Source organism: Gobio gobio (genome assembly GCF_949357685.1).
Source record: "Gobio gobio genome assembly, chromosome: 21".
Lineage (NCBI taxonomy): Eukaryota > Metazoa > Chordata > Actinopteri > Cypriniformes > Gobionidae > Gobio > Gobio gobio.
Genome location: NC_137117.1, coordinates 19,153,714 through 19,224,440, shown reverse-complemented (window position 1 = coordinate 19,224,440; position 70,727 = coordinate 19,153,714). Strand labels below are relative to the sequence as shown.

General features: G+C 37.6%; 6 protein-coding genes across 19 annotated transcripts in view; 5 read left to right on the top strand and 1 right to left on the bottom strand.

Annotated features, from left to right (window-relative positions):
• The window catches only part of ormdl2 (ORMDL sphingolipid biosynthesis regulator 2), an 11,913-nt gene extending 2,366 nt beyond the window's left edge, over positions 1-9,547 (bottom strand). For all 3 annotated transcript variants that reach the window (XR_013815438.1, XR_013815439.1, XM_079802298.1), the window contains exons 1-3: positions 9,500-9,547; positions 8,872-9,046; positions 8,066-8,217 (exon numbers count right to left, since the gene is read on the bottom strand). Coding sequence is in view for 1 of the 3 variants with exons in the window: in XM_079802298.1 (XP_079658424.1) it covers positions 8,066-8,217; positions 8,872-9,045 (326 nt within the window). In the remaining 2 variants the exon portion in view is untranslated. The remainder of the gene's footprint in view (positions 1-8,065; positions 8,218-8,871; positions 9,047-9,499) is intronic.
• A 6,684-nt stretch (positions 9,548-16,231) lies between these two features.
• On the top strand, positions 16,232-34,165 carry pan2 (poly(A) specific ribonuclease subunit PAN2). Of its 8 annotated transcripts, none has more exons than XM_079802482.1 (28): positions 16,232-16,312; positions 17,164-17,200; positions 17,828-18,128; positions 18,441-18,610; positions 18,804-18,924; positions 19,391-19,468; positions 21,329-21,599; positions 22,728-23,073; positions 24,568-24,664; positions 24,985-25,104; positions 25,410-25,529; positions 25,877-26,005; positions 26,139-26,338; positions 26,454-26,602; positions 27,232-27,338; positions 27,685-27,783; positions 28,022-28,104; positions 28,327-28,468; positions 28,606-28,743; positions 28,824-28,883; positions 29,012-29,102; positions 29,363-29,520; positions 29,610-29,753; positions 31,175-31,354; positions 31,431-31,524; positions 31,617-31,820; positions 32,837-32,894; positions 33,615-34,163. In XM_079802482.1, exons 3-27 carry the CDS (start codon positions 17,841-17,843, stop codon positions 32,854-32,856), a joined length of 3,609 nt encoding a protein of 1,202 aa, XP_079658608.1. In that variant the 5' UTR covers positions 16,232-16,312; positions 17,164-17,200; positions 17,828-17,840; the 3' UTR covers positions 32,857-32,894; positions 33,615-34,163. The 8 variants fall into 8 exon arrangements, with proteins under 8 accessions (XP_079658608.1, XP_079658606.1, XP_079658610.1 ...); XM_079802484.1 differs by having other exon boundaries at positions 16,240-16,312; positions 31,617-31,808; positions 33,615-34,156; XM_079802480.1 differs by lacking the exon at positions 32,837-32,894 and having other exon boundaries at positions 16,234-16,312; positions 31,617-31,808.
• A 1,976-nt stretch (positions 34,166-36,141) lies between these two features.
• Positions 36,142-41,776, top strand: plagx (pleiomorphic adenoma gene X). Of its 2 annotated transcripts, XM_079802486.1 has the most exons (4): positions 36,142-36,370; positions 38,363-38,393; positions 38,563-38,620; positions 38,702-41,776. In XM_079802486.1, exon 4 carries the CDS (start codon positions 38,742-38,744, stop codon positions 39,888-39,890), a length of 1,149 nt encoding a protein of 382 aa, XP_079658612.1. In that variant the 5' UTR covers positions 36,142-36,370; positions 38,363-38,393; positions 38,563-38,620; positions 38,702-38,741; the 3' UTR covers positions 39,891-41,776. The 2 variants fall into 2 exon arrangements, with proteins under 2 accessions (XP_079658612.1, XP_079658611.1); XM_079802485.1 differs by lacking the exon at positions 38,363-38,393 and having other exon boundaries at positions 36,243-36,370.
• Positions 41,777-42,365: 589 nt separating this feature from the next.
• trappc6b (trafficking protein particle complex subunit 6B) lies at positions 42,366-44,369 on the top strand. Its single transcript, XM_079802475.1, has 6 exons — positions 42,366-42,639; positions 42,769-42,836; positions 43,108-43,225; positions 43,462-43,545; positions 43,767-43,860; positions 44,053-44,369. The coding sequence occupies exons 1-6, from the start codon at positions 42,562-42,564 to the stop codon at positions 44,082-44,084; spliced, it is 474 nt and encodes a 157-aa protein (XP_079658601.1). The 5' UTR covers positions 42,366-42,561; the 3' UTR covers positions 44,085-44,369.
• A 721-nt stretch (positions 44,370-45,090) lies between these two features.
• tpx2 (TPX2 microtubule nucleation factor) lies at positions 45,091-54,522 on the top strand. 4 transcript variants are annotated; one of them, XM_079802474.1, is made up of 17 exons: positions 45,091-45,205; positions 45,725-45,851; positions 46,158-46,304; positions 46,822-46,942; positions 47,445-47,519; positions 49,085-49,198; positions 49,641-49,750; positions 49,853-50,016; positions 50,117-50,285; positions 50,499-50,637; positions 50,741-50,957; positions 51,047-51,142; positions 52,636-52,806; positions 52,884-53,030; positions 53,229-53,340; positions 53,588-53,754; positions 54,234-54,522. In XM_079802474.1, exons 2-17 carry the CDS (start codon positions 45,743-45,745, stop codon positions 54,342-54,344), a joined length of 2,169 nt encoding a protein of 722 aa, XP_079658600.1. In that variant the 5' UTR covers positions 45,091-45,205; positions 45,725-45,742; the 3' UTR covers positions 54,345-54,522. The 4 variants fall into 4 exon arrangements, with proteins under 4 accessions (XP_079658600.1, XP_079658599.1, XP_079658598.1 ...); XM_079802473.1 differs by having other exon boundaries at positions 53,567-53,754; XM_079802472.1 differs by lacking the exon at positions 45,091-45,205 and having other exon boundaries at positions 45,572-45,851.
• Positions 54,523-56,905: 2,383 nt separating this feature from the next.
• On the top strand, positions 56,906-69,883 carry mylk2 (myosin light chain kinase 2). The gene is made up of 16 exons (XM_079803691.1): positions 56,906-57,045; positions 57,872-58,148; positions 58,238-58,323; positions 59,363-59,435; positions 60,372-61,134; positions 62,497-62,690; positions 63,318-63,426; positions 64,379-64,472; positions 65,375-65,484; positions 65,592-65,733; positions 66,768-66,838; positions 67,060-67,188; positions 67,577-67,648; positions 69,083-69,163; positions 69,415-69,547; positions 69,652-69,883. The coding sequence occupies exons 2-16, from the start codon at positions 57,887-57,889 to the stop codon at positions 69,730-69,732; spliced, it is 2,400 nt and encodes a 799-aa protein (XP_079659817.1). The 5' UTR covers positions 56,906-57,045; positions 57,872-57,886; the 3' UTR covers positions 69,733-69,883.
• Positions 69,884-70,727: the final 844 nt, after the last annotated feature.

Sequence of the window (70,727 nt, the reverse complement as noted above, 5' to 3'; positions counted from 1 at the left end):
TTTTAATGGACACACCATCCTGGTTAGGGATGCACCGATACCGATACCAGTACTCGGGTGTCGGTCCGATACGGTCATCGAAACTACCCCGATACAACCGCACCCGATACCACTTTATGGCCCCACATCCGAAGATTGTTATAGGTATTAGTTTGTCATGACATGGAAGAAAATTGGAAAAGTTTTGTGTAAGCTTTCAAAATCCTCCTTCACCCGAGTGGAGATTTATCTGAAGCCTCCGCGAGAACCAAAGAAAACCAACGCATGCAAAACCTGAGGTAAAATTAAATGATTTTGTTTTGCTGCAGATATACACTTTTCAAAATAATATATTAATTTCAAGACATAACATTAACACGACAGTAATTTAAACCATTTAAAAATATATAAGCAAAACCTTAAATGTGCCAAAAAAAATGTAAACGCCTAGTATTTTCCAAGTCGTCTAGCAGCAGCGCTAACGTTTAATCCAGGGGTTTTCAAACTGGTGTCCGGGGACCCCCAGGGGTCCTCCAGAAGGTTCTAAAGGGTCCCCAGAAAATTTCAGAGAATAAAAAGACAAAGCAAAAATGGATAAAGTCTAACAAATATGCTAATGATTTCATTTCTAAATGTTTCTCTCCTTTCTTGCCGAATACATTCCAGAATTTGATATGTTTGCTTTGTATCTTTCTTGTGAGTTTTTCTCACTATAGTCCCATTTATCTCGCTCACTGGGGTTGTAAGGCAGTTTTCTTAACACCATACGTACGCTGCTTGCATACATTTATTGTGAAAGTTGCTTATCCAAATAATTTTTAATTGAAAATATTCTTCTTCAGGTTTATACATTCAACATTAATAGCCAATTTAAGTTGGGAAACAATATGTTGTATTTATAATGTCACACTAATTATCTAACAGTTTAAAAGTTTTTCGTACATAAAAATAGATGGATTTTAGGAAGGGGGGACCCTCATAAAGGTTCATCATATTTGGGGGTCCTTGGCATCATAAAGTTTGAAAACCCCTGGTTTAATCAACTAGTCTCGCACATCCCTTGCTCAGTGTTACACATTGTCGATGAAAACAGAAACAGGCTCATAGCTGATAATGAAGAGAAGCTTCTTTTCATCAAAAAGAACCTGCCTCTCACTTTTCTGAAAAGGGCTGTATGGCTATGATAACATATAATAATTTAATTCAGGGGTCTTGCTACTATGTTGTGTGGTACTGGTATCCACTGAAAGTTACAGGTTACATTTATGTGAAATGGGCAGCAGTGCCAAGTTTGTTTAGGAAAACAGTTGAATGTTAAAATGTCAGCAACAGCATCAATTTATGTATTTACTTTGTCACAGTTATAAAGTGAAAAAAATTTGATGAAAATAAAACATTGTTAGAAGAACTGTAATAGTATTATTAAGTACTCATATCAGTACTCGGTATCGGCAAGTACCCAAATGTAAGTACTTGTACTTGGTCTGAAAAAAGTGGTATCGGTGCATCCCTAATCCTGGTAGACCATTCCATGAACCAAATAACTTCTAAACTTTACATGGTTGTTTAACAATTGAAAAGCTACACACTCCATCAATTAGTGTTAGAAAGACTGTTGCCAAACATATAACATGCTAGAAACATAATTATCACTGCAATTAGGATCCAATAATAGACTCTTAAGCATTCACCTATTTAAATACAAACAGCAACCTTTTTTGTGTGTATATACAGGGTTTGGACAATGAAACTGAAACATCTGGATTTAGGCCAGATAAAATAATTTATTAGTATGGTGTAGGCTTTCTTTTTGCAGCCAATACAGCATCAATGTGCCTTGGGAATGACAGATACAAGTTCTTTACAGTGGCCAGGTTACTATGTGATACTGGTGGAGAAAACGTTTTGACTCTTGCTCCTCCAAAACAACCCAAAGTGGCTGAAAAATATTTAGATCTGGTGACTGTGCAGGCAGTGGGAGCAAAAGTCTTGCTGTGTGTATTGGTGCATTATCATGCCGATACAAAGCACCCCCTTCGGGGAACAATATATGAACCATTAGGAGCACATGGTCCTCCAGATTGGTTCGGTAGTCCTTGGCAGTGATGCCCATCAAGCACAGTATTGCAGCCCAAACCATCACTGATCCACCCTGGTGCTACACTATGCGCAGCAACAGTCTGGGTGTTAAGCCTCTTTGGGGCTTTTCCACTGTCCACAGCCCAAGACAGCCCACTGTTGGCACCAATGAAACCTATATTTTGCATTGGCATGAGTGACCAAAAGTTTGACTATAGCAGCCCCACCATGAACACTGACTCTTTGGAGCTCCCGACGGCATGTTTTGCTGGAAACAGGAGAGTTTAGGTGCGCATCTTATTCTGCAGTGAGTTGGGCAGCTGTGGTTTTATGTTTTTTGGATATGGGTTAGTACCTGGACATCCCTTTCAGACAGCTTCCTCTTGCGCTGACAGTTACTCGTGTTGGATGTGGTTCGCCTTATGTGGCGGTACGCGAATATTATCCTGAATACCATAGATCTCGATACACCACAAAGACTTGCTGTCCTGGTCGCAGAAGAGCCAGCAAGTCGCACACCAACAATTTGTCGTATTTGGAATGCTGTCTCCCATTATGTTGTGTGGATATTTTACGTACAGCTATGCTATTGCTCTGCTAATTCAACCTTCACACTCTGCTCTTACTAATAAAATCAGTGAAGATTGGCCACCAGGCTGCAAATATGATATATAATGTCCATGATGTATAATAAATACCAACACTATATTGGACAGTGTTTCAGTTTCATTGCCCAACCCCTGTATACACACTGCCTGGCCAAAAAAAAAAAAAAAGTCACCACCTGGATTCAACTAAGCAAATAGGTAAGAGCCTTCCATTGGATAATTACTACAGTGATTAATATGTTTCAGCTAGAAGCAAGTTATTTAACCCTAACTTAAAGTAGTTAAACCCTATTTGGACGGTCTGTTAACATTTTTGTGATTTATTCATACATTTCATACTTATTGCTGCCACAATAAAGGCCCATTTCAAATGTTTACGTGCTTTTCACTTTCTCCTTTTTGTTGGTGGAACAGTGATCAAATATTGTTCTTGTAAATACTTTCCAACATTTCAGTAATAAAAGTGTACATCTTTAAAATGCATGCAAATTACAGCGAAGCACAACTGGTTTAAACAGAAATGTGGATTCGAATGACAAATTACCACACAATCTTGATGTTTGTCAAAAAAACTGTAGGTAATTCAGCAGGAGAGTTTTACGCGGGTGGTGGGAGAAAAACACTGGCATTCTGGATTTGGACGGCAAAAAAAATCCCCGACTGGCCACTGTTGCCAAAAGTATTGGGACACCCCTCCAAAACATTGACTTCGGGTGTTCCAATCACTTCTATGGCCAAAGGTGTATAAAATCAAGCACCTAGGCATGCAGACGCTTCTACAAACATTTGTGAAAGAATGGGTGGCTCTCAGGAGCTCAGTGAATTCAAGCGTGGCACCGTGATAGGTTATCACCTGTGCAATAAGTCCATTCGTGAAATCTCCTCACTACTAAATATTAAGTGAAGTTATTAAACGTAATTTCGGGAGGAGTACGCCCATCTAATCTTCCAATTAATACCAAGGAATAAAACCAGCAGCTTACCTCTTCCCATTTTTAGTTCCTGCAGCATCCCTCCTCCTCCCCTGCTCCTCCTTTTGTACAATTTTGCCTGTTATAGGGGGGCAATCGGAGCTCGGGTAGAATATCCTCTCCGAGCCCCTCTATAGCAGACAGAAAGCCAAATCTGTTTACCACTTTCACTAAGATTATATGGGCACACGAACTCGTGAACTGTTAGTGGTATTATAACAAAGTGGAAGCAATTGGGAACAACAGCAACTCAGCCACGAATTCGTAGGCCACGTAAAATCACAGAGCGGGGTCAGCGCATGCTGAGGCACACAGTGTGCAGAAGAACTTTCTGCAGAGTCAATAGCGACAGACCTCCAAACTTCATGTGGCCTTCAGATTAGCTCAAGAACAGTGCGTAGAGAGCTTCATGGAATGGGTTTCCATGGCTGAGCATCTCATCCAAGCCTTACATCACCACGTGTAATGCAAAGCGTCAGATGCAGTGGTGTAAAGCATGCCGCCACTGGACTATAGAGCAGTGGAGACGTGTTCTCTGGATAATTTAATAATAATAAAAAAGCAAAAATAAAAAAAACTCTTTTTTATTTTGGATTAAAATATTGCGATGCATATTGTATCGAGAGTTCAGTATCACGAGTGTATCGTTTCACTCCTACAAGACATTTTGGCCAATTTCATGCTCCCAATTTTTTTTTTTTTAAACATTTGTTTATTGATTTTTCAGTGACATAAAATCAAGAGGTAACAATCCGGGAGTCAAAACAGTGTCCAAAACAACTGACAAAAAGGAAAGATGATAATAATAAAATAATTGAAATCAGATAAAGAATAATAGTAATAGTTTGAATAGTAAAAAAAATAAAAATAAAATGAGTACAAAAAAAATAAAAAATAAAAACAACAAAAACACAGAATGGTCACCCACTGCTAAATAAAAGCCCAGTATGTTGAATCACACAGAGATAAAATAAAAATTAAATAAAAAAACATCCATGCTACAAATTCACACAAGAAAAAAAACAAAAACAAACTAACAATTAGTAGACAATCAGGGTGGCTAGTCTGGTATAGCCGTAAAACTCAATCCCTCAACATGTGCAAAAAATGGACCCCAAGTTTTATTAAACTTTGCAAGAGAACCATGTATCGAGCACCTAACTTTCTCTAGCTTCACAAACTGAAGGATGTCTCTGATCCAAGACGAGTGAGAAGGCGGCACAGGAGACTTCCACCTCAATAAAATCAAACGTCTAGCCAATAAGGAGACAAAGGCTACAAAGTCAGCTTTATATTTAGGAAGCTGCAAAGTAGGAGGTAAAACCCCAAACAAGGCGGTACATGCTGTTGGATCAAATTGAACCCCTGAACAAACAGAAATAGAATTAAATATCTGTGTCCAAAAATTAAATAGCGAAGGGCAAGACCAAAACATGGACATGGGTAGCTGGAGCCTGATGACATCTAATGCACATGGGGTCGACATCATTATAGATTTTGGAAAGCCTAACTCGAGTGAGATGGGTACGATGTAGAATTTTGCACTGGGTCAGACCATGTCTAGCACAAATAGATGAGGAGTGAACCCGACGCAAAATGGCATCCCACAGCTCCTCCGAGATCCCCTCCCCTAGGTCCTCCTCCCATTGGGTTTTAATTTTATGCTGCGGGGTAAGCTGCAAAGAATAAATAAGATTGTATAAACTTGAAATGGCACCCTTAATAGTCGGCAATGGGGTTAAAAAGGAGTCAATTAGAGAGGCCTCTGGGAGATTTGGAAAATTGGGGCTAAGATTGCGAATGAAACTACGAACTTGAAGGTATCTAAAAAAATGCTGTCTAGGCAAATGGAATTTATCTGAGAGTTGCTGGAAGGATGCAAATGTACCAGCAATATACAAGTCCCTAAATGCCTTGATGGCGTAGTCAGACCACAAAGAAAAAGAGGAACTTGACTGGCCTGCACAGAGTCCTGACCTCAACCCGATAGAACACCTATGTGATGAATTAGAGCGGAGACTGCGAGCCAGGCATTCTCGTCCAACATCAGTGCCTGACCTCACAAATGCGCTTCTAGAAGAATGGTCAAAAATTCAGATAAACACACTCCTAAACCTTGTGGAAAGCCTTCCCAGAAGAGCTGAAACTGTTATAGCTGCAAAGGGTGGGCCAACTCCATATTAAACCCAACCGATTAAGAATGGGATGTCATTAAAGTTCATGTGCATGTAAAGGCAGGCGACCCCAAAACTTTTGGCAATATAGTGTACCTTACGACCCCATGAGAAACAACTACTGTCCAAATAGGGCTTTAAACAACTACCGTCCGAATAGGGCTTTAAATAACTATGTCGGAAGACATATTCTGTGGTCGTGGAAAGGATGTTACTCTGTTTCAGAAGAGTCAAATTATTGGCCTGCATCAAGCAAAGAAAACAACTTTTAAGATTGTTGAATAAACTAAAATTGTGTTAAGAACGGTCCAATGCATTATTAAAACCTGGAAGGATAGTGGTGAACCAGCATCTTCAAAGAAGAAATGTGGTGAAATTCGTTTGATTAAATTAAATTGTAAAAAAAATCAACAGTAGAATTCAAAGCGATATTTAATAGTTAAAAGTAAGAACATTTCCAAATGCACAATGCAAAGACAACTCAAGGGATTCGGACTAAACAGCTGTGTAGCCTTAAAGGGTTAGTTCACCCAAAAATGAAAATTCTGTCATTAATTACTCACCCTTATGTCGTTCGAGACCCGTAAGACCTCCGTTAATATTCGGAACACAAATGAAGATATTTTTGTTGAAAGCTGATGGCTGAGAAAGGCTTCAGATAGGCCTCCATTGGCATTCAGTACACTTATACTCCCAAGACCGATAAAAGGCACTTAAAATGTCGTTACAAAGTCCATCTCACCACAGTGACTCTACAATAATCTTACGATGCGACGACAATAGTTTTTGTGCGAAAAAAAAAATCTAAATAACACCTTTATCCAGCTTGTTATTGCCTTCCGCGTGTGCCTCCACGACGCATGCGCGAGAATATGACGTAGCGCCGGGGTTCGGGATTCCATGAAATGCACACTCTAACCCCATTTTGAGCACTACGCCGAGACCTAAAGCACGATCAATGTAGAATCCAACAGCTGAGATACGCGCGTCTTCCTCTGATTGTAAACAAATCACTTCTGGGTCATCTGTCCGAATGCCGGATCTGCGTCATATTCTCGCGCATGCGTCGTGGAGGCACACACGGAAGGCAGTAACAAGTTGGAAAAAGGTGTTATTTTGATTTTTTTTGCGCACAAAAACTATTGTCGTCGCATCGTAAGATTATTGTAGAGTCACTGTGGTGAGATGGACTTTGTAACGATGTTTTGAGTGCCTTTTATCCGTCTTGGGAGTATAAATGTACTGAATGCCAATGGAGGCCTATAAGAAAGCCTTTCTCAGCCATCAGCTTTCAACAAAAATATCTTCATTTGTGTTCCGAATATGAACGGAGATCTTACGGGTCTCGAACGACATGAGGGTGAGTAATTAATGACAGAATTTTCATTTTTGGGTGAACTAACCCTTTAAGAAAACCACTTATCAATTAGGCTAATTTGGGGAAAACAGGCTTCAATTTGCTAATGGAGCAATGGAATGGACTTTGGAGCAATGGAAAAGGGTAATTTGGTCTGATGAGTCCAGATTTACCCTTTCCAGAGTGATGAACGAATCAGGGTAAGAAGAGAGGTGGATGCACCCATCCTACCATACAAGCATGTGGGGGAGCGTAATGATTTGGGGTTACTTCAGTTGGTCAGGTCTAGGTTCAGCAACGTCATGTGCCCAAAAAATGAGGTTAGCTGACTACCTGAATAATCTAAATGACCAGGATTTTCCATCAATTGCTTTTTTCTTCCCTGATGGCACAGGAATATTCCAAGATGACAATGCTAGGATTTATCAGGTTCAGGGAGCATGAGACATCCTTTTCACACATAGAATGGCCACCACAGTGTCTAGACCTTAATCCCATTGAGAATCTTTGGGATGTGCTGGAGAAGACTTAACGCAGAAATCTGACTCTCCCATCATCAATACAAGATCTTGGTGAGAAATGAATGCAGCTCTGCCCAGAACTAAATGTTGTGATTGCATAAGCTTGTCAAAACGATGCCATGGCGAATGCGGCCGTAATCAAAGCAAAAGGTGGTCTAATGAAATATTAGAGTCTGTGACTTTTTTTTGGCCAGGCAGTGCATGTGTGTGTAGATAGATAGATAGATGGTAAATAAAATGTTAATATATACTTTTAATTCAATAAATAATAATAAAAAGAGATTAAAAAAAAATTAAGATTATTAGATTGATGATTAGATTGCATGAGGACCCATTTCTGTTTCTGTCAGTTAAGAGAATTATGAATATCACTCACAGTACAATGGGTGAGATGGTGAGGAACTTCCTCGACGCTGTGAACTGGATGCCGTAGTCCATCTGTTCCCAGTGGGTAAGCAAACGTGCTTTGCCTTGGTCTGGCGTCTCAAACGGCGTGCCTTTGACGGTGTGCAAAAACAGATACATCACCTAAATGGGAGAGAACCGAGTTAACAATAGACCACTAAACTAAGAATACAACTTCTAAATGTTTCCCATGATGTGGCTTTATTAATTGTTATGATATTTGAAAGAAGTCCCTTATGCTCACCATGGCCAGTGTTGCCAAGTCCGCGGTTTTCCCGCTACTTCAACACTGTTGCCGCGGGCTGTTTTTCATGTCCGCGGGTTGAAGCGACCCCAATTATGTGATATTTAGCCTCGGGAATGCAAATTTTAGTAGGCAACCATGCCAAAAAAACACATATTTTACCCCCCAAATGCGATTTTTACCGGAGAAGCCCCCCTGAAACGTGATTGGGCTTGTTTTGGGCTAGTTTTGAGTAGCAATTGGGCAGGTTTTGTTGTGTAAACCTGGCAACCCTGACCATGGCTGCATTTATTTGATCAAAAATACACTAAAAAAAAATTAATATTGTGAAATTCTGAAAGATCATGTGACACCGAAGACTGGAGTAATGGCTGCTGAACATTCAGCGTTACCATCACAGGAATAAATTACATTTAAAAATGTTCACATTATTACTGTTTTTAATTTATTTTTTATCAAGTAAATACAGCAATGGTTGGTGAGCATAAGAGACTTCTTTCAAAAGCATTTAAAAATCTTTATTCCAAACAGACCAGGTTGTGTATGACATTGGTGAGCGTCCACACCACAGGCACACTGAGGAAAGGGATGCTGAGTAAGACTACATGCAGGGCAGTGGTAAGCAGCAGGTAAGCCAGCCAGATCCCCCGGCTGTTCATCACCCGCGTGTTTGGGTTCACCTCGCTGTGAGCAACGCCCACATTCATCCTGCAGAAAAAACAACAGCAGGGATATCCTTCATGCAAACACCCAAAGCCATTAAAAAAACAAATAAGGATGCCCTTTAACAGGGACAGTCTTCACAATGGATTACATGCGGCATCGCGATTACATAACATTCACTTCCCCGACGATAACCTGTTTATGGTTTATTTAGGTGTATACCACTGACAGAGATTAGTGTGTACGTAGCGGGGTGTTAATGCGTAGTATGTACAACATCCGTGCTGATTTAACATGTGAACACTGTTAGCTATCCAGCTAATGGAATCAACAGTAGTACAACCGCTGCTGATAAAGGCTGAAGAAAACGCGCCATGAAAAATAACCATGCTTGAAGTAAGAAATTAAAAAAGTAATGAACACAGCACGAAATACAAGCTGAAGTACATTAAAGTGCTGTAAATAAAGAGCTAATGTTGTCATATGGCAGCCACCCACCTTGCGAAGTAACCAGGAAATAGAGCGTCTCGGGCTCGGTTTGAAAACCTAGCGAGCTGCCTACGTAGACAGCATCCTAGGCGCGTGCAGGGCTGAGCGTTTGCGTGCGGCACGTGCTTATGAGGTTGTCTAGGTAAACAGCGCACTAGGTTTTGAGACACAACCTCTCTCCGCCCAATGAACTACTGTCTCATTAACACAATGCGGATTATTTAATTTTATTTCATTTTTTATCAGTGTTTCTTTTTTGTTTTATCGAGTTTTATTGAATTTGTCTCAGCCATCTTGTTGGGAATGCGTGATTAATTATTTTATTTTCAGCTATTCAAATTTTTTATTCCATACATTCATTGAAATAAATGCTTTAATAATCTAACAACATTGTGAGAATCTAATTATTTTGAGAAATCTAAATTATTGTTTATATTGCTTTATTTGTATATTACATATATTTATTTTCATAATTCTTAGCTTGTAGTAAAGCTTGTATGTTTTATGTCATTTCAACAAGTACTACCATTGTTGTAGTACATTTGACAAATTATTATTATTATTATTTTTTATTTTTTACATAAATAGGCTGTATTATAAAATATTTAATGAATGAGAAAAGTTATCAGAGATGTCAAGAGTTTTAGGTTCTCTGGTATTGCCAATAGTCCTACTTCCTCTTCACATATACTGTGACCACAGGAAAAACTTCACACGTTTGCCATATAATAATAAGAATGACAGTATATAGTTAAATAATTTAGAAGTATCAGAATATGTCTGATGAGGATGCTTTCTATTTTTTTTATTTTTTTTTTATATATAAGCTATTATTTATTTTTTTGTTTTTGACAGTCTTTCCTGTCAAAAAAAAAACCAAGATATTAGCTGGAAAAAGTAAATAATGCAACCTCTGTCTTTGCTTGACTTGTGTGTTTGTTGGTAAACCAAGTTCCTTTTTGTAGTTATGACCTCATCCTTAATGAGACAATACACACGTTCCTGAGAGAACTGAGTGGTGACACAATCTGAGTTTGGGACATATTTTGCAGGAAGCTTCGTGCCGCCGTAAAGAGTAGCATGAATGTTTATGGAAATCACATCTTCCCTCTCTTTTTACAGAGAGCTGTTGACTTCAGACTGGGAAATTTGACCACATTAACTCTGTCATTTCCTTGTTGATTAGAGTACTAGTACTAGTAAAAGTAATTAGCTTCCACGTGAGTTCTTCAAATAATGTCTTTGTGCCCTTAAAGAACAATACGCAAGAATAAAGACAACTTATGAATACAGAGTTCTGAAATACTTGCTCGTATATTTATTAGTTATAAATTACACACTTTCTTGGAAGTTACATAAAATGATGGTACAATAAATAGAGAAATAAATAAGAACACAATAAATAGTTCTATAAATATGTCACACATGATTTCTTGAGTTAACCAACTTTAAGTTGTTATTAAATCCATGTTATTATAACACAGGAGAACCTTTGTAGAAGCAGCAAAAGCTGTTTGAACATTTTGACCAACATGATCACGACTAACATGTATACCTCTCTATCTAACACTGTTTCATCTCAACTGTAGGAGCTACTGGGGATGCCAGAAAAGAGAAGACGCGGGCAGATATGATCGAGAAGGAGTAGAGCCTTTCCACGCTGTCCCGGCACAGAGTGTTGTCATACCAGTCTTCTGCGGTCAAAGGAGCATCCACCACTGGTTCCTGATCCTAAAACAAGACAGTAATGAAATTAAAAGTGTTTAGCAGTTGAATACATTTACATACAAAACTTTCCAGGAGGATAACATACAAGGATGTGGGAATTACTTTTTTGCCTCTTGTTCTATGAAAACTGGCAGGTGCATTATATCAAAAGGAAGTACACGAAACAATAGCAAAGACTTTGAATAAAAACACACATACTTTAATAAGCACCCGCAGGAGCTTTCCGGTGACATCGGCGATCTTGTTGGCCTGCTCTCTCCAATTACCGCAAGCTGAAATCTTAAACACACCATCCTTGTGAAAAATTCTGGTGTAGTTTTTCAGAGCCAGAATAATTCGTGACTGGCAAGTCTGAAATGCAAAAGACAGATGGGGACAAATTACAACATCTGACAACACTTAAGCAGAATGTAATGAAATGGATGACTTTGGAATCATTAATACACTCTCAGAAAAAAAGGTACACAATTGGTCCTTAGTGTACAATTATACCATTGTTTTTACAAAAATGTACCCTTAAGGGTACCATCCCAGTGATGGCCAATTTTGTACTCTTTTATTTTGAGAGTGTAGGCATATACGGAAAGCATCTGAATGATTCTTTTACCTCGTTGTTGCTTTGAAGGCTCAAGGGGTCACATGTGTCAATTGGTCTTATAGTCACTGGAGGGTCATCAATGATACTTGCAATTTTTGGAGACTCTGAGACCTGTAGAGCATTCAATTGCTTTATTATAATCAACAACCTGAGAAGGTGTCTGATACAATGAATAATTAAAATAAACTAAGATAAATTAATAATATATTTAGTCTTAAAGTACGTACCTTTTTGTATAAATCTCTCGCCAACTCATTGAGTTTGAGAGAAAGCGTTTTGCACTCCGTGATATTCATCTTATCAGCTGAACGCCTCGGGGCTCCATCGGCATACAACGTCAAAAACGCGACACAAAGTGCAAATAATAATGAAGTCATTTTAACAAACATGTATTGTGCAGAAGGTATATCCTTTCTTCTGGACTGGTCGGGAGGTAAAAACTATTGGAGTGGCATCCTTTCGTTGCATCCTTTTATCCGCCTCAGTAGGGGTGGTGAGTCACAGGACTTTCCCCGATCTGACAGGTAGAAAGAGCTAATTAGTGCCTTGGTTTCGCTTTCATTAAAAATATTGTTCCTTAAACACCAAGATGCTCAACGTACTATATTGAGAAATCTTAATCAACTTAAATAATAACTTAATAGCCTGATTCCTTTATTATGGAATGCCATTTCCGCCACAGAAGGAAAAAAAATATATCATGCTTTTTGAAATCGAAGAGGCCTACTAAATCACAAGTATGAGGGGAAAAAGCCGATATTTTGACATATCGAGTCATAATTATGGCATACTTATTTATAATTATGAGATTAAAAAGTAGAAATTATGGCAAAAATATTATGAAGTCATAATTATGTCATACTAAGTCATAATTTTGTCATAATTATAACATATAGATTTAAATTGTGACATAAAAAAGTAAAAAATTATGACATAGACTACTAAATTCAATTATGTCTTTCTGGCCTGGTATCACAGACAGGGCTTAGATTAAGCCTTAGTTAAATTAGGACATTTAAGCAGCTTTTATAAACGTGCATGCCTTTTGGGAAAAAAAAAACATTACTTTTTACAGGAGGACGATTGTGATGTAAAAGTATAAAATGGGAGGGAACATTTTTATATAAATTTGCATTCTCTCGCAAAACCTTTGTGTTCCCCCAAGCGTTAGAAAAGAACTCCATTATTTTTGCTAGCAAACACAAAATTTCTCAGGAGAACGCAGACATTTTGCGAGTGAATGCAAAGTTTCTTGGAGAACACAAAACATTTGTGAGGTAATACGAAAGGATTGCAAAATAATTTTTAATCTCCCATCTCATATTTCTTTCTATCACCGTGTCCATGTCCCTTTAGGGCAGGGATGGGCAAACCCGGTCCTGAAGGGCCACTGTCCTGCAGAGTTTAGCTCCAACCCTGTTAAACTCACTGTAGCCTTGGTAATCCTGAAGGCTTTGATTCGCTGGTTCAGGTGTGTTTCAGGCTAGAAATGACATCGAAAGCGGAAAAAGGTTGGTAAAAATGTACTACATTTACGTACACAAACTGACCATCAACCACAACTTTCAGATGCCATCTTTATTTTATAGCTTAACTGTAAATGAATGGAAAGCACAGGATTGTGGGATATCAAAGGCAGAGAAGGATACATTGCTGGCTTCAAAAATTGATCAAATAAAGGTAGCCTATCTCAGGGGACAGGAAGTGAAGCAAGCAAATTATGCCTTTAAATGCAGCCACACAGAGGGTCCATTTTGCTGGTGGAGCAGTTTCTGTTAGGTTCCTTGGACATAAATTTTACATCCAGGCATTATTTATCATATTTATCAATTTATTAGCCATTTCAAATTACATTACACTCTGGGACAATCAATATAATACTTTTGTATTATTCATTTAGCTATAGGCTATATATATATATATATATATATATATATATATATATATATATATATATATATATATATATATATATATATATATATATATATATATATATATATATATATATATATATATATATATAAGATATGCATGTGTGTATATTGTGTGTGTGTGTGTGTGTGTGTGTGTGTGTGTGTGTGTGTGTGTGTGTGTGTGTGTGTGTGTGTGTGTGTGTGTGTGTGTGTCTGTGAGAAAGAAAGAGAGAGAGAGAGAGACATGTTTTTATATTTCTTATATGTTTTTTTATTTTTCTGACAGAATCTTTTCCACATGGTACTCATGCTGATTGTGACGTGAGGTTGTATACAAATGTGGAATTTGTTGTGAATAAGTTGTGGAATTTTCTTGAAAAATTGTCCTCTGACTGACATTCTAACAAATATTAGTCTTTAACTTCCTTTTTAATGTGAAATGCAAAAGAATGTCCACTATCGGTAGATAAGCACATTTGTGATGTACTAAATAGAGGGCCATAACAAAAGCAATACGGGAAGTGTAATGATGTAATGATTTGTGAATGCAATGCACCAATGCTGAACCATTGCATACTAATGTAACTAACAAATAACTTACTTGGCATTAGCTCCTGAATTTCTCATGCATCTCCGAACCAAGGTATTTTTAGAGTGCACTTCCATATTGCTAATAAAAATCACCATTACGTTGCCATTAATTTAGAAGTCAGTAGTTACAGGAATTTTCTTCCACCTCAATTAAGCGCATAAGATATTCATGCGAATTTGAGGTGGTAAATCTCCTCTGTAGATCTTCCCATTCACAAATATTTCGCCATTTCATTGACATTATGAGGGAGCAACAGAATTCTCCCATTAAGACAATTGAAATGATAGAACTTCCAAAGCTGTAAACCTATAACCACACACTGTTCTTAGAATCCTGAATGAGATAGTTCCCCTGATTTGAGAGTGTTTTATTATGGGAGGAAGTGAGACTGTGTCCGCAAACCAAGCCTATAGCGTGCACAGAATTTCTTCTGTCCTGAAGATGGCAGTCTGCTTGTGGTGTCATCATCTTTATAGCTTTTCTGGTAATGTTTGTCCTGAAAGTCCTACCTCAACTCACCACCTCACTTTTCACAAACATCCTATTCTTTAATTGATGTCATGTTTTTTCTTTTCTTATTATTTATATTTTTACGTTGTTTGTTTTATTATTTGACTAATTGAGATTAAATTGTATTAATAGCCTTGAAATAAATATACTGAATTGACTGAAATAATATATTGGGGTCAACAAGATCACAATATAGACCAATCAAGCATAACATTATGACCTAATATTGTGTTAGGTCCCCCCTTTGCTGCCAGAACAGCCCTGACCTGTCGAGGCATGGACTCCACTAGACCCCTTAAGGTGTGCTGTGGTATTTGGCACCAAGATGTTAGCAGCAGATCCTTTAAGTCCTGTAAGTTGCGAGGTAGGGCCTCCATGGATCGGACTTGTTTGTTCAGGGGAATTTGGAGGACCCAAGATTTCCCAGCAGAACATTACCCAGAGCCAAAGCATCACACTGCCTCTGACAGCTTACCTTCTTCCTATGATAGTGCATCCTTGTGCCATGTGTTCCCCAGGTAAGCGACACACACACACACACACACACCCGGCCATCCACGTGATGTAAAAGAAAACGTGATTTATTAGACCAGGCCACCTTCTTCCATTGCTCCGTGGTCCAGTTCTGATGCTCATGTGCCCACTGTTGGCGCTTTCGGCAGTGGACAGGGGTCAGCATGGGCACCCTGACTGGTCTGCGGCTATGCAGCCCCATACGCAACAAACTGTGATGCACTGTGTATTCTGACACCTTTCTATCAGAACCAGCATTAACTTCTTGAGCAAATTGAGCTCCAGTAGCTCGTCTGTTTGATTGGACCACACAGGCCAGCCTTCGCTCCCCACGTGCATCAATGAGCCTTGGCCACCATGACCCTGTAGCTGGTCACCACTGTTCCTTCCTTGGACCACTTTTGATAGATCCTGACCACTGCAGGCTGGGAACACCCCACAAGAGCAGCAGTTTTGGAGATGCTCTGACCCAGTCATCTAGCCATCACAATTTGGCCCTTGTCAATCTTGGCCCATTTGTCCTGCTAACATCAATTTTGACAAAATGTTCACTTGCTGCCTAACATATCCCATAATCAGTGTTGTTCACTTCACCTGTCATAATGTTATGCCTGATCGGTGTATATAGAGTATATATATAATATTAGTGCTGTCAAATTGATTAATCGCATCCAAAATAAAAGTTTGTGTTTACATAATATAGAGAGAAAGAGAATAATTCCAGTATTTCCAATATTTTAAACTTTTCTAAAAAAAATTCTGTTTTTCTTTGTTTAATCATTTATTTTTCAGAATGAAAACATATTTCATAGACAGACAGACAAAATAATATTTTCATGTAACCGTTAAAGCGCCTATGATAATCCCGGATGCAGTTAAATCTCACCCGGAAGTGCGTGCTTGTTTTTGTTTTGAATGAAGGAGTAGTATGTGCATATGGATACGAGGATAACTGTAGTCTAAAGGTATGATTTCTCTCGGTAAATGTTCAAAATGCACATGTTGAGGCCCGTCCTGTTACGTTGTTAAAAGGACTGCAGAAACTATTTGAAATCGTGGGAGTAGATGTCAGACGTACCACGCAAAGAACATAATTAACTTTGCTCTTTTATTCAGATGTATTAATGCACGCGCTATTTAAAAAAGATTTACATGTAATGTTTTTCTTGTTTATACCGCGATAGGACACCGGCAAAACTGTCGCACACGTTAAAGTCCTTTAAAGCTTATTTACGTACAGTCCAACAACAGTATTTCGAAACCTAGTGAGCTGCCTACCTAGACAGCAGGTTTGGTCGTCATAGGTGTTTCACTTCGATCTAGAATGCGTTTACTGAACTCATGATGCTCAAAAATGCTGTCTAGGTAGGCAGCTCACTAGGTTTTGAAAAGCAGCACGTCTCCATAACTGGGTCCATTATCTAAAAGGGTGTATTTAAAGTTTATATTAGACAAATATATAATAAATTGGTTAAAAAAATTTATGAGAAAAAAAAAATAGAATCATTAAAAAAATGCTAGGGGGGAGTTATGATTTTAACAGGGTAACATATTTTATACAACGCATATCCTAGTCTTTTTATCTGAAAATTTCTAAGGAGAGAATAAATACAAAAATAGTAGCTTTTATGTCCATATTCTGGATTTTAAGTAGAAATTGGAAACCGGCCTAAAAGGGATAGTTTACCCAAAACAAAAACAGTTGACGATAGCCATTAACTTCCATAGTATTTTTTTCCTACTATGGAAGTCCATGGCTACCGTCAACTGTCTGGTTACTGACATTTTTCAGAATATCTTCTTTTGTGTTCAACAGAAGAAAGAAACTCATACAGGTTTGGAACAACTTGAGGGTGAGTAAATGATGACAGAATTTTGTAACACTTTACTTTACAGCAGGGGTCTCCAAACTCGGTCCTGGAGGGCCGCTGTCCTGCAGAGTTTAGCTCCAACCCCAAAATAAACACACCTAAACCAGTCCCAAGTAAGACACTGATTAGCTGGTTCAGGTGTGTTTAATTGGGGTTGGAGCTAAACTCTGCAGGACGGCGGACCTCCAGGACCGTGTTTGGAGACCCCTGCTTTACAGTGTCATTGTTACACATGTCGCATGTTGTTACTGTAGAAATAACTATAAATTATGTATAATTACATGCAATTAACCCTAAACCAAAACCTCATCCTAACACTAACTCTATAGTTCGTACATGTAGTTAATTATTATTACTACTCAGTACTTAAATGTATAATTACACTGCAACATTGACACCTAGAAATAAAGTGTAACCCAGAATTTACATTTTTGGGTGAACCGTCCCTTTAAATCCATTTCATTTAGAAGGAGGACGAAAGTAAAATAAAAAGTGAATCGATTTTTTGTTGATGTATTTAGAACAAAAAAAGGAGTTGAAGCTTTTTGTTAAAGTCATAAGGGATACATTAGGCACCCTTGACCCCATTTTGCTGTCCCTCTAACCCAGCACCACCATCCTCATGATGAACTTTGAGGGTCTGGACCCGGGCTTGGGCGAATACGCGCCCGGCATGCATGGCAGCCTGGAGCCCGGTCTGGACTCTTCCCTGGACCCACGGCTCGACCCGGCGCTGATGCAGGCCGTGGAGCTCGACCCTGATGCACTGTCCGTGCCGGGGTCCGACTCCATGCTCATAGTGGAGGGCATGTACTCAGAGCTGCACAGCGTGGCTGCTGAAGTCGGGATCCCTGTAACGGCCACACACTTCGACTTGCAGGAGGAGCTGCTGTGGATGGGGAACCACCGGGTGAAGTGACACATTATTACTGCATTTCTATCATTTACATAACACACCAAGCCAAAAATGTTACAATGTCCAACATAGAAAGTGCTTTCTCCAAAAATTCAGCATGAATGGATCCATGTTTCTAGTGAAGTTGGGAGATTTAGGGTTGAAGTTTAATCTCACTCTAAAAATTCAGCTGTGGTTTTGATAGCGATCGTACGCATTATCTCTGATGTACTTCCACATTGAGATGATGTCATTTTATTCACAAGCCTGAGCCACATTACTGACTTGGGTGTGTGTGCTGGTTTTTTCTTCTCTCTTTCATAACAGGGACATGCAAGTTCCTTCTTTGGTCCGACAATGGGCCGCTACTCCTCTTTCCAGGTGCACATGACTGATGACATTCGCCACATCCAGAGTATGGACACGGGGGTGCTGTTTCTGACCAAAAACAACCTCAAATGCCTCACGCGAGGAGGTTTTATTATGTTTGATTATCAGTGAGTTGCACACCCACATATACTACATTTAATGTGTGAAGATGTGAATGCAGGTATCTTGTCCAGACAAGCACTGGTGTGAATTATAATCCATGTCATACAGAACATACCAGGCGTATACTGCGATTACTCTAATAAAAGGTTTTATTTGTTTGCATATGTGTGGGTGTTGATTCATTCATTTTGTTTTCAGAATGGAGGAGGGTGCAGACATGCACAGTTTGATTCTGAATGACAACAACACATTGTTAATGGGGGGTCTGCAGAACTATGTGGTAGAACTGGACCTCACCACAGTACAGGAAACACAAAAAGTAAGGTGATGCAATACCACTTCGGTAATACTGTACTAGCTCTACCTATTTTTATATAGCATTTATTAATTAACTTCTTTTGAATAAAGATTTTACAATTTCCTTTTTTTTTAATGTATAAAACATTTTTTCTTTAAAGATCATCAAAGAAATAGAAATTCTAGATAGTGCTTTTTCTTTATTTCTTTTAAAAATAAAGATAAAAATAAATGTTAATATTTTATAGTCCAGCTTTGTTTATATGTTTATTTTTTGTCTTTTTATCATTTTTATATTTATTTATTTAATTACATTTATATTTTTAATGGCATTCATTTTATTCTTTTCAATTTATATTATTTTGTATATATATATTTTTTAAATGAATAAATCTATGGATGTTTTCAAGAATCATTTTACAAACTTTATGATGGGATGTTTCAGAGATTTTTTTCTAATGTTCATTTCATTTCTATTGTCATTCTAGTTTACTGTTGAAGTTCCTGGAGTCGCCATCATGAGACAGTCCAATCGCTTCTTTTTTTGCGGTCACACCTCTGGCAAGGTAAGTGAAGAACGAAAATGGATGTGGAACACAGTTTCCTCCTTTCGCTTTTGCCACAGAAATAGAGGGATGTGGTGTGTGAAAAGTTTTGCTCTTAGCTCATTTGGGACTGGCTGCCTACACTTTAGCTGTAAAAAAAGGGTAGAATACATAGGGCTTTTTCTCTTTGTTCATTCATACATTCCTAATTTTCTCACGTGCAGATCATCTCAGACTATTTGGTAGTTGGAATTTTCAGCTTGTCCACAAAATTAAGGGGAAGAGCTTTATGTGCATGGATCGATCTATCTCACCACAACATTTTGTATGATTATGTTGCAGTTCATTAAAAAAAAAAATATTTTGTTAGTAACTGCAGTTAATGTAATTTGCCAACATATATTTATAATTTTTTTAAAGATAGTATTTTAAACAACCTTTTTCTACAAATTATTTTTTTTATCCATGCAGTTGTATGACTTAAATACATGCACAGATCAGGCATAACATTATGACTTATGGTGAAGTGAATAACACTGATTATCTCTTCATCACAGCACCTGTTAGTGGGTGGGATATATTAGGCAGCAAGTGAACATTTTGTCCTTAAAGTTGATGTGTTAGAAGCAGTTAAAATGGAGTTTGACAAGGGCCAAATTGTGATGGCTATACGACTGGGTCAGAGCATCTCCAAAACTGCTGCTCTTGTGGGGTGTTCCCGGTCTGCAGTGGTCAGTCTCTATCAAAAGTGGCCCAAGGAAGGAACAGTGGTGAACCGGCGACAGAGTCTTGGGCGGCCAAGGCTCATTGATACACGTGGGCAGCGAAGGCTGGCCCGTGTGGTCCGATGATCAAACAGATGAGCTACTGTAGCTCAAATTGCTCAAGAAGTTAATGCTGGTTCTGATAGAAAGGCGTCAGAATACACAGTGCATCGCAGTTTGTTGCGTATGTGGTTGCATAGCCGCAGACCAGTCAGGGTTCTCATGTTGACCCCTGTCCACCACTGAAAGCGCCAACAGTGGGCATGTGAACATCAGAACTGGACCACAGAGCAATGGAAGAAGGTGGTCTGGTCTGATGAATCAAGTTTTCTTTTACATCACATGGATGACTTGGTGCATGTGCGTCGCTTACCTGGGGAACACATGGCACCAGGATGCACTATGGGAAGAAGGCAAGCCGGCGGATGCTTTGAGAAATGTTCTACTGGGAAACCTTGGGTCCTGCCATCCATGTGGATATTACTTTGACACGTACCACCTACCTAAGCATTGTTACAGACCATGTACACCCTTTCATGGAAACGGTATTCCCTGGTGGCTGTGGCCTCTTTCAGCAGGATAATGCGCCCTTCCACGAAGCAAAAATGGTTCAGAAATGGTTTGAGGAGCACAACAATGAGTTTGAGGTGTTGAGTTGGCCTCCAAATTCCCCAAATCTCAATATAATCGAGCATCTGTGGGATGTGCTGAACAAACAAGTCTGATCCATGGAGGCCCCACCTCGCAACTTACAGAACTTAAAGGATCTGATGCTAACATCTTGGTGCCAGATACCCCAGCACACCTTCTGGGGTCTAGTGGAGTCCATGCCTCAACGGGTCAGGGCTGTTTTGGTAGCAAAAGGGCTACCAGCACAATATTAGGAAGGTGGTCATAATGTAAATCAACAGCAAAAAGACCTAAATGGTGACTAACATAAAATCTTAATGCTGTAAATAAATTACATTTGTTTCTGGTGTAGATTTAGAATTAATGAATGATTCTTCCAACTATTATTGTTGAATGCATTCATCAGTATGCATAACCTTAATGAATCTCTCAAGTATATAGTAAAAATATATAGTAATCATTGTCATTTCTAAATTATTTGTCACAGGTGTCTCTGCGTGATGTACGCACATTTAAAATGGAGCATGAGTTTGACGCTTTCTCCGGAAGCCTGTCAGATTTCGATGTACACGGTAACCTGTTAGCGGCCTGTGGCTTCTCGAGCCGTGGCATGAATGGGCTGTCATGTGACCGGTTCCTCATGGTGTACGACCTACGCATGATGAGGGCTATCACCCCAATGCAGGTCCACGTGGACCCCCTTTTTCTCCGCTTCATCCCCACATACACCTCCCGTCTGGCTATCATTTCACAAACAGGTATGATGCATGGATGTGTATGTTTCAGAAGGGGTAGTACTGGTATTCACCTAACTATTACAAGAGAACATTAATGTTAATAGGTAGAATAAAATACTTTATGTAAAATATGTGGTAATAGTGTGGTTGCCACACCCCAGTCAACTGCTAACTGTCCCTGATTTGTTGAAGAAATGTTGGGGGACTTTTATTTACAACTTGCAAATAATTTTCATCAACCTATAGTGGTCTTCTTTGGGCTACCGTTGTTGTTCCCAGCCCTTTTTCTGAAACTTACTAAGTCTCAATTGGGTGCAGTTTTCAGCATTCAAAAGTCCCACCTTGCTTTCATTTCCCTTTGGTGGTTGTCATGTCGTCCACATAGATTTTAATTCGGCAGGTCACATGAACTAATCCTGCTGAAGGATCCAAACAGTGTCCCAGACATGCATCGCAATGTCTTTGGCTTGAAGACATTCTTACACAGCATTACATGTTGTGTTTTCAAGTAGAAAAAGATCAAAATGTGGGCTGGGGTTTGATTTTTATCCTTTGGGATTTGGTATTTTTATGCAATCAAACATACTGTATTTGAGAGCTAAATGTATTGGTTTGTAATTGGTTTGTCTTCTTTACAAAAATGCTTTAGAAAACCGTTCCCCCACTCCCATAATGTATTTAAAAAACATTTTTTTGTAGTGAGTTGTTGATTCTATGCTGTATGGGGATGGATCTTAACTAGTAACCAAATGCCTCTTGCAAACTGCTCTTTTCACAAAGATTCACACAAAAAAACGTGTTTTTTTTGTTTTGAATCCGGTTTCAATCTGACTCACTGATTTGTGAGATTCGTGAGTCACTGATTGATCAATGAACCATTCAGTTGTCACTGAGTGTACAGTTGACTCCCTCACTAAACAATTTTTCTATTATATCCGTTCTGAAATGAACCATGAGCCGTTACTGTGATGTATTAGTCTATTCACTTACTAATTATTCATATGACAATGTATGATTAAAGATACCTATTTACACCAGAGTGTTGGTAATTAATAATGGTGTTCTAAAAAGAAACCACTCAAATTTTATACAAAAATATTATTGGTTATTACTTGTCATTGAGATCCTGGTGTGTGTGTGTCGCTGTAGGTCAGTGTCAGTTCTGCGAGCCCACCGGCCTGGCCAATCTGGCTGATATCTTCCACGTCAACACTGTGGGGCACCTGCTGATGAGCTTTGATGTGTCGTCCAGCAAACAGGCACTCTCCTTTGGGGACTCTGGTGGCTGTATGCACCTGTGGTCCAGTGCCCCAGAGGTGTCCTATAACAGTTACTCCAGGGAGACGGAGTTAGCTCTGCCCTGCCTGGTGGACTCCTTGCCCCAGCTGGATTGGAACCATGAGCTGATGCCTCTGTCCCTTCTGCCAATGCCCCTTACTAGTACAGAGCCCCTGGTCTCTGATTGGCCCACCGCCCTCATCGCACCTAGCCCCAGGTATGACTGAGCTTCATTCTGTCTTGTAGATATTTTGATTAATGAATATATACATATACATGTTTATGCTTATTTGTATTTATTTGATCAATATACAGTAAAAACAGTAATTTCAATATTACAATTTAAAGTAATGGTTTTCTATTTTAAAATTGTAATTTTTTTTCCTGTGATGGCAAAGCTGAATTTTCAGCATCATTACTCCAGACTTCATTGTCACATGATCCTTCAGAAATCATTCTAATTTGCTGATTTGGTGCTCAAGAAACATTTTTGATGTTGAAAATGGTTGTGCCGCTTAATATTTTTGTGGAAACCATGAAGATTTTAGTCAGGATTCTATTCAAAAGAACACCATTTATTTGAAATAGAAATGTTTTATAACATTGTAAATGTCTTTACTGTCACTTTTAATAAATTAAAATGCACCCTTGCCGAATAAAAGTATTTATTTATTTCTGACCCCAAACATGAATAGTAATGCATATATAAATACTTTTTAATATTTCTGAAGGATGTAGTGCTTGAAGAGACTTGAAGAGTAGTGCTATTTTGTTCATATCAAATTTATATTTATTGTTTACATCTTTATTGTTAAATGTATTATTTTATTATTGGGGCTGTCAAAAGATTAATCGCGATTAATCGCATCCAAAATAAAAGTTTGTGTTTACATAATATATGTGTGTGTACTTGTGTGTTAATTATTATTTATATATAAATACACACACATTCATGTATCTATTTAAGAAATATTTGCATGTATATACATTTATATAATCTATAATATATATAAATATAAATGTTTTATATATAAAAATAAAAAAAATTTCTTAAATATATACATGCTTGTGTGTGTATTTTATATATAAATAATAATTAACAGAGTACACACACATATATTATGTAAACACAAACTTTTATTTTGGATGCGATTAATCTTTTGACAGCCCTATTTATTATACATTTATTTAGATTTTGTGTATGTCAAATGTATGTGTTTTTAATCCAATTTTGTGGAAACATTACCAATTGAATCAAATTATAAGTAAAAAAAAAGAAAAGATTAAAATTGCTGCTGGTATTTTATTGTAAATTGAAGTTTGAACACATTGCATTGTGAGATATGGTATTCAAAAGTTGTGTTATTTTGTATACTGCATATTTTGGCAAATGTAATAGGAAATCTAGGTATTCTATGCATACATACAGTTTGCATACTGTGTGCACAGTATGAATACTATATTTTTCAGAATGTTGTAGAGTAGTATGGTATTTTGCATCGAGTGTTATTGAGTAATACTGCCCCCTGCAGTATGTCTCATTCTAGGTCATAACCTTAAGTACTAGAACTGGATTGATTGTGATATTCTTAAATTTGAGCAAAAATATATACACATTTTATTTTATTGATTGCCGTTTATGAATATCAATTCCCTCAACAAATGAGATGTTGTGTGGTGTTTTGTTGATGTTGACTGTTTTCGCTGTCAGACGAGCCCCTGCGGTAGATCCAGAGATTCTTAGGACTATGAAAACTGTGGGCTTTATTGGATATGCCCCCAATCCTAGAACCCGTCCCAGAAACCAGGTAAGCATGTACTCTTTTCAAACTTGTCGCTAGTTTATGTTTGAATGATCTAAATATGGCAAAATGCAGAATTGAAATGGTTCAGTGGTTTCAGCATCATTAAATGTGTAATGTGTAAATGTGTTGTTACTAAACAATTATTGAGTAATTTAAATTAAGTCAAGACAAACCTTTTGCATATGTTTTAAGAGGTTATATCTTACAGTAATGTAGCTGATCCAGTCTCTTTGGTATGTTATTTGACAATGCGTCAATCATTTCAGAGCAGTAATGCTGTCTAACCAGTAATTTCTTCTTCATTTGATCTCTGTTTTTGCCAGGTTCCTTATAAGATTAAAGACGTAGAACTTGAGTATGACAGCTATAACCAGGTCCCGGAGTCTCCTATTGGTCGAGATGAGGAACCGCATCTTTACATGATTCCAAAGAAATACAGGAAGGTAGTTATTGTGCATAATCCATTGATCTTGGTGATGCTTTGTTCAAATAATTACATACTACTTCAGCTATTTTGTCCATTAGAAATGTTTTTTAGAAGAGATGAGATGTTATATTGTTTTTAGAACAAAAACTGAAGTCATAGAAAGATTTGCTGCAGTTGAATAATAAAATATTAATAATGAATCACAATGTCATATCCCCATGATATGACACTGTGTCATAGAACGTGATTCTCATGTTTATTAAATACACCTGAAACACTGGGATTAGACTGTTCTGATTATGTGATGTATGTTTATGTCAGGTGACCATTAAATATTCCAAACTGGGACTGGAAGACTTTGATTTTAAGCACTATAACCGGACTCTGTTTGCTGGTCTGGAGCCTCACATACCCAATGCTTACTGTAACTGCATGATCCAGGTAAAAATACACACACACACACACTCTCTTTGACTGCAATATATTATTATATGTAATATATTTCATATATTTAATTATAATTAAATATAACTAATAACAGTTATATACTTATTTTAAAGTAGGTAAACCCATATTTTATATATTATATATTTTAGTTGAAATGTAGTTTGAAGTTTTGATGATATATCTGGGGGAAAAATCCCAATACGTCACAGGTCGATTACTCTAAAAAAAGTCCTCTGGTTTTTTTTGTGCTCTAAGGAATTTTGAGAATGCATAACTTTCACTTTGGATGTATTCGTCCTCTAGGATTTTATTAATAGTTAACCCTTTGTGTGCTGTGACAGGTGCTGTACTTCCTGGAGCCAATCAGGTGCCTGGTACAGAATCACTTGTGTCAGAAGGAGTTCTGTCTGGCCTGTGAGCTGGGGTTCCTTTTTCACATGCTGGACTTGAGTAGAGGAGACCCCTGCCAGGTGCACAAGCACTTTTCATCCAATCAGAGTTCACCATCATCTGCTGTAGTTGCAGATCTATGCCATCAGAGCGGTCAGATATGCATAGTGTATGCACATGAACAGAGCATTTGTTTGTTTGTTTCCTTCACAGGCCAGTAATTTTCTCCGGGCTTTCCGGACGATTCCAGAGGCATCTGCGTTGGGTTTGATCCTGGCTGACTCTGATGAGCAGACAGGGAAAGCCCGTCTGGGGCGTCTCATCCAGAGCTGGAACCGTTTCATTCTCGCACAGCTGCATCAGGAAACACTGGAGCAGGAAGGACCACAGGCGTACAGAGGAGCCAGCAGCAGGTGTGGACTCCACAGTGGAGCTGCATCATTCATGAAACGCAAGCCCAATCAATTCAATGCATTAGATTACACAAGAACTGAGTTAAGAACAATTTGTGTTTTGTGTCCATGGCAGTGGGCTTGGTTCCTCTGGGGAATCTGTGATTGGCCGGTTGTTTGGCTGTGAAGTGGAGAACAGCAGTTTGTGTCGCTGTGGAAAGGAGACGGTTCGCTCTTCTTTGACACTGCTGTTTACCATGCACTACCCTGAGCAGAGCTCTCTGGGTCAGAACCACCATATCACACATCTATATAGAGCAGGGGTGTCCAATCCTGATCCTGGAGGGCCACTGCCCTGCAAAGTTTAGCTCCAACCCCAATTAAACACACCTGAACCAGTTAATCAAGGTAAGTTGGAGCTAAACTCTGAAGGGTAGTGGCCCTCCAGGACCGAGTTTTGACACCCCTGATATAGAGCATCTATGTAGAGCAGTGTGCCTCAAACTCGGTCCTGGAGGGCCACTGTCCTGCAGAGTTTAGCTCCAAACCTAATCAAACACACCTTCCTGTGATTTTATAGGCCCTGTCCCAAATGGCACACTTCATGTGCACTTTCGCTCTTGTGGACTTAGAATGGCCGCTGCGTGCGCGTGTCTGTTAAGTCCACGAGTGTCAGTGATCCTAGTGATCAGGGCCTAGTGATCCTGAATACCTTGATTAGTTTGCTCAGGTGTGTTTGATCAGGGTTTGAGCTAAACTCTGCAGGACAGTGGCCCTCCAAGACCAAGTTTGAGGAACCCTGATGTAGAGTTTTGCTAGAGTTTTGGAGATGGGTTGATTTTACATTTTTCTTGTTCTAGAAACTAAATTAATTCATTAACTAATTGGATTCATTTTTAATTGGATGCGTACAGATAAGACGATAGAGGAATATGACTTCGCAGACATCCTGAAGAAGAGCATCTGTCTGGAACAGAGCACACAGGCTTGGTGTGACAACTGTGAGAAATACCAGCCAACAGTAAGTCATTCTGTCTCTTTCTCTTTCTTCTCTTTTATTTGTAATATAACTTTCTAATATCTAATATAACTACACAATTTGATAAATGATTACAATGATTTCTGAAGGATCATGTGACACTGAAGACTGGATTTGTATTGGAACATGACAGGAATAAATTACATTTTTAAAATATATTAAAATAGAACATTTTAAATTCTAATAAAATTTCGCAGTATTACTGTTTTACAATAATAATTTACAACTTCTTTCAAAAACATTTAAAAATATTACTGAGCCCACATTTTTGAACGGTAGTGTACATACACGGTATATGGCTAAATACCAAATACTTTTCTACTTTTAGGTGCAGACCAGGAACATTCGCTGTCTGCCTGATGTTTTGGTGATCAACTGTGAGGTGAACAGCACTAAAGAGGCAGAGTTCTGGAAGGCACAGACTGAGGTCAGACTCGTATCCGTTTCAGTTGCCAGAATATATAGTCATGTATTAACAGAATCCATAAATCTTCTTTACACAAAAATTCTTTACACATCCGCATCATGGGTTAAAAATCTTCACCAGCGATGCAACAGCCTGTTCATTCAGCTGATTGGTGTATAATTGGTGTAAAAAACTATAGGCACATTGATTTGTCTTGATTTTCCATTCATTCAGCAATGAATACTCTTTTTGTCCACAGTATGCTTTCAACAAAGCTCTGAAGAAAGAGGCAGCTGAACCTCAGAAACCCAAAGAGCCTCTACCGACAGAATGGTGTTTAGAGTAAGTGCGCTGGTGTGTGTGTGATAATTTAGGTTATAATAGTTTTCATGTTAATTTTTGTTTAATTTTTTAGTAATTTCATGATTTAATAGTTCTTTATAAATAATTCTATTTAGGTTTTATTTAGGTTTTTATTTATTTCCAGATAATAATTTTAGTGCTTTAACTTGAACATATTTCAATTTCAGTTCAAATTCTCATTGTGTGTGTGTGTGTTTACAGGGAAGAACTGTGCAGCGTGGAGGGCTTGACATTTGACTCTCAAGCAGAGGACATGAGGCACGTGTGGATCCCTCTTAGTCTGAAGATGTGCATTAGTAAGTCACAGGGCCTGGAGGTCAGCAGCCTGTCTGAGGGAGAGGAGGTGAGAAACACATTTTCACTCTTTCCAGATTAACTGGATTAAGTTTATCAAGAATTGCTAAACTTCCGACAGATGACATTGGAGGTTATTAAAAGAAAATTCTGCTCAACCAAATTGTGACTTATTTCTTCTCATAGCTGACTGAAAGTGAAGAGGCAGATGGGGCTTCTGTCTATGACCTGGTCGTCACTGTGTCTCATATCCAAGATGCTCGGACAGGAGGAAACCTGGTGGCACATATCAAAGTGGGCGAGACCTACCATCAGAGGAAAGAAGTGAGCAAAGACTTTTAAGAACTTGCTAGAAATTTGACATATGCTGGACATGGACTGAGTTTTCTGTGTCTTGCTTTCAGGGAGTAACACACCAGCAGTGGTATCTGTTTAATGATTTTCTGATTGAGCCGATTGACAAGGTAAAAATACCAAACATCACTTTACACAATCCATATACACAGTAATGTATTTGCTCAAAATATCGCACTGCAATACTGCAATTGCTTCAATTATAACTAAATTCTTTCACAAAATGTATCTCCATTAGGCTGAATCAGCACAGTTTGATGCTAACTGGAAGGTTCCTGCTGTACTTTACTACATCAAGAGGAACTACAAAGCCAAGTATGATTTTCGAAGTATGTGATACTTTATCTCACTTTAAATACATCCTCTCATTAAAAATTGAAATTTTTTGCTTGCATTTTATGATGAGAACATTTGTTATATACATTGCAATATACATATTATAATATACATAGAAGGATGCATTAAATCAATCAAAAGTGACAGTGAAGACTTATAATGTTACAAAATATTTCTGTTTTAAATAAATGCAGTTCTTTTGAACCTTCTTTTCTTCATTTGAATTATTCCTGCATCTTCTCCATTTCCTCAGTTAAGAACCCCATCGAGGCCAGCGTTCTGCTGACGGAGGCCTCGTTGGCACGGAAACAGAGGAAGAGTCACGCCACCTTCATACCCCTAATGGTGAGCGAAATGCCGCAAGTTGGAGACCTTGTTGGATTAGACGCAGAGTTTGTCACGCTCAACCAGGTTAGTAGGAAACAATACAGTATTTTTGGCTGTAATTACTGGGATTTTTGAGCATATTTTCTCCTACCCAAAATATTTAACTTGAACAGGAAGAAGCAGAACTGCGCAGCGACGGGACCAAGTCCACCATTAAGCCCAGCCAGATGTCTGTCGCTCGTATCACATGCGTGAGAGGCCAGGGTCCCAATGAGGGAGTGCCGTTCATTGATGACTACATATCTACACAGGAACAGGTCAAGACTCTGTCAAAACATTCTAAGGACTTGTACATACTGTAAAGTTTCAGGATTGACAACCGAATTTTAATATGGGAGTGAATCCCCTAAATTATCATTGTGTGTGTGTGTGTGTGTGTGTTCGGAACACAACTCACTCCCGAAACTGTGATGATTGACACCGTGGTAATCATAGCAATCTTAGCATCTCACGTGTTTGGTATCCACTATTTTTACCAAAGTAATAATATTACAACAACAAAAGACGTGTTGGCTGCGTCCAAAATCGCATGCTTTCTGGAGTAGGTACTTATTTTTAATAAGTAATAACTTCACGTCCGCTAAAAAAAGTATGTTCTATATAGTATGAATGTGTGTAGTATGAATGTAATCTGGACGTACTACATTCTCCATGTTGTCTTTATCACATGACCTACCAGCGTCAGATGCATCGCTTCACTGCCCTTCTCAAGTCCTCTCCTGTGGCCTCATGGGATAGTAAAGTGTCCATCATATTCACACTTCAGAATTTATAACCCTACTCTTTTATGAATACTGTAAATTCGGAAATACTTCTTTTGTCACGTACTGTTTTTCGCCTACTTTTTAGTAGGGAAGTTTGTGAATTCGGATGTTACCATTGTGTTCTGCAATTGAAACTAAACCACCGGCGACAGAGGTATCGTGTTTTGTTTAAGGCTGCTTTGCAGAGCGCTTTCTTGCCGTGTTGCCATATCTACTTATTATAAGCCATTATAAGCCGTTTTTGGGTTTGTTGTTTAAGCTTGGCTCATAAACCATTCAAGTTAATGGATTTATTAAAGTGGGAAGGTGCGGGTCGTAATATTTTGGTCTTATTTTCTATATAAAGCATTTGGATTTATTTCATACCTTTTTTCCTGTGACTTTCTTGCACTGCACACATACAGACGAGTGAAATGAGCATGTTAAATACAGCATTAACAACAACTAGTTGTTCAGTTCAATTCTGTACAAACTGCAAATACTTTTTGGAAATGCGGTTATCACTACCTGCATTTTTCTAGATTTAATTCGATTGTAGAATGCGGTTTTCACTCCTGTAAATGACTACATTTTGTGTGCAAGGTAAATTAACAACCGTATTTAGCTGCTGTGTGTATGTAACTCACATAATAGGGAAATTACCTTTGGAAATGATAAGGGCTTTTTAATGAGCTCATAAAATGAGAACCTCAGTTTAGTTTTTTGCCTTATCAGGAGAGATCTGTTACTGCCTTCATCATTTTTGAATCATTTAATTGTAAGGTGAATCACTAAGGAAACAACTATTACTGTACAAGTGAGTTCCATATTACTGTAAGCTTGCTTTCGGTATTTTTCAAAAAACATGAAATCATATTCAAAATTTTGGGAAAACACTTTACTTTCTGCTTCTTACTGCCTCTTTGCGTGTGTAGGTGGTGGACTACCTGACTCAGTACTCTGGTATCAAACCTGGAGACCTGGATGCAAAGATTTCATCGAAACACTTGACTACTCTGAAGTCTACGTACCTTAAATTGCGATTTCTTATCGACACTGGCGTTCGCTTTGTCGGCCACGGTTTGCAGAAGGATTTTCGGGTCATTAACTTGATGGTGAGTTGAAGTTGTGTAAATGTATTCTTTTTATTTATTAAGTGGAAACAAATATTAAAACCCTGACATTTTGTAGGTTCCAAAAGACCAGGTGATTGACACGGTCTACCTCTTCCACATGCCTAGGAAACGTATGATATCGCTCCGTTTCCTGGCATGGTACTTTCTCGGTAGGTTTCTCGCATAAGCATTCTTTATCTCCTGACCTCATATGTCATTTTCTGTGTATCAGTGTTTTATGGCTTTTTGAATATTTGTTTAGATCTGAACATCCAGGGTGAAACTCATGATAGTATTGAAGATGCACGGACTGCCCTACAGTTGTACAGGAAGTACCTGGAGCTGAGTCATAACGGAGGAAAAGAAGAGTTCCGGAAGGTTCTCAAGGCTCTCTATGAGAAAGGACGCAAGCAAGACTGGAAAGTTCCAGAAGTTGACTCTGCAGATGGTCAAGGTAGCCCAAAAAGTATGAATCACTGACATGGCAGTGACATTATTTCACATAATATATATTATTGCTGATGTCTATATACAATAATTATTATAATACGTGTAACGTGACCCTGGACCACAAAACTAGTCACGGGAATACTTGTGGCAATAGCCAATAATACATTGTATGGGTCAAAATTATCGATTTTTCTTTTATGCCAAAAATCATGATATTAAAGGGTTACTTCAGCGATTTTGCATTAAGCTTTGTATCAGTAGAAACCTGGTAGTATATTCAAATTATGGTAAAATTATTGTATTTATTATGAAGATCAAAATGACGGTGGGGGGGAGTGGCCTCGTAGGGCAGCGAAGGAAGTGCCTTCTGGGAGTTGTTGTCTTTCATCCACATGAGATACAAATACATTTTCTATCTTTTCTCAGTCTAGAAGGCACCAAATTCAAAAATAATTTCACATTTCTACTACATAAATGACCCAGTTTAAATACACATTCATCTTCCCAGCGCTGGTGCCCCTTTAAATAAAGTCTCTAACAGCTAAATGTTCCATGAAGATATTTTGTACATTTCCTACCATAAATATATAAAAAATGTATTAGTAGAAGTAGTAATATGCATTGCTAAGGACTTAATTTGGACAACTTTAAAGGTGATTTTCCTCAATATTTAGACTTTTTTGCACCCTCATATTCCAGATTTTCAAATAGTTGTATCTCGGCCAAATATTGTTCTATCCTAACTAACCATACATATAAATCTCAATTTCAAAAAATGTACTCTTATGACTGGTTTTGTGGTCCAGGGTCACATATACATAATAGCATTATATTTTTAGAGGGAGCTAAACTGTTTAGAAAACTAGTAAATGTTTTGCAATGCATTCAGTTTATCAAATGCTGATACTGATATTTTTGTGGGAAAATTTGCTAATATACTGTAAAATGCATTGAAATAATACAATGTTTACACAAATTTGATATAATATTTACTTAAATATTATGATTTTTTACATGTTCAACTTTCTTTAGTGTGTAATGTTGCTGTTTGAGCATGAAGTCACTCCAAAGGGAGTAATTCTCTATATCAGTAAGAACTGTTTCTGAACTCCCTCAAATGCTTCGGTTGTAGTCTTGAGTTTTCTTCCAGGAATGTACACATTATTCCTCATTTAAATAATTTCCGCCTAAGGCATACAGTCAAACCATAAATTATTCAGACACCAGATATAATTTTTACTAGTAGTGGATGCAGGACACTAAAGTTAATTTATGTAAATGAGGATCGCAAAATAAAGTAAACTAAACTGTGACGTATAATAACCAAAAATTCTTCATACAGTGGACTAACAGTAAAATTGATAAAAACTGAATAAAATTAAGCATTGGTTGACCTAAATTGGTATTATCTGATTGTGTACTTAAATTGGACAGCTGATTGTAACTCATACATACCTTTCAATCAAAGCTATCTGACATTATCAAGATGAATTTGTTCTGACACAGTTTAACTTTGTCATATTTTATTACCGTTTTCTAAACTATACTGAATAAACTGTGATAATGTGAGAAAATGTTGAAGGCGTCTGAATAGATTTTGGTTTGAATGTATGTGAAAAAAGTGGGCGAGGCCTGATTGAGTTGCATGGCAATTGTGTAATTGCAAAAAAATGATTTTTTTTCATTTAGCCACATAACAAAGCATGTGTCTATCATTTTAAAAACTTTCTTTTGTCATAATTGACATTTTTATGTGTGCACAAGTTTAACAAATGTTAGATGGACTTCTGATGCTCTTTTCCCTCTGCAGGTACAGCTGTGTTTTCCTCAGTGATGGGTTTATGATTCTACTCTCGTGTTGGTTATATTCTTGCCAAACAGATGCCAGCTCACATCATTTTTTGTACAGCCTTTCAGTGTTCTTTTTCAACATGTCTTGAGCCAAAATTGCCACTTAATGAGTATATTTCATGTCATTAGGTAGCAAATCTGAAACAAGGCATGCTATTCTGTGTTAGTCTGTTTTACCCTTTAAAAAACGTTAAAACATTTCATCATGTCAGAGTTTTCTCCACAGAATTGTTTATCCTGTATGTGTCTGTCAGGATAAGAATATGAATTAGGACAGAAAAAAAAAGTTTTCTGGACTGAGACCCAATTAAAATGTATGAACCAAGTGATTTTTGCTCTTTTGACACCACGGTGGCTTTTTTGGTAAGGTATTTATATTGTATCAGAAACTGCACTTAGACAGAATATGAATTAAGCTGAGTGGGTTTACAGTGTTATTTTCTATTTTGTATCTATGATGTACATTTCCATAAAGTGGCAGCTGAATAAAGACTTTTGGATAAATCTCAGAGTCCATCTTAAAGCTCATTTCCAATCAGTGGATTATTTCAGCAAATTCATTGCATTATAAAAAAAAAAAAGACAAAGATGTAGTTCTCAAAGTAAAAACCAAATTAAAATCTCTCATGCCATAGATATGTTCTCAAAGCCTCAGATCATATGCAATTGAAACATTTAAACAAAAAAATGCTATTCTATGAAAAGCAATAGAGTGCATCAGTCGGGTTAAAATTATTTTCACAGCCTGGTAAAGTCACAAAATTTAAGTCAAGGCAATTGATATAATTTATATACTTTTTATGGTTATGCTCTGCTCTCTAAAATACTTAATTTGCTGCATATTTTGCTGTGCTCTTGATTTTGGCTTTCTCTTCTCAAATGAAGAACTATCTTTGTTCTCAAACTATCAACCATTTTGGGATGTACCAGTTTCTTATTTTTGAAACCTGCTTACTGATGTTCTTCAAGTACAATTCAAACTTTAGCACATTGTTCAATAATGTTAACCAGAATTGAATTGCAATTTGCTTTGCTGGTGAGGAGGTGGAAAGGATGTGAATATTTTTAGCCCTTGACACAGTATATTCTGCACTCTTGCTCTTAACTAGTGTGTAACGTGGCAACGATATATTATTTATGTATTGCTGACTGAAAAAATGCATGCATAATCTATTCCTTACCGGCAAGTATAACTCTTCCCTCTACGCAGTATAGAAACATTTATTTTCCTAATCTATCCATATAATGTTCACTATGCCACCGAACAATCCATATCACGGCGCAATATTTAGTATGATTCTTCAGTCTTTGTTTGATTATCTCTTTTGTTTTTGTGTTTCTAAAATCAGACGTAATATTGGCTGAAAAGATTAACCAACAAACAAAAGATTACAAAATCTGCTTTAATATTCTCCTTTTAAGGGCCATTAAGTTCTTGCATAAGTTTGTTAGTAATTTTATAAAATTAGATATGCATAGTGAGGTATGCATATACTGTATTTGATTTTTAAAGACATCACACAATTACTGTAACCTTGCTTTAAATATTCTCTTGCATTGGTGCAATTAAGTACTGAATGTTAAGAAATATATTGTTTTTAATAGTAGTCTAGAGTGAGAGCTTTGTTTTATTTTGTTAAATTAAAATAAATGCTATTTTATAAAGTTGTAAATGTTATGAATAATTTTCTAAATGTGATTTTATCAATTTTAATTTGTTCATTTTCAACTATATTTGTTCAACTATATAGCAGACTAATTCTCCAAAATATAATACTTAGGGCTTATTTAATAAATTATTTTAGAATCTGTCATAATCCTTATAAATAAATAGTTTACACTCACTGAGCTTCTTCAATGAGCAATTACCGACAATAATATTATAACAATTTAAAGAACTTTCATAGTCAAATAATGTGAATTGTTCTGACAGCTCTACCTAATGTTACGTTCAGTTTCTTATGAGACTTTCCCGGATGCAATTGTTGCACGTTTGTGAAATGGAAACAATGTTAGAAAAGCATAACTCGTCACATATATTCAAAATAAAAACGAAATTGTGCCAAACGTCACCTCAAAACAATTCATTAGGAATTTAAAATGGAGGAAAAAGTTGTGGTACTTTGTCACATTCGTTCACGCATGTAGGCTAAAGGTTTCATTGGCAACACCGGACGTTGTAAACAAGTCGAATGATGATATATTAATTGTATCTTGTCAAATACATTATTATTCATGATACAATTCGTAAAGATATAAGTTAATTTTCAGAAACTTTAACTGTTCTTTATCTAGTAAGTTGAACTAATTAGGCTAATTGTTTTTAGAAAATTGCTATATTCGACAAAATTTAGATTTGTTTTTTAGTGTATTTATAGACTCCACGTGAATGCCATGTGAGTGTTTAGGATATTTTAAATGGTGAAAAATAAGAGTGAAATCCAACCCTGAAAGTTGGTCAAAGTGGTCTGACGTCACGTTCCCACAATGCACGCGCCCATCAGCTCGAGCGCTGCTGTGTTTAGAGGGAAAGAAACAGCAGGCCCGAAAAATACACACATTATTCAACAACAAAAAAATATTATCCACTGCGAACAGTTCTTGAGAATTCATCGAGATATGGCCGAGAAACTATTTTTTTTATTTTCACCAATGTGAGGTCTAGGATGGAGAATGCATGTGAAATGCAACTTTTGCGGGGATCAAAAGTTTCTGGTGAGCACAAGATGTTTTTATGCAAATTATATTGTGTGAATTTGGGACCGCGTGGAATGTTTACACTGATGTTCAAATGTTTGAAAACCTCAGAGTTTCGTTGCTAGTATTTTTAGACTTTTGAAAACATAAATGTGTGCCATTTACCCACACAAGAGTGTTGCGTGCATGAGCAAACACATTAGCTACGCGACACTGTTAGTGTGTTTAATGTGTTTATTTAAAAAATAAAAAAAAGTAACATGGAGGAAAGCGTGAAGGGATAATTTGATTTGTGTTGCTTTATTACGGATCCTTTCGATTTTACCATTTAATCACAATGTTCCGCGGTTCTTTAGAGATTTTGCTGAGCGAAACGTGCCACGGGTTTCTGACCCCGAAACGTGCCAGCAAGTAAATAGGCTTTACTAAAAGATGCTAGTTAAATCAAAAAGGGTGTTTAAAGCCTGTTAGAGTTATTATAACACAAGACACAACTTTATATGTAACTACATCAAGTTTAGTACAGTTTGTTTAATATTATTATTTTTTTTAATCGTATTTACTACAATCATTTCATTTGTGAATGTCATATTTGCATGAAACTGTGAGTTGCAATGGGGGAAATGCTGTTACTATGTAATTAACATATTGGGATTTTGGTAACTTTACAATAATGTCTCATTTGTTAACACATTTACTAATGTGAACTAACAATGAGCAATATATTTTTATAGCATTTATTTATTATTTGTTAATTTTAAATCATGTTGGGTGACAGTGCATTAACTGTTATCAGATACAACTAATGATTTTACAAAATGTAGTAGTAATAACATTAAGAGGTTGTAGAACTATTTATAGTTTGTTAACGGCCAACCATATTGCAAAGTGTTTCTGTAACTTTAAATATTCAAAGCTGATAATAAGCAAAAATCTTATGTTTTTATTAATAATTGTATTATGGTAAATATACTCTCTATATCTCTACAAAAACATGTTTTTGTTTTAAAGTTAATGCATAAAGAAGCACAATTGGATTTATAAAACTACATTTTTGTAACCATAAAACAAAATCTTAATGTTGAAATAAAGTATTTATGTGCACATTTAAAATACTTGAAATGATTGCTTGAATGATTCCATTCTCTGAAAAGGGAGGGAGTAATAGTGGACATGCATTTTCCGGAGGTCTGTCAAGATAATGAATGTGCTTTTGTGAGACCCGAAACATGTAAACAAACCCTTTATAAATGTCACTAACCAATCATCATTGACATCCCTTCAGGGTGTTTTTAGTTTCTTGTGTTGAAATCTGTTACCATTCAGAAGCAGGTTGGTTCAAAGACTGCACTGCCAAAGTTTTATAAATAAATACAAAGTTCTTTTATTAATCATATAAATCTCTAAAATTACATAAGTTAATACATTATAAATCCTTTGTCTGCAAATCAGTTTTTTACAGTGTTGTTATTAAACTAAACAAATTATCTTCATGATTTGATTAATTGTATATATTACTTTTTTACCAAATGAGAAAAAATTCTCAAGTGTCTCATTTTTTTCAGAAATATTATGCGTGTTCTCTAAATAATATTTGTTGAAAGGAGACGATAGAAAATGATGCATGACATGTATTTGCTCTCAACTTGTGTATCGAAGCATATAGTTTTTGTATACTATGGCTTAAAATAGTTTTTGTTTATATAATCCAACAACATTGTACACATACAAAGATATATATATATATATATATATATATATATATATATATATATATATATATATATATATATATATATATATATATATATATATATATCATTTTTTATTAAGTTAAAACTTAAAAGGGTAGTTTATCCAAAAATGAAAATTCTGCCATTTACTCATCGTTCTTCTGTGGAACATAAAAGTTATTTTGAAGAATGTTGGTAATCAAACCTTTTTCGTTACCATTAACTTGCATTGTGTGGACACAATTTTTTTTTTATGTTCTTATTTTATGTTCCACAGAAGAAATTCATACAGGTTTGGAACTACAAGGGTGAGTAAATAATGGCAATTTTTTTTTTTTTTTTTTGAGAAACTATCTATTTAATGAAGTACAAAAATCCATTGTGGCTTTATTTATTTTAGATGGACATATGGTGGTGCGTGTTTTGATAGACCTGTAGCATATAGAATCTCAACACAATCTTTGTGTTTGTGTGCAGAAGTTTGAACATGCAAAAAGAACACCAAGAAAAATCACCTGTTGGAGCTTCTTCTCAGGTACTTGTGAAATGCTTTTGTCTTTGAAACAATGTATGATTTTACTACTTGTGGTCACTGATCTTCTTTGACTTTTCCTAGAGTGACATATGCCCTGAAAACTACACATATAAATGAGAAAATGTTCCATGGCAAGGACCAGCTAAACGGCCACCTGCAGAACCACGACCCCAACAAGCAGGAACTGCGGTGTGAGGAATGCGGAAAGTGTTACAACACTCGCCTGGGTCTTAGACGCCACGTGGCCACACATGCCACTTCTACCGACGGTGACCTCACCTGTAAGGTCTGTCGTCAGGTGTTCGAGAGCATGCCGGCCTTACTAGAGCACCTGAGTACGCACACCGGCCGGCCACCCCCGGGGACTGTGGTTCGGGAAAGGAAGCATCAGTGTGAGCGGTGCGGCCGGCGCTTCTTCACTCGCAAAGATGTGAGGCGCCACGCAGTGGTGCACACTGGCCGGCGGGACTTTCTGTGCCCACGCTGCGCCCAGCGATTCGGCCGTCGCGACCACCTCACCCGACACCTGAAGAAAAGCCACGCGCAAGATTTGGAGACCCTGCCACAGATGCCCATTAAGGAGGAGCCTAGTCCCACCATGTGCTCCGTCGGATCTCCGAAAGATGCTACAGAGGCGTTTTCCCTGGCCGTGTTCAATCCACAAGGTTTTCCTAGCGCATCTACCTCAGGGGTCAATCATCATCATCATCATCATCATCATCACACGATGGTGTCTGGCCCCCTGTCCAGCCCCATGAGTGTGGGCTGCTACCTCGAGCCAAACAAGCCGCAGCCGCAGCAGTACCAGCAGGCTCCCAGATATCAGCCGAGCTCCACTACCTCATATCTGAAAGCAGAGATGGAGAACTTCTTGACCGAACTCCAGTGCGGGCCTATGCCGCCACAGGCTGCCGTGGCGACTGCCGTCTCCCGACCGTGCGACCTCCTTCCCGATGGTCTGGGAGGTCAGAGTGCCCATTTCACCCTCAGGAACTCGGCATTCACCGCCGAGCCGCCTACCACCACCTCCGCCAACATGGACCTTTCACACCTGCTGGGCTTCCTGCCGTTCGGCCTGCCTCCCTACAGCACTCCCCTGGGATACTCCACCACCACCGCCGCGTCCCAAAGCCCTACCTCTCAGCTGTCTGGGCCACTTAGCTCATTTCAGCCACAGTCACTGCATGAGCCCCAGGCTTCAGGGCACTTAAACCAGCTCTCTGGTTTCTCGCCAACTCTACCTCGATTCCATCAGGCCTTCCAGCAATGATGTTGCCCGTGTCCACTATAACCTGCCAGTCACATGCAACAATTCTGTTGCATCATTGCCAAGTAGCTTAAAGGTAATGAACTGGAGATGTTAGGTGGGTGCGAGGTCTTCAAATGGATCCTGTAGAAATAGATGAGATGATCACTAGGATAGATGGAGTTTTGCTTCTAGAATAGTTTTAACTTTGTGGTTTTTCCTAGAGGGTCTTCTGAGTAACATTTTGTAGTGTTAAATGAACTCATAAAATTCATGAAACTTTGAAACTGAAAAGTAAGCAAAAGAAATACCTCAATATTTTTGTCACGAAGGAAAATAATGCTATTACAGTGTTCTCCGTTGTAAAATGAAGCACTTTTTTTATCAACGGCACTTCTATGACTAAAGGTGCGGTCACATTATTCGCGGCTCTGCGAATTTTCGCCAACAAAATACTATCATTTCAATAGGAATCCACGTGGGGATTTCACACAACGGCGAAAGATTTTTCCATGCAAATTTCCGTTGGTCACACAAATTTGCCGCATTGACCTGACTTCCTGTGTAAGCGGCACTATTGACGAATGAAATTGTTTTGCCTGTGAAATTTCGCCGAAATTCACTAATGTGATCGCGCCATAAGAGTCAAGTTGAACTGTGGTCGTAGATGTACCTCTCAGCTCACGGTCACACAACACAAAAAACCTACCTCTCTAAGCTGAACTCTTGTCATGAAAAGGATTCAACCATTTGACAAGAAATTAGGCAAATCCTCGCGCCAATTGCGTGAAGAACGTTTTCTCATTTGTTGATGCTGTTTTTTTTTTTTTTAGAAAGCTCAGTGGTTTTAGTTATGAAAATTTTAGAGTCAGGTGATTAATTAGCATTTAATTAATTAGCTTGTGTTGATTTTAGACATTAGGTAAATGTTTTTAGGTGCTGTTGTGTTCACATCCTTAATGCTTATGAAAGGAATCACTTATTTGTGGAGACCCGTCTCCTGTAAATCCCCATCTCTCTCTGTTCATTCCTGAGTATTTTGTGAAATGCAAAAAAAAAAGTATTGTTTATAGGAATTGAAAATCATAAGTGAACATTTGTTTAAAATTAAGTAGCCCATCCTGACAAATTCCCAATATGGGAACTAAGTAAAATATACAACTAAAATATAATTGTTTTTTTTTTGTTTAGTAATAAACAAGAATTGATCATATATACGCCCTGCATATCGCTGTAAAAAAAGTATTTTGGGCAAATAATTGGTTGTACTTGTTTTACAAAAATGATTCTCACGCTACAAAGTTTTGCCTGGATTCTGGAATTTCAGACGAAATAAGCTTAGCACATACCCGGTTATTGCTGAAGCACTTCACGTATCTCTCCATGCAAAACCAGGAGCACTGCCAGAAAAACAAGTGTTTTGTGTAAATTTGAGTGGCATTTTAGCACTGCTTAACTGTCTATTCTTTTGGCTCAGTGTTACATGCACCAGTGACCTATAAGGTAACTGTTGGTATATGTTGTTTTCAACTCCATTTTGTCCATGCCAACTGAAGGGGTGAGTTAATTTCATGATATCCTTCTGTTTCTTTCCAATTTGTTCAGAAATCACCATTGGCTGAACTGAAATGGAATTGACCTCAACTTAACTGTGATGTTTAGACTTGGACTGATCTACCTCAGTGAGATGCACAGCTGTACTGTACCTTTAGTGAGAAATGTAAAGTTTCAATGGCTGTTTAGCTGGAGTAAACAGGTGTTTTACATCTTTAACATTCTAAGCATTGGCATTTTTGTGTTTCAAGGACTGTTTATTTTCATAAACATTCTGAAAGCAAAAGTGAATGAGTGAGCGATGAAGGTGCGTGCAGAAACAATGTTATGGATGAATTAAGAAATAAAGCATCTTGTAGAACTTGGGTGTCTGGTGTGCTTTATTCATTATTTACTGTTGGTAAAACCGCATTACAAATTTTTAGCAAGGCCACTGAAATTTAAGTATTTATGACAAATTCATTTATTTTAGGTTATTACAAGAACTTTTAATTAGAAATGTAAAATATATTATGTTTTTATGACAGTGCACAACATGCAATAGGTAACTTCGTAATCTTATAAAATATAAATACAGAAAATTAGTTGACAATGATTGTGAATAAATACGTAATTAATTTACGGTTTAATACATATAACAACCACTATTTTATAAAATACAATACAAGCGTATAAACACTGCAATTTACACTATTAGGACTGCAAAAAAACGCGGGTATTGTTTGTTTGTTACTACATTGAGTTCAATACTCAAATGTGCAATATAGTATTGATTGTTGTGATCCCTCAATTTAGCAAAAACAAGCAAGGTGTTGATTGTAAAAGTCAATCGGTTGTTCTTTTTCGTGACTGCACCACTTTTTACTTCATTTCTGCTTTGATATGTAAATAAAACGAGAGGAAAACATCTTCAGATTCAGGCAAATACAAGGGCAGCTAATTCTCAGGCAAACAGGAAGTGGAACAGCTGTGAAGAAGGACCCTATTACAGTCGACTACACTGGCTTAATATTTGAATTTAATTGAAATATTCGCACAATGAATATTGTCTGTTTACTAAAGTAGCAGCTGATTTATACCTGTAGTCGGTTTGGGTCGTGCGGCTGTTGTTTGTCGCTTGTCAGTTTCAGTTTGGCTTGAGATGGCAGACGAGGCTCTCTTTCAGTTCCTGCACAGTGAAATTATCCAGTATGTCAACAGTGCAGAAACTGGAGAATCGGTAAGAGCTGGAGATACACGGTGACAGAACTGTAGTAGAATAGCTTAATAGAACTGAGTAAGCCCAGGACAACAATAAAGCAAATATTGTGGGAACGTTGCATGTTGAACTGAAGTTTTCTGTGCACAGGAGAATGGACGATGTGTTTCTAAACTTGAGAACATGGGGTTTCGTGTGGGACAAGGACTTATTGAGAGGTATCATAACAGATATGTACATCCTATTCATAAGTAAAGCAGATCATCTGATGACATCCTATAATCTGATGTTATGCTTGTGCAGTTATTTTTTTGTTGTTGTACTAGATCAGATTGTCACGGGAATAGCCAGAGTTGAACTCACAACTAAATGGGTTGTTTTCAGTTTGCTGAAATGTAATATACCATTTAATTAGTATTCGAAAAATGCCAATTCAAGCCATTTCTTCTTGAGAAGATGTGTCTCAACAGCCCAAATTTCTGTTTGCAGGTTTACCAAAGACACGCCACGTTTCAAAGATGAGCTTGATGTCATGAAGTTCATCTGCAAAGATTTTTGGACATGTGTTTTTAAGAAGCAAATTGACAACCTGAGAACAAACCACCAGGTGTGTACAAGAAAATGGAAGTCCAGCTGTTTTATATATATATATATATATATATATATATATATATATATATATATATATATATATATATATATATATATATATATATATATATATATATATATATATATATATATATATCCAAAACACCATTGTTATGTCAGTTCCTAAAGTTAAATGTAATTATTTATTGAATAACATGACATATGAAAATCAAGTTTGCAAATTGTTTCTAGGGTATTTATGTGCTACAAGATAACAAATTCCGTCTGCTGACCCAACTGTCTGCTGGCAAACAGTATCTGGAACATGCGCCGAAGGTATACACATAAACAATCTCAATAAACTTGATAACCTGACTTTAAAATTCTATCTATCTATCTATCTATCTATCTATCTATCTATCTATCTATCTATCTATCTATCTATCTATCTATCTATCTATCTATCTATCTATCTATCTATCTATCTATCTATCTATCTATCTATCTATCTATCTATCTATCTACTGTATTTGGTGGTTCTCTTTTTTTGTCTACAGTTCTTAGCCTTCACCTGTGGACTGGTCCGAGGAGCACTTTCAAACATTGGTGTGAAAAGTATAGTCACAGCGGAAGTGTCAGTCATGCCTGCCTGTAAGGAACAAATTATATTCAAAAATATAATAACTACTAGATTTACTGTACTTTTTCTTTCATGATATTACTCAATCTGTAACTGATCACCAATGGAGTTTGTGGTTTTTCCAGAGTTCCTGTTCTCGCCAAGTTCTAATTAATTTTAAAATGGTCTCCATAACTCCTTCTCTGCACCTTGTTTGTTTTCAGGTAAATTCCAGGTGATGATCCAGAAGATGTGATCCACTACAAAGGAGTGTATTGCTCATAACGTGCATCTGTTTCATTGCCTTGTCATTTTTTTATTGTCTTGTCCATTTTATTGCTAATGTTACTTTGATTATTTTTTATTTTCAGTAACTTGATAACTACTGGCATTAAAAGTGTTTTGGCATGTATTGTAAAGCCTTATTTGTACTGTATTTTGATAGTGTTTTAACTTTTGACATTCATTATTCTCTGCCCACATTCACTTTGTTTTGAAGATTAATTTGCACTGATAACATTAAAGCTGAAATCCTGGTTTGAGTTTGTGGTTCATTTTTGGAAATGAATGAATATTGGGAATTAAGATTAATGAATGTGATGGTTACGATAAGGTTTCATTTAACACTGGTTAACTACATTAGTCAATATGAACTGATAAAGGTTTCATTTGTTAACACTGGTTAACTACATTAGTTTATATGAACTGATAAGGTTTCATTTGTTAACACTGGTTAACTACATTAGTTAATATGAACTAACAATGAACAATCCCAGCATTTATTCATCTTTGTTCTCAACATATACTAAAATATTTATAAGGTCAAATGTGTTAAGATTATTTAATGCACTGTGAACTAACATTAACTTTTTTTATTAACAAAAGTTAATAAATGGTGTAAAAAATATTGTTAGTGCACTATCCACTGTCAACAAATGATACCTTATTGTAAAGTGTTACCTATGCTTTTTAATAGCGTCATAGCACAAAGATCGCTCTGTAGAACAGTAGAAGACTTTACTACTACTAGACAGCTGCTAGTGTATAATTAATAATGTGTATATAAAAACAATTATTGATATATTTAAAAACTTCAGGCTGGTTTTAAATGTCCTCCTTTTGTGAGATCAGCTAGTCACGTGGTTATTGCGTTCTAAAACGTCAGAAACACGGAGCTAATAGGAAACGAGACGCGCCGTGATAAGCACTCTGATTGGCTGATTCATAAATGCAGTTCTAACGGCACTAACATTCAAACTAGCATTCGTGTCGGATTGTTTGAGGCTGGAGGATACGAGCCGTCTGCTGTGAGACGTTAAACCTTTTACTATATATTTTCAGCATCTCAGGTTGCTATAGGAGTCACCGACTTGAACTGTGAGTTAAGTGTTTATAGATTTGTATGCGGTATGATATTTTCTTTGACGCTAATGCTGCGTTTAAGTGAAGATAAAATTGGAGGGGTCGTTTTGGGCCGTAACCGTAGAAAGCCTTGGTGTAATAGAACGGCTGAATGGAAAAAGCGTTTCCTGATTTTAGTATTGTCTTACTCTCTAATATGATTATTATTTAGATTGCGTTTGTTTTCATTTTGCCCTTTGTTTGTGCATGAGTAAGTTAATGAGATATAGACCTCTTTCATAGCTGATTCTCAAATCATGTAAGTGCCAGTCTGTCACTTTAATAATTTATAATATTGATACTCTACATTAATAATTCTTATATCCCAAACTGATCGATTTGTGTGTTATTATAGGCTAAAGCTAGGCCTTGAGTCTGACCATCGACTGCCATTTTGCGCCACTCTGCAGGAAATGCTGTTCTTCATGCCCTTTATGCTGTATTTTATATACAATATTATTATAGATTTGAATGTGTAAATGCATGCTTGTGCAGGATCTTTCCCGTGTGAATATGGAAGGGGACTCTGCAGATGCCTACACTTGGGATGCCCCTTCTCATGTTATTGAGTCTATTGACGACTTTGTCCTGGACCCTCAGGACAATGCCGACCAGTGGTTCGGTATGGCTTTAATTTATATAACTTGCATGTAAAATACACATTTGTTGTTCCCATCATTGATTGTAATACAGAAATCTAGTGTATATTTAGAAATGTTAAGTCAAACCTTGATGTCCTGTGGTGTGACCTGCTGAACCTGTTTTCACTGTATTGTGCATGCAGTTTTGGTGTCAGAAATATTAGGATTTTATGAAATATTTGTACTTACCAGAATTTGTTACACCACAGGTCCACTGAAAGAACCTCATGAAATCAAAAAGTTGATTTTAAACTGGTAAAACTGTCTTTGTGCTGTTTTAATTTTAGAATTGAAGGCGGCTCCTACAAGCGGGGCTTTGGAACAGCTCACCACCCCTTTACGGACCGCAAGTCCTTTTGATGAAGTCCATGATACTAACAGACCCAAAGCTTTGGTATCTCCCATGGTCAAACAAGTTGAGATTACAAGCTCAGGTTGGGGAAACTGCTTTGTTCACTTAAAATTAAGTATGGAAGCTTGTTTCTGCTACAGAATAAAGAAGTCACTATTTAATTCTCATAATACTTATTAATGTACTTGTGAAATGGTTGCAGTTAGCTTTAAAAAAATAAAATAAATAATAATAATCAAGCTTCCATACTTGAGGCCTGTTTACACCAAGGATAACTAATTATATTTGCATTATCATCCCCACAGATGCATTATAGAATTGTTTATTCTAAGTGTGACCTGTAGTTTTGTTGCCTATCTTAAATGCTCAAGCTCTTTAAAATCAGATTCTGATTGGCTGTCCATATTTTCATCAACTGGGGAAAAATTCTGACAGTGATACGAGCTATTGATATAGCTGTGGTGTGCACTTCCCTATTTTCATAGAATTTGAACGGTTATTCATTTTATAGTTCTCCTTGCTGTGTACATGCCTTTAGCAACCATTTGGAAAAAGGTGTTCATTTTGCATGTCTGTTCTTAACATCTGCTCTGCTTCAGATGTCACAGAAAGCGCCTCCACAGAGGTCCCACCTAACATAGTCACATCATGGGGGAATGGCAAAACAACTACTGCAGCTCCTGGCCAGGGCCAGAAATTGGTCTCTGCTCAACCACGCAGGTAAAGCGAGATCTGCTTCTGAAAGAAACACCGGTCAACCAGCCATAAGTGGAGCGGAACCCGCTTCTGTTTTGATCACATGTATTTAATATGTATCGGCCATGTAATAGTCAGTGATGCTGATATGGCAATACATTTAAATGCTACTTTTCTATTCCGGACTTGTGCAGAAACTGCATTGCAATCATTCCCCAAAATGTCATTTTTGTGGAACATTAAGAAGTCTGTAAACAGGATGTTAAACCACACAGGGGCCAGTGACCGAACACGCTAAAGATGGCAAATACTGTACCAGGCACAGCAAGTTCATTGCGACGCTGAAAAAATTGAAATATTGAATTGGGACTGGGGGTTTATAACAATGTGTCTCTAAAAGCATCTTTTTATGTTCAATGTCATTTTCCTTTTTTACCTCTGAATAATGCTTGTTTATAAGCGCCCTATGGAACTGGTCCCTTTCTTCTCGCTCTTCTAACACTATCGGTTGACTTTCTTCCTGCAGAGTGTCCAAACGGCCAGTGCCAAGAAATGAAAAGGTTACAGCAATTTCAACACCCCCTGTTGTTAAGAAAAGAAGGTATGTGTTCCTAATATTTGGATCCATTTCAGTCAGGACCACTTCGTCAAGTATATTGTTTATTATCGTTGTTGACAATCATAGTTAGTGTTGGCGGTATACTTCTGTGCAAGAACTCCCCACGCCTGTCCATGCACCCATGCCTGGACCAGAGTATGTGAGTGGAGTGCAAGCGGAGCGAGGAGTGGAGCTGTGTGATTTTGAATGGAGTGAGGAGTGGATTTTTTTTTAAAAGTCGGAGTGTCATGGTTTTCACTCGCTCAGAGCGCTCAATAATACAACTGCTTTTTTATCCAGAACACATGTTTAACTATCCTCAGTGCCGCTGTGCGCATATGCTATAAGGTGTGTTTTTTTGTTTTTAAACCTTGTACATACTGAATATGATCGGGAGAAGGCACATTTTAAACAAGTAGCACTTATTCACACAAGTGTTCTCTCTAATTCAAACAAATGTAGTCTTAGTGTTTAGCTGCTTGGTTATCTGTATCTGATTTTAAATTAGCAGAAATCTAATGTATAGTGACCTGTAGATAAAATTACGGATAAAAAAAACATAATACTATTTTCATCTTTCCAAACTAAATTTGCACTGCAAAAAGCAATGATGTTTAACTTTTAATGCTGATAAAGCCTAATGGCATGTCATAGGAAAAAATTGCACACTGTTCTGTTAAACCAGGTTGAAAATATTGCCAATTGTTTATTATTTTTATTTAATGTATGTTATAAAGTGAACTTAAGACATTTCGGAGCTTACTTCAATACACTAGTGTTTAGCTGCCAATTTCCTTGGAGCGAAGGCGGAGCGGTGTTTGATATCAGTGAGCGGGGAGTGGGAAATGGTCGAACCTGGAGCGTAGCTGGTGCATAGTGATTATTGAATGCCTAGAGCGTGGAGGGGAAGTTGCTTTTACTGTCTATGAGGCAATTGGGGGGACGTGGAGGCATAAACGTAGATAGATGTTGCAGATCCTGCTTCATTCATCAAAAGTTGCTCCTGCTCACTCTCTGTCTCTGCAAAATTCGGTGATTCAGATTTTACATTGCACAACTACTAGAAGACTTGCCGCTGTCGGACAGGTTGCTCACGTCATATATGTCGTCAAGCTCAGTCTGAGGCTGCGCAGTACGCTCAGCCATCAGGAAGTAAGTGCTCCTAGTGTGGCTTCAATTCTCTCCGTCGAAGTCTATGGGGTCGCTGTGTCATTTCTTTTACTGTCTATGGACTGGATTGGTACACTTCAGGAACAGCTGGGTATCAGCTGATGTGAGCTTGACTGACGTGGCCTGAACTGAGCTGATGCGATGCTTGGTTTTTTTGGTACATTACAAAGTGTTCAATTAGCTGCTTTGTCTCACTGCATAGAGTTGTACCAACTGCCACTGTGAGGAGATTTTATCAGCGGCGAAGGTAAAACTCAGCTTGGTGTTTGCTAAGATGTGCAGGGCACCTAGTGGGGATTTTAGTAGACTCCACTGGTGAATTGGCTGGTAATGTGGGGTGTTACTCGAAAGTAACTATTCTGTAATTTTTACAGTTGTTTTGTTTTATCATCTCATAGAAGCTCAACATCCAGAACTGTGCGACGCAGTGGTGCTGGGGCAAGGAGCAGTGTCCGCCTGAGGAGCAAACCAGCTATTACCTCAGAGATTGCTTCTACTTCCAACACTACAAAGTGAGAATCTTCTTAGTCTGCAACTCTGCATACAGTTAGCAAAGTCAAACTACACTACAGTTCAATTTAAATATGTAATACTTTTTTATTTTTTAAAAGGATGCATTGAATTGTTCAAAATTGAAGCTATTTTAAAACCATTTCAAAATTACAAAAGTTCCCCATTTCAAATTAATGCGGTTCTTTCTATTCATCAAATCCTGAAATGTATGGTAACTTTTCCACAAATTAAAATAAGTAGTGCAACTGTTTTCAAAATAAGATGCATTTCTGAAGGATCATGTGACTGGAGGAATGGTTGCTGAATTTTCAGCTCTGCCACGACCAATAAATCCATTATACATTTAGTATTGTACATTTAAGTTTTGTATTGGTAAGAAACTGGAGTCTTGCCAGAATCTTTTTTTTTTATTAAATGCTTAAACTGTCTTTTGAACTTTAGACAGAAGAGCACTGAGCAGCAAGAGCTGGAGCGCATTGAGGCTCTGCAGAAAGAAGTGTCAGAGCATCGCCGGAAGAACGAGGCCAGCTACAGGGCTGCCCTGGCAGGAAGTGAGTCACTGGCTAAATTTAATAGATCTACTATTTGTATTGAAATGCTGCCTTTTTAATTTTCTATTGGTTTTTAATTGGTGTTCTGATATCTTTTTAAAGGTCAGCCTCCTAAGAAGCATGTCCTGTCAACAACTATTCCCAAAGAGTTCAACTTCCGCTCTGATAGCAGGCTGAAGAATCACACGGATGGTGGCTCTGCAGATGATCACTCGTACAGGGAAATTAACTTCACCTCTCAGCTCCGCAAGCACCCATCTTCCCCTGTGAGTACCATCACTAGGATGGGTCTGGATATGTTGGATTTGTTTGTATTTAAGCTGCTTGATGGTTTTTAGAGATCTGAATGCTGTTGTCATTCTGTAGTTGAAGGCTCCAAAGGGAACAACCATTCCCAAACCCTTCAACCTCTCCAGAGGAAAGCGGAAGCATGGTGAGGCAGGAGCCTACGTGCCAATGGCCCAGCAGATTGAGCAGTTCCAGACACGCACACCCACTCGCTATCACCTGCGCAGTAGGCAAAGCCAGGAGAGAGGTGTGTCTGCTCTTAGACCTTGTTCCTGGTGGCTTTGAATATTGTTAGCATTGCATTCTTGTTTGGTGCTAAACCATACATTTTTGCTCTCTTCATTCCAAACCCATGACTTCCATGAAGTTGTTCTATTCTCTTTCATTAAATCATTCATTCAATTATTTCCTCTAAAATATTATCCTTTATTTCCCCCATTTTTGCCGGTTTTATTTGCAGGACCATCACCAGTGAAGACTGAGAAGGCAAAAATTACACACCCTAAAACGCCACAGCTTATGACTCGTCAGCGACACCGTCCCACTCTTGTGAAGAGCACTGCAGAGATTGAGGCTGAAGAAGCAGAAAAACTGCAGCAGTAAGCTTTGCTTGGCTGTTTTGCACATTTGTTTTTTTTTATTAATGTTTAATTTAAATGTGGCACAAGTTTGAAAGTGTTTACTTTTCTTCTGTCCCCTCAGGTTCAAGTTCAAGGCTCTAGAACTCAACAGAAAGATTCTAGAGGGTGCTCTGATTCCCAAAAAGCCTGCTAGTAAAGGGGTTACCAAGACTGAAGGCTTCCAACTCGAGATTGAGAAGCGACTTCAGGAGAGGCAGGCTAATAAGAAGCCTGAGGAAAAAGAGGACCTCACATTCCATCCCAGACCACTACCAACCCGAATTCTGGAGGAAGTTGTGGTTGGTAACCAGTCCTTAAACCTTCAAGCATGATTTGCCAAATTGATGTCATATTTATTATTCTGCTGTCCCTGTTTTAATTCTTAAAGGGTGTCCCAGAGAAGAGGGTTCTAAATCCAACTGTTCCTGAATCACCGGCTTTTGCTCTTAAAAACCGTGTGCGAATTGAAAGGAAAAAAGAAGAGGTAAGGTTTAATCCATGTATGCTTTTTTTTTTTATATATATATATATATATATATAATGTATGTGTATATGTGTATATATTATATATATATATGTATATGTGTATATTAGAGCTGCAACTAACGATTATTTTTTCTGTCGACTAATCTAACGATTATTTTTTCGATTAGTCGACTAATCTAACGATTATTTTTCCAGATTAATCTTATGATTCTTTTTTACTGATTATTGTATTTCAAAGAGGGTAGTGAATTTGTATATTATTTTAACATGAAATCAATGAATGATGACAATATTAATTGTATTTCAGGAAAGGTAGTGTACATAGTATGCCATTTTATAATGAAATATATGAACACAAGAAGCTTTTTAAACATAATATATAATGATACTATTCATCATAAAATGTATACAGAGTAGGCCTAATTAGGAAAAGTTGTTTACTATAGTAGTTGAGTATGATTTACTTATTGATTTGTGTCAATAGTAAACGAAAATGCACTTGTATTTATCTGCAAAAGGTTCACATACAGGAGCTTTCAGCATAGTTTTAATATAGTATAACTAGTCGTCTATTTTGAAGATACATGTGCATAAACAACGACTAAAGCTGCCAGAAGTTTTTGCCCAAACTTCAAAGACACATTTAAATGATTAAAGCTAGAGGCATATCTTAACTTTAATGTTACTTTAATCATGTAAACTACCTATATACAGCAAGTTATTATGCATATGTGTTTGGGACAGAGCGGAACCAGGTCGCATTTACAGCAGATATATGCAGCCCATAATAAATAAAAGCACGAGACGTACTGGGGTCGGAGAAGAACCCCGGAAAATGTGACCGTCTGTTGCAATACACGCGTGGCGCGTTCAGCTGCGCGAGAGAAGACTGGCAGCAGGGTTGCCAGGTTTTCACAATAAACCCACCCATTCGTTACTCAAAACTAGCCCAAAACAAGCCCAATCGCGTTTCGGGGAGGTTCTCTTGTAAACATCGCGTTCGGGGGGTTAAATATGTGTGTTTTTTTGCTTCAACCCGCGGACATGAGACACAGCCCGCGGCAACAGTGTAGAAGTAGCCCAATTCCGCGGAAAAAAGTGGACTTGGCAACACTGACTGCAGTGTGAAAGCTCCCGCTCTCCACGCGCACAGCTCCTGCTCTGCCTGCGCGCGCAGTGTGAAACCGGCGTTACAGAGCGAACAAAGCACAGTTTTACTCGGCTTCTGTTTAAAGTTCTCCCACACTTTTGAATGTCGCGGTCTGGCTTTATATGATAAATGATAATTTTCACTATGCCCGGGAGCCGAAGCTGCCATTATTCTAGATCTTCTGTTCCATTCTAGAACGTAAATAATGTGCCGCCGACGCGTCGACGTATTTTCGTAGTCGACGTCATCGACGTCGACGCGTCGTTGCAGCCCTAGTGTATATATAATATATATATTGTTTATGTGTGTATTCTCTACAACTAACTACTTTGAATCTCCAGGAAAAGCCTCCTGCTCCTATTAAGGCACTTGCTGTGCCCCACTTTCTGCCCTTCCATCCCAAACTGCCAGTCAAGAGCCAGGTAGAAATGTGCCCGTTCTCTTTTGAGGAACGTGAGCGTGAACGAAAGGTCTTAAAGGAGAAGAAACTAGAGGAACTAAGAAATGAAGAGGTATTTCCTTTGTCTTATTGACACCCAAACCTTCATTTGTATCGTGCCTAAATGCACTGCCTCGCCAAATCTTACAGGTGCCAAAGTTCAAGGCCCAACCCCTTCCTGACTTCCATGAAGTGCACCTCCCTGAGAAAAAGGTAGCAGAGCCCACTATACCTGCTCCTTTCAAGCTGATGATTGACGAACGAGGAACTGCAAAGGGAGAGCGCTGGGAACAGATGGTAAGATAATTTGAGCCAATTCTCATTCCATTGTTTAATGTTACGTTCTACTGCACCACAGACATGCAATGTGTTGGCTTGGCATTTGTTTTTATACTTGCAACTAGTTGGCTACTTTCAATTTGTTGTCTCTGCTTATAAGTGGCATTATGGTCTCTATTTTAACTGGTTTATTCCATTTTTAAAATCTTTCCTCAGATGAAAGAGGAGTTGAAACGTCAGGCTGAAGCAGCATGTTTTAAAGCACGGCCAAACCATGTAGTGCACAAAGAGCCATTTGTTCCAAAGAAGGAGAATCGTTCCATCCTGGGTATGCTTTTTATATTTTTGTGGTGGATTGTTTGTGATCTTTCCAGCTTGTGTTGTGCTGTCTACAGTCTGAACTTCCCTTGGGCTTGTTGGCTTTTTTTTGAAGTGCACAGTTAACTCAAACCACTCTCGGTTCCTTCCAACTTTCACTGCTGCCATCACTGTTCTCACCTCCTATCTGACCACTTCACCTGGTCCTCTTTGTTCACCTTTGGCACTTTCTCAAGCCAATACTACTAATCCTGCAGTTACGGAGGGCTTCCAGCTGGCGACAGAGCGGCGCGCCAAGGAGCGCCTGGATTTCGAAAAGGAGTTAAGTGAGAGGGAGACTCTGAAGGCTCGCATGGAGGAGGAGCGGGCTAGAGAACAAGAGGAGCAGGAAAAGGAGGAGATTGCGAGGCTGCGGCAGGAACAGGTAAGATTTCAGAATGAATTCTTCAGAATGGAATTGTTTTTGCCTCCCCTAGGCGTGGAAATGTAAAATCTGTAAAGGCATCATTCACCCAAATATTATTATTGAATATCACTTACTCACCCTCGGTGTTCCAAACCTGTATGAGTTTCTTTCTTCTGTTGAACATAAAATGATATTTTGAAGAATGTTGGTAACCAGACAGTTGACTTGATTAGTAGGAATAAAAAATACTATGGAAGTTGATGCCATCAGCTTGGTTACCAACATTCTTTAAAATATAATTTTATGTTCAACAGAATAAACGCATACAGATTTGGAACCATGCGTAAATGGCGATTTTTAAATTTTTGGGTGAGCGATCCATTTTAAGTCATCTAGTTTATTAATTTTCAAGATGTAAAATTTAATAGGTTTCCATTTTGTTTATCTTCTATTGCAAATTACTTTTTTTTTTTATTGAATCCATTTTGTCTCCCAAGGTGCGAAAAGCTCAACCTATCAGACGTTACAAGCAAATCGAGCTAAAAAAGAGTGACGTGTCCCTGACAGTTCCCCAGTCGCCCAACTTTTCTGATCGATTCCGCATGTAAATGCTTAACACAGTTCGATAATTGTAAATAGTTTTTATGTTTTGATTTTCTTGTTTTATATAACTCTTTGAATATGTAGAGTAGATTTTTATCTGTCTGACTTTTCCTGTATATGCAGATTAATGTATCTGTCTTTTTTAGCCATTTTACATCTTACAATAAAGATACTTGTACTGTGTATGTGGTGTGGTTAATGACTGTAGGGGCTCAACTCAATGAAATGGTTGACATTTGGTCCTAAAAATGACCACAGTTGGGACATTTCTACAGAAGCTGTCAACTGGGGCCCGTTTCAGAAAGGAGGTTAAGTGAAAACTCTGAGTATGTTAACCCTGAAATAAGGGAAACTCTGGGTTTTCTGTTTCAGAATGGGAGGTATGTCAAACCCGAGAAAGCAGGGTAAGCCAAGCCCGTTTCTGAAAGAGAGGTAACTTCTACTCAGAGTCAGTTACCAGGGTAACTTACTCTGTGAACCTAACCTGGTCTGGAGCAGGTTTTCTTTGGTAAACCCAGAGTTTCTTTCGTTCTCCTCCCCTTTTTGAAGCACCAGCAGTGTTTAAATACTTTATTCATTCATTCAAACGCCACAAATGCTTTTCTTACTGAGTATTTTGGTCGTATTTCAAGTATAAATATAAAAAAAATTATACATTTAATCTAAATCTAAAGTAAGCAAAGTTTACTTAAAACAAATTAAATTATCTGCCACTTGACAAAAATACAAAGTAAGAAAAGCATTCTTTGCAGGAACATTCATTGCTCATATTTCCATCTTGAGGACACTGTCAAAGTGACAACAATGGCATGTCCTTTTATACAGGATCCTGACGTTCACTTGATAAACCTCTAGAAGTAACCTAATAATTCGAATTTCCTTTAGGATTTCCAGTGGTTGGACGCATTGACACTCATATTCCCATCATCACACTTTCTGAAAACTGATTACTGAATGGAAGGATGCTGCCAGATGGTAGTACAAGATATATGCCATAACCACCACCACAGCTGTTAAATACATTTATTTACATTTTTTTATAGTCATCTTTATTTCCTACAAATACTTTATTCTTTTTCCTGTTGGATGTTAATATTCTTCCTCCATCTCCTCTTCATCTGTCAGTGGTGCTGGTGTTTGGCTGGCCTGAGTAGAAGTCAATAATGTCATTACCCTGATTAATAAATGTAACATGTGGGATCAGAGAACATTTCATTATGTGAAAAGAGCATAGACCCTTTCACATTTCTGGGTTTCCGAAGCTGAAGTCGTCATAGTTGGGTTAACTCTTATAGCGGTGAATGAGAGAATACATTAAATATATATTTTTGTCTCCATTTGCTCAAATAGCAAAAGAAAAACTCCACAATAATGATTTCACAACTTTCAAAAAGATGGAAATATTAAAGTGAGATTGATAATGGAAGTGAAATGAGAGAAAGATGTTAATTTTCACCATCACTCCCATAGACGCTGTATTAGAAACGCTCTCAAAGCAGCGTTAACTTGTTTTTTTTGTAATTTGATGCAAAACTAATATAATACAAAGTATTAGTGTTATAAATGTACATACGTTAAAAAAAATACAAAAAACGTTGCAGTATTTACGATATTGATGACCATTAAAACACGTCATCACTGTGAAAAGGGTCTATGTGGGAAAAGCTGCTGCACATTGGACACTGAATGATATTTAATATGTCAAATGTTTGTAAAGTCATTAAACCTACACCCATGAACATTTTATGCTTAAAGCTTTTCCTGATTGAATTATGGTTTTTTTTATTTTATTTTTTAGCTGCTGCCACATTCTTTGTTTGCCTTTTGGATAGCATGAAAATTAAACTTAATTAAAATAATTAAGAATTAAACTTGTGTATTGTATTGTGTATTGCTGTTGCCATGGTGAATCGTAATTTCGGAGCTCCATTGATCGTGGCTTTTCATAGTTGGAGTGCATGTGTTTAACTCAGAGTCAGTCTACTCAGAGTTGATTAAACTACCTCAATTCAGCTGTTCTGAAACCCAAAACTCAGAATTTCCCATCTCAGAGTAAGTCAACTCAGAGTTCAGGTTTAAACTCAGAGTTGGTTGAACCTCCTTTCTGAAACAGGCCCCTGCTCAACAGCAGAATATCAATAGTCAATCATAAATCTGTTATTAGTCCTAACTGAATGTAATGGAACCAATGAACATGCAAGAGAAATGTATAAATTTGACTTGTTGACATGCCAATTGCATGCATAAGGGGTTAATTCATGAATGGTCTGGTCTTGTTCTTGATTCTTCCACTTTCTAATTATTAGCCTCTAAATACTTCATTTGTTAGTTCCATAAAGGAAACTGCTTTTATTGCATTAAAGCTACATGACTGCCAGCATTGCATGGTTGAACACTAGAGGTACATGTCTCGCATTCATTCAACTCCTGTATTGCTGTCTCTACTCTCTGTCTTGGAAATACTTTGTGCCCTCTCCCCTCCCCTGGGTCAGCTCTGCATGCCTCTATTATCAGTTTACTGTTTGCAAGCCCCCCCCCCCCTTCTGTGGTCTGCCTATTTCTGGTAAGGTGGCCATGGAGCAGAGATAAAAGAGGAATCTGACAGACTTGCACTCCTGTGAGCTTCCACAAAGCAGTCCAAACCCTTGGCAGAAAGCATTTGTTCTTTATGCTGGGCTTCTCATTCTGGACAAACGGTGTTTACAGGTGGGTGTAAAATATCTTTGGAGTTGTGAAGATGTTATATGAAGATTATAATGTCAGTTGCTCTGAGGTTGAAGCTATACTTTTTTATTTAATTTTGTATCATTCTTGTAGTTTTTGTAACGCCATGGAATATTCATACTTTTAAAAAGTTAATGTATAATACAGAAGGACAGAATTTAACTAAATTTTCTTTATGCATTTGCGTTTTAGCTTGGCTTATTCTTTTTTTTAAAACTATTTATTTTATCAATATTGCATGTTACTAGGATATTGGCTGTTTATTAGTAGGCTACTTATAAAGCACATATTAATGCCTTATTCTTTACGACCGTATTCTAAATCCCTTAGTTTTACCCAATACCTAAACTTAACTACCTTACTATTAAAACAAGTTTATTTATACAGCAAATTTAATACACAATGGCAATTCAAAGTGCTTTACATACAAAAGGTATTAAAATGTGATAGAATAATCACAACATATGCATAAGCACTAAAAATAACAATCATAGTTTACTAAAAAAAAAAGGTTGTAGGCATGAGTTGAAAATCAAAGTTAATAGTGAGAATTGTAACCTAATCTAAAGTGACCTAATTATGGTATGTTTTAATTCCATGCTTATTTTACTAACCTTGTCTTTTAGCCTCAGTCTGGTCTTTTGGCTTGTTTTAAAGGGGTTTTCTACTGGGAGACCAGCAAACCAAATGACGAAAACCAAAAATTAACCAATTAAAAGCTTGGAGTAAAATCTGTGGACCTAATTGCAATTTTGACCTCAAAAGTCCTTTTTGACACTAATGCCTGCATATGTTTCTCTCCCTCTAGCACAACCTTTATTCCATGTCTGTCAAGAACTCTATGAAATGCCCTGTGCCTCCGTCCAATCCCACAACCCTGGAGGCCAAGGTTGATGACCTGTGTTTTAAAGTAGAGCAGCTCCTCTTGAGCTCAGGGAGAAGTTGCCCCATGTGTGCCACCTGCGTCCAGCACAGCACACTGCAGGAGACTGTGACCAGCCAGCTGTCAGCTCAGACCAGACTCCTGGATTCTCTTGAAAAGAAAGTCTTGGAGATGAGAACAGCCTTGGAGGAGCTGGCACGTGGTATGGAAACCAGAATGCAATGACATTCAGATTTTAAAGTGTCTTAGGTGTTTAAAAAAAAAAAAACTGTTCTGTCTCTTATATGAAAGGTCTGGAGGACAGACAGTGTGAGAGAGTGTCTGTGCCTTTAGTGGCTCTACAGAGACGGAAATCCCTGCCCGTTCGAACCTCTGTGGTCAGTACAAAGGACAAGAGTCAGAATTATTTATACACCGATCAGGCATAACATTATGAGGTGAAGTGAATAACACTGATTATATCTTCATCATGGCACCTGTTAGTGGGTAGGATATATTAGACAGCAAGTGAACATTTTGTCCTCAAACCTGGTCTGATTAATCACATTCTTTTATATCACGTGGATGGCCCAGTGTGGTGTAGAACACATGGCACCAGGATGCACTATGGGAAGAAGGCAGGCTGGCGGAGGTGGTGTGATACTGTCGGGAATGTTCTGCTCGGAAACCTTGGGTCCTGCCATCCATGTGGATGTTACTTTGACACGAATCACCTACCTAAGCATTGTTGCAGACCATGTACAGCCTTTCATGGAAACGGTATTCCCTGGTGGCTGTGGCCTTGTTCAGCAGGATAATGCGCCCTGCCACAAAGCAAAAATGGTTCAAGAATGGTTTGAGGAGCACAACAATGAGTTTGATGTATTGACTTGGTCTCCAAATTCCCCAGATCTCAATCCAATCCAGCATCTGTGGGATGTGCTGAACAAACAAGTCCGATCCATGGAGGCCCCACCTCTCAACTTACAGGACTTAAAGAATCTGCTGCTAACATCTTGGTGCCAGATACCACAGCACACCTTCAGGGGTCTAGTGGAGTGCCTTGAAGGGTCAGGGGTGTTTTGGCAGCAACATAATATTAGGTCATAATGTTTTGCCTGATCGGTGTAGACCAAGGGTTCTTAACCCTGGTCCTCGAGGCCCACTGTCCTACAGAGTTTAGCTCCAACCTTGATCAAACTCACCTGCCTGTAGCTTTCTAGTAATCCTGAAGTGCTTAAATAGCTGTTTCAGGTGTGTTTGATTAGGGTTGGAGCTAAACTCTGCAGGACTGTGGGCCTCGAGGACCAGGGTTGAGAACCCCTGGTGTAGACTGTTCCATTAACTCTTACTCTTACTGCATTAATCAACATGGCATAAATTACATTTACTTTGTACTTTATATGTTTGAAAACTGTCTTTTTTCTCTATTGACAGGAGGAAGTCTATGTTCGCTTAGACAGAGACTATAAAATGGTGCCCCATGCCTATAATAGACCCTCAGATAAAGGTACTACAATAAACTGTTGTTATATGCTGGGCAGGAGTCATTTGGAAAGGTGAAGCAGGGCCATGGGATTGTCATGGTCAGTTTTGATGGACATAAATCAGAAGGGCTTGTTACCGTGTTAACTATTTATGAACAATGGAATGACAGGGAGACCCACAAATCACCTGATTAAAGAACAAACAGTAATAGGACACAAACAAACAAACAAACAAACAGGAAAACTAGTGTTAACAGCAGTATGTACTGACAGCGATATCTATGGAACTTTAAGGTAATCTGCTAACCGAGCTAGTTATTTTTATTGTTGGCATTTTAATCGATTTTAAATATCTAAATGTTAGTGAGATATTAATCTGCATATATGATGGTCATCGGTTATGCTCATATTTTCTTGCTGCTTTGACCTGAACTGGAAACGATCCAACCTGTTTTAAAAAAATACGAAAGTTTGTTGCGCATGACCCCCATTTAAAGGTTATAGGCCTACAAAAGAATGACGATGGGGTTATGGTATTAAAATATTGTCAAATATTTGCTTTGAATGTTAGATTTACAATTTTAAAGAATATATTGTTTACAGAAAATTATTTTGTCAATATTTATTATGCAAAAAAGAAAGACTTAAGGCCTTTTCACACCAAGAATAACTATAAAGAGAACTATAACAATAACTTGGCATCCACACCAGCGGACCATATCTTTGTTTAATATAAACGCACACTGCAGTTTTGTTGTCTCTAAAGCAGGATGGATTCTGATTGGCTGTAAATGTTTTTTATCATTCATCAGTTGAAAAAAAGTGATTCCAATGATATCCTCTAAATCTGTATCGTTTTAGCATGCTGTTAGTTTTTTTTTGTAATCTACAATATATCGTCGTTATCATCCTTGGTGCGAACGTGCCTTTTGTATTGTTTAATCTGTGTGTTTGTGCAGGTATTTTGCTAGAAGTCAATGAAAACAATGGAAAGCGAAGAGAGCACCATCAAGCTAGAAAAGATTCAACAGAGGTCAAAGTTCAACATGAACATAAATTGCAAATCAAAGGAGGAAAAGAAACATCCACTGCAACCCCAAAATCTCAACATCATGAGCAAACACAGAAAATGAATAGGCTTGAAAATAAGAACCAGAATGATGTCCTGATACCCGTCGTTGCTGCTTCAATGGTGACCCAGAGGACTTCTGGCATTGCTCCACCAAAAACAGAAGCCCAAGATGACAGGAAAGTGTCACTAACAACAACTAAAGCACCAAAGTTGACGTCAGCATCTGTTCCTGTGACAACGGCTGTTTTGCCCAACGCAATCGGACCGAAGCATACTAAAACAGTGAATGTAACCCTACCAAATCATAACTTACCAAAAACAACTGGACTGGTTGCTCCAGCAGTGCCTCCATGTATGGCTTCATTGGTAACCAGCAATCCTCCCAAGCTGACTTTAACGGAAGTCCCTACAGGGTCAACAGCAACCCAAAAAATTTCCAAAGCAAATCTGGTTCTTCCTGCAGCAACTGCGCAGAGTTCTGGAAAATCATCAGTTAATACACCTACAACGAAAATGACAATGTCACAAGATGCCACATTGTTTCCACCAAGTCACAAACCACCAAAAACAGTGGGTTTGAATGTGACCACAGCAACACAAGTGGCTTCCTCCCTTAGACAAGTGCAGAGCTGCCCCAACTCTTTACAGAGGTAAAACGAGCAATGGACGTATTGCGTGTCAAGGGATGGTTCACCCAAATATGAAAATTACCCTATGATTTACTCACCCTCAAGCCATCTGTATATGACATTCTTCTTTCAGATGGATACAAACGGCGTTATATAAAAAAAATGTCCTGGCCAATCCAAGCATTATAATGGCAGTGAATTGCAGCTCAAAATTTGAAGCCCAAAAAAGTGCATCCATCCATTATAAAAGTAATCCACACGGTTAATAAAGGCCTTCTGAAGCAAAGCGATGCATTTGTGTAAGAAAAATATCCATAATTAAAACTGTATAAAGTAAAATATCTAGCTCCTGCCAGACCGCCTTCTGTACTTAACTTACGAAGAAAGTGTATTTTTCTTACACAAACCCATCAATTCGCTTCAGAAGATCTTTATTAACCCCCCAGAGCATTGTTGATTACTTCTATAATGGATGGATGCACTTTTTTGAGCTTCAAATTTTGGGCTTCCATTCACTGCCATTATAAAGCATGGATTAGCCAGGACATTTTTTGTATTGTTGTATTGTATTCGTCTGAAATTTCATATACGCCTAGGATGGCTTGAGGGTGAGTATATCATGGGGAAATATTTGTTTTTGGGTGAACTATCCCTTTAAAAGGAAATGTATCACTTTTGCCGCAGTTGTTGAGCTGATTGGAGCAGAAAGTGAGTGACAAAACCAAGTGACATTTATTTTAAACAATAATAGCACAAGTTGACTTTTTAAATGGTAAAACCACACATGCATGCGCAATGGGTTTTCATGTTTTATGGGGACTCTCCATTGACAATGATTTTATATTGTACAAACTCTATTATATCCCCTACCCTTAAACAACCATCACAGTAAACTTTATGCATTTAAAAAAAAAAAAAAAAAATCATATAGTATATTTATAAGCTGTTAAATTCTGTAAAACTCTTTAAAAAATGACAGTTCAGTCATTTATAATTGTTACAAAGGATTTCTATTTAAAAAAAAAAAAACGTTCTAATTATCAAAGAATCCTCAAAGTTATCATCGGTTCCACAAAAATATTAAGCAGCAACAGTTTTCAACATGGATAAAAAAAAAGTTTCTTGAGCACCAAATCAGCATAGAATGATTTCTGAAGGATCATGTGACACTGAAGACTGGAGTAATGATGCTGAAAATTCAGCTTTGCCTCTAACAGGAACATATTATAATACAGTATCAAAATCAGTTTGTTTTTTACAGCAATTTTAAACAAATAATATTTCACAAGAGACTTCTTTCAAAAGCATTACTAAATATTACCCTAAACTTTTTAACATTACTATATATAATACGTAAATATCATCAATGTTTCTCTCATACAGATTACAGGTCACTGGAGGAAAGGCTGATTTGGTCCACATGGTAACAGCACCGCTGGCTAAGAAAGCGGCCGAAGCAGGCGGAGCATCAAACCACGTATCTGGTGGAATACAGATTAAAATAAGTCCAGCTACAGACAAGAATCCAGTACAGATGAAGAGCAGTAATCCTTATAAAACTTGTTTTAAAGTTATAGGTAAGCAACATTTATGTTTGTGTTTTTAACATTTGTTGTGTTTGTGAATAAAAAGTAAGTTAAAGTATATTTGTAATTGACAATGTCAGTAAACAGTTTCCAAAAGAGAACAGAATAACAACCACAAAATGTCAATTTCCAGCTTTTAAAGGTTAAAGAAGTGACCGCAAGGCCTCTAATATAGCCTGACCTTAGAAATCTGAAGTATCTAGAATATGATAATCCTTTGTCCCTGGCACATTATTGCCCCATCTACTCTCTTGCAGCTGTTCCCACTCCAACCCAACATGAAGAGCATTATAAATCAACACCATCAATGTCTCATAGTGATCTCTGACCCAAGATTCCCAATGAAGTAGACAGACTGAAAGATTGCTGTCTGAAGGTGATAATACATGGGGAAACTTTTTTGAGCAATGTTGCTGGGCAATGTTGCTTGGCCACTTTCCCATTGGGAATGGGTAACTCATTTCTATCTGGATACTTTAGACCGGTCATGGGCCCTGTGTCTTACCTGGTTGCCCGTTGATGGCAACATTGCCTAGTAACATTGCTCAAAGTTGCCCTGTGTATCATCACCATGATGAAAGAACACTTCTATAACAATGTCCTCCTGGCTCTTTTCAGATGATGTTTCTCCTCAGCCTGCCCCTTTCGCTCATCGGTGTGTGTCGTTGAAGTCTAACCCTCCACCCTGTGATAGCTTCAGTATCTACACCAGAGAAGTGCTGGGAGGGTGAGCTGAAGCTAGCATTTCTGCTGCAGTAACTGCTTCTAAGTTATTCTACATTTTATTAGGGGCCAAGCACCAAAGGTGCATAGGCACCTATTGTATTGTATTGTATTGTACAATTGTATAAGTCAAACAATACCCAATTTTCCCACATCGGCCATTCTGGGTGTCGGTCATTTTGAATTTTGTCGTGAAATGCTTTATTTTATGAACACGTTGGCATATTACGAAACTCAGTATGTCTTCGGCACCATGCCCTGACGGTACTCAAAGTTTTGGGGCACCTTGTGGTCAAAAGTTATAATAATTTCCTAAAAGACTAATACCTTTTTGATTAATTTAGCCTATTATAATGCAACTTAATAGATGAATAGTCTTAATAGATTGATTGGGTCATGCAGAGAACATGGATACCAAATTTGCCATAGTCAGCCAAACTTCCTGTCCGCCATTTTGATGTTCTTTAAAATCATCCTTTTTTTTAAACTCCTCCTAGACCATTTGTCCGATTTTTCACCAAATTCGAGTCAGATACTGTGCCGACAAAAAGTTCTGGATTTTGTTTCGATAGACTAAACCATTTTTGTATACCGCAGCCAAAATGACTGCTTTGGCACATTGACACCAAATTTTGCATTGTCTTTGTCACCTCACTCTGACCACACCACATACATTTGGTCACAGCATCACCTATTGGTCGTGGTAAACCATTAAATCAAATTACTTGTGTCTGTATTTATGAGTTTTCTGCCATTTTGCCTGAAATCTTCTTAAAATGTCTTTAATTGCTTGTTGTTGCAGTTGGTCTGTGCTCTTTTTGTAAACACTTATCGTGTTTTTTGTACTTGGCCCCAGTAATTGCTGCTTGTTTCACTTATTTTATTAGCAAAATATTGTCGTAGGAATCAGTCTTCCTTATTCCTCATCCTCAATATCCATCATATTAAATTTTCAGCGGTCGTTTTGGCAAGGTGCACAAATGTACCGAGACCAAGACAGGGATGAGGCTTGCTGCTAAAATCATCAACACAAGAAATGCCAGAGAAAGGGTAAGAAGACCAGATCTCTGTGCATGTTTTAATACTTCACAAATATAACTGACAGCATTTTCACATTAAGTAGTGCATTAAAAAGTGCCATCACATAGGCTACATGTTGCTTTTAAACTAGTATTTTTCCACTACCAAAATTATTTTTTTATAATTTACAACTGTGACAAAAGTTTCGAGACTCTAGGACACTGTGGAAAATTATTTTTTATCATTGCTCACTTACATTGCCTGAAGTGAAATCATAGTTTAAGCATGTACTGTATATAAGTTACACTAATCTACTTTGTGGTTGGTAGGTTTTTGAAAGAAATGCATTATTCATTTGAACAAAAATACTGTAATACTGTGAAATATTGATACTGATTTGGTGCGCAATAAACATTTCTTATTATGTGTTGAAAACTGTTGCTTAATATTTTTATGGAAACATGATACTTTTTGGGGGGATTCTCTGAGTAGAAAGTTCAAAAGTTCAGAACATTTTTACTGTAAATTTTGATAAATTGAATGCATCCTTGATTGATAAAAAATTGAATTCTTTAAAAAAGAAAATACTGACCATAAACACTTGGTGTAGTGTATATAATGTATTGTCTCTACATGTATCAACAGATGTCCATTTATATGCACTGAATTTGGATAATCAAAAGCACATATTTTCAGCTGTTCCAAATTAGCAAACACAGTCTTCCGCTTCCGGTAGTCTTGTTGTGCCCTGAAATGTATATTTTCTATATCTATATTATTAATTATGCTTTATTTACCTGACACTAGTTTGCCTACATTGGCAAAAATAACCGATAATACAGATAACAACACAAAAGGAACAAAACACTCATAATGGAATTAGAAAAGAGCTTGATAGGAAATATCTAAAGGTTGTTTCTGTTGTTTTGCAGGACATGGCACTGAATGAGATGCAGGTCATGAACCAGCTCAGTCACCCCAACATCCTTCAACTTTATGAAGCCTTTGAGGTCAAGAATCAAGTTGTGCTGATTTTGGAGTAGTAAGTAGGCCAAATCCCAACTTATTAAGCAATAAAGTACAAGAGGCTAAAGCACAACATGTGGAGGATGATACCATAGAGATCATTCGGTCTCTTTTTTTATTCAGTGTGGAGGGAGGCGAGCTGTTCGAGAGAATCGTGGATGAGAGCTGTCTGCTGACTGAAGTGGATGCCATGGTGTTCGTGAAACAGATCTGTGAGGGTGTCCAGTACATGCACCAGATGTATGTACTTCACCTGGACCTCAAGGTAACAGATGAAGCAGAAAGGTGTCATGTTGTTCTGTCAGATTTAGACTAGAGATTTTTCCTCAAAAGGTTCAATGGGATTATAGCCTAAGCCTTTATGGTAACTGCTATTATAGAGATGAATGTCAAAGGGAAATGTGAGTCATAAATAGACTTTGCTTGTCTGTGCCACATATAAATTTAAGACGAGACTTGTCTTTTCTGCGTCACAGAGAAATGTTAGGCAACTGTTGCTCTTATTGTATTTGTGATATGAAATTCCTTGATTTTAAAACGTTTTAATTCCCTTTGGCATGTAATAAGAAAACAATAAAAGTTATATTTAAAAAAGGTTTACAAAAGAATGAATTAAATACACATTTCAGAATTTTGGACCAATTTTCTACATATGGGGGCCCATTTGTGATTCTAAATTTAATTAACAAATTAATTTAATAAACGTTTAGATTGAGAAATCATTATCATCATAATTATGAAATGTTTGAATAAATGTATAAAAAGTAAATCAACAATTTGATCATTGGTACAGTCAGTTACTTAAACTACAAACCGCCATTACCAATGACAACTTTTGTAACATTGGATTGATAGCAGATTGGCTGCCGCCTCCTGGCTCGACTGGAAATTAATACATTTGGAAATTGATAATATAGCTGTATATAACAGAAAAAAACTATTGATAAATTGAAAATGCAATGCATACTCTAAAAAATTATATATTTAAAATGACAATTCAAATGTCATATTATAATGTCATATTATATAAATTAAAGGGAAATTAAATCACTTGTTGTTAAAAATAACAATTTTCAATTTTATCATTTCTATAATGCAAATATTTAAGTCCTTTATTTACTGTAGTTCTTTTATAAAGTTTTTTATTTTATTTATTAAAATGATTTATGGATTTCTTAAACTGCTGCATAATTTTTTTTAAAAATGATAAGCGAGGGCAGCCTCATACTTACAGCATTCATAAATAGTTTATTTTCTTTGACATCCTGAAAACAGTTTATAATTTTTTTCCCCCCCCAGCCGGAGAACATCCTTCTTGTTAATCACTCTAGCCATCAGGTGAAAATAATTGACTTTGGACTAGCCAGGAGGTAGGATTTATCCTTCTACGCTACTATTGGATTCTGCTTGTCCATGTTCAAATCAAGATTAGTGTTGTCATCAGCCATTTTAGCTGGCATGACATTTGCCTTACATACTTTACCAATGACCAGTGTGTATTTCTGAATGTGTTAATCCTCTGAGAGTTCAAATATTCTAGCCAAGGCTTACTTTTATGGTTCAAGTGACTTTTCTCCTTGTCCTCCTTCAGATATAAACCACGAGAGAAGCTCAAAGTTTCATTCGGAACGCCTGAATTTCTGGCTCCGGAGGTGGTGAACTTCGATTTTGTCTCCTTCCCTACAGATATGTGGACTTTGGGAGTCGTCACATACATGCTGTAAATCACATTAAGCTGTGTTCATTAACATACACCATATAGATCACAATTAAATATAATTTGAACAATCTTCTACATCTGAATTTAAAATTCACCATACCACTACATAAGACTCAAACAGGCCTTGATTACAAACACATTAAACATGAATGATTTAATTAAACCTAGTTATAAACTTTGGCTAACAGTGGGACTGGGAGGGAGTTCAAGCAAGGCAAAAAAATAGCATCGCCACTCAGTCAACTGCTTAGTCTAATTAAAGCAATACCGGTGCTATGGAGTATAATGGGTAGTCTCCAAAACAGAAAAAGGAACTTGTGCAACCCTGTTAGCTGAACTATTGAACTGGAGAAACAATAAATATCACAATCAATTTCTGTTGTTGTAGCTTAAGTGGCCTCTCTCCTTTTCTGGGTGATGATGACGGACAGACCCTCAACAATGTGCTTATGGGCAACTGGTAGGCCACTATTATATTAATTCTATACAAAACACAACATGAGCTAATCACAAATGCAGAAAAATATATTTAGAAATCATACCCCTGGTTTTACAGATAAGGCTTAAGCCTTAATATGTAGGCCCTATATCTTGACCACGAATTAAAGGGATGGTTCCTCAAAAAATGAAAATTTGCTCTAGACAAATACAATCGGAGTCCTGGCTAATCCAACCTTTTATAATGGCAGTGAATGGGAGCCCAAAATTTGAAAACCAAAAAGTGCATCCATTTATTATAAAAGTAATCCACACGGCTCTGCGGTGGTTAATAAAGCCCTTCTGAAGCAAATTGATGGGTTTGTGTAAGAAAGATATCCATATTTAACACGTTATAACATAAAATATCTAGCTTCCGGTGAACCGCCTTCCATATTCAATATATGAAATAAGTGTAACTGGCGTCACGTACTGTATGACGTTGGACGTAGGTAGCGTAAGCGTTTTGAAGTGCGAGAGGCTTTACACTTTCTGTGCAAGTTAAATACAAAAGGTGGTCTGGTGGAAATTAGATATTTTACTTTAGAAAGTTTTAAATATGGATATTTTTCTTACACAAACCCATTGATTTGCTTCAGAAGGCCTTTAATAACCCCTGGAGCAGTGTGGATTACGTTTAATGGATGGATGCTTCAAATTTTGGGCTCCCATTCACTGCCATTATAATGCTTGGAAGAGCCAGGCATTCATCTGCAAGAATAATGTCATATACACCTAGGATGCTTTGACGGTGAGTAGATTATGGGATAATTTTAATTTTTGGGTGAACTGTCCCTTTAAGAATTCGTTCCCACTACTTCCTAATACGTCAGCACGTTTTACTAATTCGTTTATTAATTTTACTAAATCATGGCCACGCTGTAATAATTATTTCCCTTGTTTTTTTAGTTAAATCAGAATGAGGGAATTAATTAGTACAACCTGGCCACGATTTAGCTACTGAAACGAGAGGACAATTTAAGTAGTGGGAACGAATTCTTAATTCGTGTCCACCATATATTTTCGTCCTCATGCAGAGCTCCGTGACAAACGGCTCTAAAGACCATTTTTAAAGGGGCTATATGCAACTTTTTCCCCAAAATAAACGTAACAATAGCCTTTTTATTTTACCATTTATGACTCAAACATCTCCTGATGAGCATACTGACACCTTGTCCGCTCACAGTGGGTGCACCTATAAGCCTGTATCCTATTTTTCCTATTTTCTGGCGGGTCGTCTTTTCCCGCGCTGTCTGCGGATGTGACGTCACCACCGCTGCGAGAGCGAGCAGAAAATGAGAGCAGTTCTGTTTTTTGGCCACAGGTGTCAGTTGCGAGTTTAAATTTCAGAAAAACGCATATAGCCCCTTTAAAAAGGAAAACAAATACAACAACACCCCCTGTTGGATATGTGTAGGTACTTCGATGAGGATGCGTTTGAGAATGTGTCTGCTGAGGCTCGGGACTTCGTCTCCAACCTGCTTATCAGAGAAAGAAGGTGAAATTGAAATACATTTACAAGACCACTTACAAGTACACTTACTCCAAAACATGTAGCTAATTATGTTCCATGTGACTTACAGAATTCTTTTACACAATTATTTTCCATAGCTACTATGAAAGCACAGTGACTATTCAAGCTCCGAAAGGGATGCAAAATAACCTTAAGAAACACATTAAAAGTAACATTTCATACAACTTGTGTTGTATATTCCAAGTCTTCTGAAGATGTCTCTTCTTTTTTTACAGTGGTCGTATGAGTGCCACACAGTCTCTCAAACACCCATGGCTCAACAACATCAGTGAGAAAGCCAAGGGCAGCAACATCGTGCTGAAGTCACAGGTTCTCCTCAAGAAGTATATGGCCAGACGAATGTGGAAGGTGAAACACTGAGGACACATCATGATTTACCACTTTCTTAACTGTTTTTACAACAATGTTTTTAGATACTAAATACCTTCTCTTTCGATTTCTTCTTTGTACAGAAAAACTACATAGCCATTGCTGCAGCCAATAGGTTTAAGAAGATCGGAAGTTCAGGTTCCCTGCCAGAGCTCGGAATTTGAGTGTCCTGTGCTTACTATGTGTGCTTTTATAATATGCTGATCATGTCTTTGAATTGCTGTGCTGCAATTGACTTACACTCACTGGCTGCCAATATAATCATTAAATTACATTGGTAAAACATACCAGTCTTTAACATGCAATAAAATTGTCAAAAATACATATTTTTCTTGTATTTCCTTTCTCCGTCATATTGTTTAACACTGATGTTTAGCAAAGATTCATTAATCAATCACGTTTGCCTTTTCCAAAATGTCATTCTGATTAAGCATGTGGTTGGAATGGAAGAGAGAAAAAAAAAAAATATTTTGAAAGGTGTATATACAGTTGTAGATGAAGATCAGTGGTGTGACGGAGAGAGTACATTGAGGTAATACTAGACTCATATTTTAAGAGTTTTTTTAAGAGGATGTGTAATATAAAACAGGAAATATAAACAGGAAGTTTAAAACATACGCTGCTGTCACCACCACAGTAATGTAATGCAGAAAAACCTGTTTTTGAAATGTGGCAAGACATTTATGTCAAAGTTTATCTGATGAAATTCTCTTTTCATCTCAATTCAAATTGCACATACATCCTCAAATTTTGAATGCAGCTTCCCAAAAAGGAAAAAGATTTGGGATGTACTGGCAATATTTTTCATTCTTATGAATATTTTTCAACTTTGTCTCCATAGAATGAATCAATCATTTATAATTAAACACACACACACACACACACACACACACACACACACACACACACACACACACACACACACACACACACACACACACACACACACACACACACACACACACACACACACACACACACAGCATTTAAAAACAGGAAAATGAAATTTACTAAATGGAATCTTAAAAGGGAACTTGTGCAGAGCTTCAGAATTTCCCTGGAATTAAAATTGCATCATTGATATCCACATGACTGTTTATGTCATAATTCAGACATTCACACTGCTATGGTGGAGCACATTTACTAGAGCACCCTCAGT

Excerpts from the sequence above, each read along its gene's own strand:
- trappc6b (XM_079802475.1), top strand. The coding sequence starts at position 42,562 with ATGGCAGACGAGGCTCTCTTTCAGTTCCTGCACAGTGAAATTATCCAG. Across the intron at positions 43,226-43,461 it reads ACCTGAGAACAAACCACCAG|GGTATTTATGTGCTACAAGA; the intron begins GTGTGTACAAGA and ends AATTGTTTCTAG. Across the intron at positions 43,546-43,766 it reads ATCTGGAACATGCGCCGAAG|TTCTTAGCCTTCACCTGTGG; the intron begins GTATACACATAA and ends TTTTGTCTACAG.
- plagx (XM_079802486.1), top strand. The coding sequence starts at position 38,742 with ATGTTCCATGGCAAGGACCAGCTAAACGGCCACCTGCAGAACCACGAC.
- tpx2 (XM_079802471.1), top strand. The coding sequence starts at position 45,701 with ATGTGTAAATGCATGCTTGTGCAGGATCTTTCCCGTGTGAATATGGAA. Across the intron at positions 49,199-49,640 it reads TCTACTTCCAACACTACAAA|ACAGAAGAGCACTGAGCAGC; the intron begins GTGAGAATCTTC and ends TTTGAACTTTAG. Across the intron at positions 50,638-50,740 it reads GAAGCAGAAAAACTGCAGCA|GTTCAAGTTCAAGGCTCTAG; the intron begins GTAAGCTTTGCT and ends CTGTCCCCTCAG.
- mylk2 (XM_079803691.1), top strand. The coding sequence starts at position 57,887 with ATGTCTGTCAAGAACTCTATGAAATGCCCTGTGCCTCCGTCCAATCCC. Across the intron at positions 61,135-62,496 it reads TGCCCCAACTCTTTACAGAG|ATTACAGGTCACTGGAGGAA; the intron begins GTAAAACGAGCA and ends TCTCTCATACAG. Across the intron at positions 64,473-65,374 it reads CAAGAAATGCCAGAGAAAGG|GACATGGCACTGAATGAGAT; the intron begins GTAAGAAGACCA and ends GTTGTTTTGCAG.
- pan2 (XM_079802478.1), top strand. The coding sequence starts at position 17,841 with ATGATGAACTTTGAGGGTCTGGACCCGGGCTTGGGCGAATACGCGCCC. Across the intron at positions 27,339-27,684 it reads GTGAGAAATACCAGCCAACA|GTGCAGACCAGGAACATTCG; the intron begins GTAAGTCATTCT and ends TTCTACTTTTAG. Across the intron at positions 29,521-29,609 it reads AGTTTGTCACGCTCAACCAG|GAAGAAGCAGAACTGCGCAG; the intron begins GTTAGTAGGAAA and ends TAACTTGAACAG.